Source organism: Canis lupus, chromosome 8, assembly GCF_011100685.1.
Source record: "Canis lupus familiaris isolate Mischka breed German Shepherd chromosome 8, alternate assembly UU_Cfam_GSD_1.0, whole genome shotgun sequence".
Taxonomy (NCBI): Eukaryota; Metazoa; Chordata; class Mammalia; order Carnivora; family Canidae; genus Canis; species Canis lupus.
The window spans coordinates 74427889-74499977 of record NC_049229.1 but is presented as its reverse complement, the minus strand read 5'-3'; the positions used below and the strand labels follow the sequence as shown (position 1 = coordinate 74499977).

General features: G+C 41.0%; 1 long non-coding RNA gene and 2 gene segments (V, D, J or C); 2 read left to right on the top strand and 1 right to left on the bottom strand.

The window, feature by feature from the left end:
* Positions 1-13603: 13603 nt before the first annotated feature.
* LOC119876521 lies at positions 13604-18263 on the bottom strand. Its single transcript, XR_005363828.1, has 3 exons — positions 17982-18263; positions 14879-15004; positions 13604-14481 (listed from the first exon to the last, which is right to left on the bottom strand). It is a non-coding gene; the product is annotated as an uncharacterized LOC119876521 (long non-coding RNA).
* Positions 18264-18831: 568 nt separating this feature from the next.
* On the top strand, positions 18832-44769 carry LOC119876541. The segment is given in 3 exon segments: positions 18832-18992; positions 19096-19422; positions 44654-44769. Coding segments are annotated over 3 exon segments (489 nt in total).
* A 7636-nt stretch (positions 44770-52405) lies between these two features.
* On the top strand, positions 52406-70085 carry LOC119876540. The segment is given in 3 exon segments: positions 52406-52451; positions 52555-52865; positions 69972-70085. Coding segments are annotated over 3 exon segments (471 nt in total).
* The last annotated feature ends 2004 nt before the right edge of the window (positions 70086-72089 follow it).

Genomic DNA, 72089 nt, shown 5'->3' with positions numbered 1-72089 from the left:
TTTTTCTCTTTTTTTCTTCCTTATTGCTTTTTTCTTCTTTTCTTTTTCTTATTTTTTTCTCTTCTCTATCTTTCCCCTTTTCCCAATACAACTTGTTTTTGGCCACCTTACACTGAGCAAAATGACTAGAAGGAAAACCTCACCTGAAAAGAAATCAGAAACAGTCCTCTATCCCACAGAGTTACAAAATTTGGATTACAATTCAATGTCAGAAAGCCAATTCAGGAGAACTATTATAAAGCTCCTGGTGACTCTACAAAAAAGCATAACGGACTCAAGAGACTTCATGAATGCAGAATTTGAATCTAATCAGGCAGAATAAAAAAATCAATTGAATGACATGCAATCCAAACTAGAAGTCCTAATGATGAGGGTTTTGAAGGTGGAAGAACCTTAGAAGTGACATAGAAGACAAGTTGATGGCAAAGAGGGAAACTGAGGAAAAAGAGACAAACAATTAAAAGATCATGAGGATAGATTAAGGGAAATAAGTGACAGCCTGAGGAAGAAAATCCTACATTTAATTGGGGTTCCGGAGGAGGCCGAAAGGAAGGAGGGCCAGAATATGTATTTTAACAAATCATAGCTGAAAACTTTCCTAATCTGGGAAAGGAAAAAGGCATTCAGATCCAGGAAATAGAGAGATCCCCCCCCTAAAATCATAAAAACCGTTCAACACCCTGACATTTAATAGTGAAGCTTCCAAATTCCAAAGATAAAGAGAAGATCCTTAAAGCAGCAAGAGACAAGAAATCCCTGATTTTATGGGGAGGAATATTAGGGTAACAGAAGACCTCTCCACAGAGATCTGGCAGGACAGAAAGGGCTGGCAGGATATATTCAGGGTCCTCAATGAGAAGAACATGCAACCAAGAATACTTTATCCAGCAAGGCTCTCATTCAGAATAGAAGGAGAGATAAAGAGCTTCCAAGACAGGCAGGAACTGAAAGAATATGTGACCTCCAAACCAGCTCTGCAAGAAATTTTAAGGGGGACTCTTAAAATTCCCCATTAAGAAGAAGTCCAATGGAACAATCCACAAAAAGAAGGACTGAATAGATATCATGACGAAACTAAACTCATATCTTTCAATAGTAACTCTGAACGTGAATGGGCTTATTGACCTGATCAAAAGGCGCAGGGTTTCAGACTGGATAAAAAAGCAGGACCCATCTATTTGCTGTCTACAAGAGACTCATTTTAGACAGAAGGACACCTACAGCCTGAAAATAAAAGGTTGGAGATCCATTTACCATTCAAATGGTCCTCAAAAGAAAGCAGTAGTAGCCATCCTCATATAAGATAAACTAAAATTTACCCTGAAGACTGTAGTGAGAGATGAAGAAGGACACTATATTATACCAAAAGGATCTATCCAACAAGAGGACATCACAATCATCAATATATATACGACCGGAATGTCAGAGCTGTCAAATATATCAATCAATTAATAACCAAAATTAAGACATACTTAGATTATAATACACTTATACTAGGTGAATTCACTCTAGCGTTTTCTACCCTCGATAGGTCTTCTAAGCACAACATCTCCAATGAAACAAGAGCTTTAAATGATACACTGGAACAGATGGATTTCACAGATATCTACAGAACTTTACATCCAAACACAACTGAATACATATTCTTCTCAAAGGCACTTGGAACATTCTCCAGAATAGACCACATACTGGGTCACAAATCAGGTCTGAACCAATACCAAAAGATTGGGATTGGCCCCTGCATATTCTCAGACCATAATGCCTTGAAATTAGAACCTAATCACAACAAGAAGTTTGGAGGAACTTCAAACACGTGGAGGTTAAGGACCATCTTGTTAAAAGATGAAATGGTCAACGAGGAAATTAAGGAAGAATTAAAAAGTATCATGGAAACTAATGAGACTGAAGATACAACCATTTAAATCATTGGGATACAGCAAAAGAAGTTCTGAGAGGGAAATACATATTAATACATGCATCCATCCAAAACTAGAGAGAACTCAAGTACAAAAGCTAACCTTACACATATAGGAGCTACAGAAAAAACGACAAATAAATCCTACACCCAGCAGAAGAAGAGAGTTAATTTTTTATTTATTTATGATAGTCACAGAGGGAGAGAGAGAGAGGCAGAGACACAGGCAGAGGGAGAAGCAGGCTCCATGCACCGGGAGCCCGACATGGGATTCGATCCCGGGTCTCCAGGATCGCGCCCTGGGCCAAAGGCAGGCGCCCCTGGGCCAAAGGCAGGCGCCAAACCGCTGCGCCACCCAGGGATCCCAAGAAGAGAGTTAATTAAGACTCGAGCAGAACTCAATGAAATCTAGACCAGAAGAACTGTGGAACAGATCAGCAAAACCAGGAGACGGTTCTTTGAAAGAATTAATGAGATAGATAAACCATTAACCTGTCTAATTATTTTTTTTAATTTTTTATTTATTTATGATAGTCACAGAGAGAGAGAGAGAGAGGTGCAGAGACACAGGCAGAGGGAGAAGCAGGCTCCATGCACCGGGAGCCCAATGTGGGATTCGATCCCGGGTCTCCAGGATTGCGCCCTGGGCCAAAGGCAGGCGCCAAACCGCTGCGCCACCCAGGGATCCCTAACCTGTCTAATTAAAAAGAAGAGAGACAAGACTCAAATTAATAAAATCATGAATGAGAAAGGAGTCATCACTACTACACCAGGGAAATAAAAACGATTTTAAAAACATATTATGAACAGCTATACGCCAATAAATTAAGCAATCTAGAAGAAATGGACACATTCCTGGAAAGCCAGAAACTACCAAAACTGGAACTGGAAGAAATAGAAAACCTGAACAGGCAAATAACCAGGGAGGATATTGAAGCAGTCATCAAAAACCTCCCAAGACACAAATGTATAAGCCCAGATGGCTTCCCTGGGAAATTGTATCAAACTTTTAAAGAAGAAACCATACCTATTCTATTAAAGCTGTTTGGAAAGATATAAAGAGTTGGAGCACTTCCAAATTCGTTCTATGAGGCCAGCATCACCTTAATTCCAAAACCAGACAAAGACCCCAACAAAAAGGAGAATTACAGACCAATATCCCTGATGAACATGGATGCAAAAATTCTCAACAATATACTACCAATTAGGATCCAAGGGGACATTAAGAAAATTATTCTCCATGACCAAGTAGGATTTATTCCTGGGACACAAGGCTGGTTCAACCCTCGTAAAACAATCAATGTGATTCATCCTATGAGCAAGAAAAAAACCAAGAACCATATGATCCTCTCAATAGATGCAGAGAAAGAATTTGACAAAAGACAGCCTCCTTTCCTGATGAAAACTCTTCACAGTGTAGGGATAGAGGGAACATTCCTCAACATCTTAAAAGCCATCTACAAAGAGCCCACAGCAAATATCATTCTGAATGGGGAAGCGCTGGGAGCCTTTCCCCTAAGATCAGGAACAAGACAGGGATGTCCATTCTCGCCAATGCTATTCAATATAGGACTGGAAGTCCTAGCTTCAACAATCAGTCAACAAAAAGACATTAAAGTCCCTCAAATTGGCAAAGAAGAAGTCAAACTCTGCCTCTTCACTGATAACATGATACTCTATGTAGAAAACCCAAAAGTCTCCTCCCCAAGATTGCTAGAACCCATACAGCATTTGGTAGCGTGGCAGGATACAAAATCAATGCCCAGAAATCAGTGGAATTTCTATACACTAACAATGAAACTGAAAAAAGAGAAATTGAGGAGTCAATCCCAGTTACAACTGCACCCAAATGCATAAGATACCTAGGAATAAGCCTAACCAAAGAGGTAAAGATCTATACCCTAAAAACTATAGAACACTTCTAAAACAAATTGAGGAAGACACAAAGAGATGGAAAAATATTCCATGCTCATGGATTGGCAGAATTAATATTGTGAAAATGTCAATGTTACCCAGGGCAATTTACACGTTTAATGCAATCCCTATCAATATACCATGGACTTTCTTCAGAGAGTTAGAACAAATTATTTTAAAATTTGTGTGGAATCAGAAAAGACACCGAATAGCCAGGGGAAATTTAAAAAAGAAAACCATAGCTGGGGGCATCACAATGCCAGATTTCAGGTTATACTACAAAGCTGTGGTCATCAAGACAATGCAGTACTGGCACAAAAACAGACACATAGATCATTGGAACAGAATAAAGAACCCAGAAGTGGACTCTGAACTTTATGGTCAACTAATATTCAATAAAGGAGGAAAGACTATCCATTGGAAGAAAGACAGTCTCTTCAATAAATGGTGCTGAGAAAATTGGACATGCACAGGCAGAAGAATGAATGTAGAACACTCTCTTGCACACTACACAAGGATAAACTCAAAATGGATGAAAGATATAAATGGGAGAGAAGATTCCATCAAAACCCTAGGGGAGAACACAGTCAACAACCTTTTTGAACTCGGCCACAGTAACTTCTTGCAAGATACACCCACGAAGACAAAAGAAACAAAAGCAAAAATGAACAATTGGGACTTCATCAAGATAAGAAGCTTTTACACAGCAAAGGATTCAGTCAACAAAACTAACAGGCATCCCACAGAATGGGATATGATATTTGCAAATGACGTATCAGATAAAGGGCTACTTTCCAAGATCTATAAAGAACTTATTAAACTCAACACCAAAGAAAAAAACAATCCAATCATGAAATGGGCAAATGACATTAAGAGAAAACTCACAGAGGAAGACATAGACATGGCCAACATGCACATGAGAAAATGCTCTGCATCACTTGCCATCAGGGAAATACAAATCAAAACCACAATGAGATAACACCTCACACCAGTGAGAATGGGGAACATTAACAAGCAGGAAACCACAAATGTTGGAGAGGATGCGGAGAAAAGGGAACCCTCTTACACTCTTGGTGGGAATGTGAACTGGTGCAGCCACTCTGGAAAACTGTGTGGAGGTTCCTCAAACAGTTACAAATAGACCTGCCCTACAACCCAGCAATTGCACTGTTGGGGATTTACGCCAAAGATACAGATGCAATGAAACGCTGGGACACCTGAACCCCGATGTTTATAGCAGCAATGTCCACAATAGCCAAACTATGGAAGGAGCCTCAGTATCCATCAAAAGATGAATGGATAAAGAAGATGTGGTTTATGTATACAATGGAATATTACTCAGCCATTAGAAACGACAAATACCCACCATTTGCTTCAACGTGGATGGAACTGGAGGGTATTATGCTGAGTGAAGTAAGTCAATCAGAGAAGGACAAACAGTGTATGTTCTCATTCATTTAGTGAATATAAATAATAGTGAAAGGGAATATAAGGGAAGGGAGAAGAAACGGTGGGAAATATCAGAAAGGGTGACAGAATATAAAGACTCCTAACTCTGGGAAACGAACTAGGGGTGGTGGAAGGGGAGGATGGCGAGGGCTGGGGTGAATGTGTGATGGGAATCTGAAGGGGGCACTTGACAGGATGAGCACTGGGTTTTATTCTGTATGTTGGTAAATTGAACATCAATTAAAAGTAAATTTAGTAAAAAGTAAGAAAGAAAGAAAAAGAAAGAGAAAGAAAGAAAAAGAAAGAAAGAAAGGAAGGAAGGAAGGAAGGAAGGAAGGAAGGAAGGAAGGAAGGAAGAGATTCATCTATGAAGGCAACACAAACAAGAGCAAAATTGAATTATTGCATCTCCATCTAGATAAAAAGCTTCTGCATATCAATAAAACAGTCAACAAAACTAAAATACAACCTACAGAATGGGAGCAGATATTGTCAAATTATCTATCAGATAAAGGGCTAGTATCCAAGATCTATAAAGAACTTATTAAACTCAACAGCAAAGAACAAAAGAATCTGAGTAGGCTCCGAAGGGTCAGTGAACTATAGAAAAAAAATAAACCTATGATTTCTATAAAAGAATTCTGTAGAAAAAAGAAAATCAAGGACTGGATGCAATTTATAATTATACCAGAAATCATCAGGTAATGAGGAAAAATCCTAACCAAAGAGCCATGGTTGTATGGTCTGAACATTCCAGAATTAGAAGAATGAATATTGATAAAATATCTGTGCTACCAAAAGCCAGTGACATATTCAAAGCTATCTGTATTTAAATATCACCAGAATTTTTCAGAGAGCTAGAGAAAAGAATCAGAAAAAATTTTAGGGAACCACAAAGAGCTCAAATAGCCAAAGCAATCCTGAAAAAGTAAAGCAAGGCTGTAGACATCCTGATTCTGGTTGTCAAGGTAAATTACAACGTTGTGATAATCAGGACCCTATGGCACTGGCACAAATACAGAAGTATAGATAAATAGAAAAGTTTGAGATCCCAGAAATGGAACCCGAAGTCTGTGGTCATAAATCCTGACAAAGAAGGAAAGCGTACCCAATGGAATAAAAAGAAAGTCTCTTGAACAAATGGCATTGGGAATACTGGAGACCCACATGCAGAATAATGAAAGGGGTCACTTTTCTTACATCATTCACAACAATGGACTCAAACTTGATGAAAGATCTAAATCAGTTGGGAAACCATCAGAATCCTCAGGAAAACACAGGCAGCACCTTTTCTACCTCATCTATAACCACTTCTAGACGTGTCTCCAGAGGCAAAGGAAAGAAAAGGAAAATGAAGCATGGGGATTTTATCAAGGAAAGAGCATTTTCACAGCAAAGGAATCAGTCAGTCTAATTGAAAGGCAACCTACAGAATGGGAGAAGATATTTGGAAATGTCTTTTCAGATTAAAGGTTCGAATTTCTATCTAAAATGAATGTATCAAGCTCAACAGCCACCAGTATCTCCAATGAGAATAGAGCAGAAGTTGTGAAAAGACTTCCTATCTCCCTTTCTGATATTTCCTACCCGTTAAAGATTCCTAACTCTGGGAAATGAACTAGGGGTGGTGGAAGGGGAGGAGAGTGGGGGGTGGGGTGAATGTGTGACAGGCACTGAGGAGGGCACTTGACGGGATGAGCACTGGGTGTTATTCTGTATGTTGGCATATTGAACACCAATAAAAAATAAATTTATAAAGAAAAGACTTCCTATCCTGTCCTGAGATCCCACATCACACCGTATATTAGGGAGCTCATCCTCATGCAAAATGAAATTCATTTGCTCTCACAGATTTGCCATAAATCAAACAAAATATTAGAAGAAAGTATCTGACAGAAAAGAAGGAAAACATCAATGCCCCTAAGTCAAAGATTACCATATAAATGTTGCAATAATAAAATAAAAGATTTTAAAATCATTCAACAGGAATAAAATAATTTGTTTACATATACATAGTCAACGAGGAAAATCATTCCAAAAAAAAAAAAAAACAGTTAAAGGTAGGTAATGAACTCAGGGAAAATTCAGGATATCAAATCAAATTAGACCATAAAATTAATTTCTACACACTAACAACCAAATTTCTGTATAAAATATACAAAACATTCCCCTTTACACTGGTAACAAAAATAAATATTTATGATTACACTTCTTTAAGGAGCGAAAATGCATTTAAAAGTGAAAAAATAAAAAATAAAAAAATAAAAGTGAACTATATTAATGAGAGACTTTCAAAATGACACAGAAATGCAAAGATAAATATGCTGATGGATTAGAACATCATAAATTCACTGTGCCATCAAAAGAATGTCATCTGCTGTTGTGAAGTAATGCTTGTATATAACTTGTAAAGAATTGAATCTAAGACTGGAGCTGACTATATAGTCAGAGGACATGAAAATAAGGCCCTCCCAACACTGATTAAATCAGCCCAGCCCTGACCCTAAAGCTGGAGAGGAGCCCCAGCCCCAGGATCCCCAGGTGGACCCATTCAGTGCTCATGACACAACACAGACAAACTACCATGGAGTCTGTGCTCAGTTGGGTTTTCCTTGTCGCTATTTTAAAAGGTAATTCATGGAGAACAAGGGACCTTGAGTCTGTGAGTGGAGGTGAGTGAGAGAAACGGGATGTGGGACCGTTTCCTGACAAGGATGTCTTGTGTCTGCAGGCGTCCAGAGTAAGGTGCATCTGGTGGAGTCTGGGGGAGACGTGGTGAAGCCTAGGAGGTCCCTGAGACTCTCCTGTGTGGGCTCTGGATTCACCTTCAGTAGCTACAGCATGTGGTGGACCCGTGAGGCTCCCGGGATGGGGCTACAGGGGGTCGCAGGTATTAGATATGATGGAAGTAGCACAAGCTACGCAGACGCTCTGAAGGGCTGATTCACCATCTCCAGAGACAATGCCAAGAACACGCTGTATCTGTAGAAGAACAGCCTGAGAGCCGAGGGAGGACACGGCCGTGTATTACTGTGCGAGGGACACAGTGAGGGGACCTCAGTGCGAACCCAGACACAAACCTCCTGGTCGAAGGGGATCCGGACCACCAGGGAGTGCACACTCCTCACCACTTTTGTCTTCAAGGCCCAGGAGCAGGTGCAGAGGGAGGTTCTGGGCAGGTTTCCTGTAGGATCTGGGCTTCCTCTCCAAGGAGTAGTTTCACCCAGGGAGCCCCTCTGAACACTTGATTGTGTGTTTACATATTTAGCCTCTTTCTTAGAGACTTAGAATTCCACTATAGCACTTGCACTTACTTGTACGTAACTTTCCCTGACCCGAAGTATTGATCAATTACAAATAACTCCATTCATATCATCTGAACATTTTCATGAGTCGTATTGGCACTCTCTTTGGATCACAGGATTCCACAATAACTGTTATCTTGCACATCACGGTATTCAGTAATCTCCATTCAACACAAGAGAAAAGAGACATTCTAAAAAAATGTTAATAATGGCCTGGAAGTGAGAAAAATTCTCAGTATGACATGGTAGGGAGGTGGACTCTGAGGTCACACACACACACACACACACGCACACACACACAATCATGAGAGTATAAGGTTTAAATACCTTAGCCTTCATATCTGATGAGAGCCAGGCAGGCCTCTCATCACGTCATAAATGCCTGGACCGTGCCTGGGAGGTCACCAGCTTAGGGTGTGTGTTGTGAGTCAGTGGTGGGGACAGGATCCTGCTCCATGGGATTTGGGGAGGAGGTGGGGCCCCAGAGGAGCACTTAGGTCAGGAGGTGTAGCCTTATTATTCAATCAGGGCCCTAATACACGAGGACTGGGAAAGCCCTCTGCATCCTGGCCCCATGTGAGTTGATGGGGAATGGACGGGCTAGGACATGGGTGCTTTCCAGCCACCACATGTGCCTGCACCTGGACATCAGACGTCCCAGTTTCCAGATCTGTGAGAATGAGTGTCTGTGGTTTGATCCACCCAGTCCACGTACGATGTTTCAGGAGTTGGGACAGGCTAAAGTCATTTTCTTTGTTTAAATTGAATTTACCAATGTTTACTACATACTCAGTGCTCATCACATCATGTGCCCTCCTTAACTCCAATCACCCAGATCCCCCATCCCCCACCCCCTCCCTTCCAATGACCCTCAGTGTTTTATCCTCAGAGTTAAGTGTCTCTCATGATTTGTCTTCTTCTGTAGTATTACCCAACTAAGTTTCACACCTTCCTTTATGGGATCTTTCAATATTTCCTATATTCCACATATGAGTGAGACCATATCATTGCCTTTCTGTGATTAATTTCTCTCAACATAATACCTCCAGTTCCACCCATGTTGAAGGAAATGTTATTTCATGTTATTCATCATTTCTGACAGCTGTGCAATATCCTATTGTATATATAAACCACATATTTTGTATATTTTTATTGGAGCTCAATTTGCCAACATATACAATAACAGCCAGTACTCATTCCACCAATTGCCCCCCTCAGCTCCTGTCATCCAGGGACCCCAAGTCCCGGACCATCTCCCATTCCACTCTCCTTGATTTTTTTTCTCGCATAGTTAAGAGTTTCTCATGTACTGTCACTGTCTCTGATAATTCCCACTCATTCTATCTCCTTTCCCCTTTATTCCCTTGCACTATTTCTTATGTTCTTTTTATGAGTGAAACTATATAATGTTTGTCCTTCTCTGAATCACTTACTTTATTAACATAATACCTTCCATGTCCATCCACATTGAAGCAAATGGTGGGTATTCATGGTTTCTAATGGCTGAGTAATGTCCCATTGTATATATAAACCACATCTTCTCTATGCATTCATCTGTCAATGGACATTGAAACTCCTTCCGCAGTTTCTTTATCCACTCTTCTGTAGAAGTGCTTCCTGATTCCTCCCACAGTTTGACTATTGTGGACACTGCTGCTGTGAACATTGGGTTGAAGAGATCGCTTAATTTCATTCAATTTGCATATTTGGGGTAACTACCCTGTAGTGTAGTGGCTACATCATAGAGTGGCTCTATTCTCACATTTTCAGGACATTCCATTCTGTTTTCTGGAGTGGCTGAACAAGCCTGCATTCCCACAAAAAGTGAAAGAGAAAGTTCCACTTTCTGGATATCCTCACTTATATTTATTGTTTCCGGCCTTGTTACTTTATCCATTCTGAGTTGTATAAGTGAGAACTTAGTGTGGTTTTTATTTGTATTTCCCCGATGACAAGTCACGTGGATCACTTTTCTCATCTGCTAGTTGGCCATGTGTAGGCCTTCTTTGGAGAAATGGCTGTTTTTGCATTCTCTCCATTTCTTGAGTGGATTGTTTGTTTTGTTGGGTGCTGACTTTGTTAAGGAAATATCTTGTCCTATTCTGTATATTGCCTTTCATTTTGTCGACTGTTGCATTGTTGTACAGATTCTACTTTGATGAAGTCCTAATAGTTTACTTTCCCTATGTTTCCCTGTTGTTTCCTAAGCCTTTTGAGAGGTGCCTTGATAGCAGTCACTGCAGCTGAGGACAAAAAGTTGCTACCTGAATTCTCCTCTTGGATTTTGATGGATTAGTGTCTCAGATTTTGGTACTTCATCCATTTTGAGATTGTGTTTGTTTTTGGTGTAGCTGAATGGTTCACATTCATTCTTATGCAGGTGGCTGTCCAATTTTTTTCAGATCCATATATTAATGGGATTTTTTTAATTGGATATTTTTTCTTGCTTCTTGAGGAGTAGTTGACCATAGAGTTGAGGGTCCATTTCTGCATTCTCTGCTCTGTTCCATTGATCTATGTTTTGTTTTTCCCAATACCAGGCTATTTTGATGATAAAGACTTTATAATAGAGCTTGTCTGCAAATATTGATTTGCCCAACAGCTGTAGGATGTTTCTTGGCCCAAAAGTTTCTACCTATTTGGCAACTTAGGAAAGGAATTGAAGAAGACACAAAGAGATGGAAACCCTTCCATGCATACGGATTTGAACAATGAATATTGTCAGGGCACCTGTGTTGCTCAGAGGTTGAGTGTCTTCAATTGGCTCAGGTTATGATCCTGGGTTCCTGGGATGGTGTCTTGTATCAGGCTTTTGGAAAGGAGCCTGTTTCTCCCTCTGCCTATGTCTCTACCTCCATCTATGTGACTCTCCTGAAAAAATAAATATTTTTCAAAAAAGAAAAATAATTATTGTGAAAATCTCTATGCTTCCCAGAACTTTCTACATATTCAAACAATCCTTATCAAAACATCCTGGACATTTTTTTGCAGTGTATGAACATATAATCCTAAGATTTTTATGGCACACAGAGAGATATTAGGGACACATTGATGCTCTGGCATTGCCCTACTGTATTTCTTTTGAAAAGTATCCGTTAGCCTCCCTCATCCAGTGAAGGGTGCATTTCTCAGCAGGACTAGAACTAACCTGTTGCAAACCATATGTATCTGTCAAAAAGTCACAGTGGACACACAGGAGAATAATGATACAAGAGAGTCAGAGATTCTCAGACACTTTGGAACTTCATTTTAAGGATGTTCTTTTATAACATTTCCAGAAGATGAGGACGTGATGACTTTGTGGGATTTTTGTCTCACCATAACCTTACAGGGTTGTGTTGTACTGATGGCTGTGACATATGTGCCTTGTCACTTATGAACATTTGGTGCCCTGTGTCCTCGTTTCAAACCCACCTGCATCTGTGTGTCTCCCTCTGTACATGAGATCAGATTCCCTTTAGGATTTCCTCAATGGAACCCCCCAAGGGACCTATGTGACTTATTTACTCTTTATCATTGTATTTAAATGCAATCATTTTTGTCATGGGATATGCAAAAACCAGGTAACATGACCTGGTCATGTCAATATCTAAGAGCCCTACCATCCTATTCCATAGTCTACCTGTGAACTTACATAGCAGTGAAGGTGTTTCAGGGAAAGTAAATCCACTCATGGTCAGCAAGCAGGGGAGCAGCTCCGAATGCCCAGATGCAATGCAATAGTTGGCTTTGCCAATTTCACTAATATTTAAACACACAGCAGCTGTACTGAAACATGCACACTCAGAACATAACGTGAGAGAATGGAGCAAGGGATGGAGCACACAGTTCCTCTGGCAGTGTGCAGCCCCTGGTCCTGAGATGCGCTTGGATGAATCTGTAAATTAAGAGTGCAGTTTGCAATGGATTGCTATAGTTTGCTATTGTTTTTTTTCCTCTGTAGATGCTCACACCCTACCTTATTGAGGCCTGTTTTAGGGGTTTTTGACTCTCTTCCTGGCTGTATCAGAGAGCTGTTCTGAATATGGCCTCCTACCTCTAGCCTGAGGTTGAATGTTTGCACCCCCACTCTTCAGGGAGCCCTCACAGGAGAGCCATCAAGCCCTTTCTGTCCTCATTTTACACCTGACCCCCATGTTCACCCTGCCTGTGTTTAGGCTGGCTTATCTTAGGCACATGAATGAGTCTCTAAATGTCAATATGAAGTATATGAGGGATTTCTGAGGTGTGGACCTGGGATGTTGCTCGGAGCAAGGGTCTCAGGGTCTCTTATTTTCTGCCTGCTGGTCTCAGGATAGAGGTCACAGGACCAAACAGGGTTCAGATTATGGAAACACAAATCACAATGCCTCCACTCAGACATAATGTTTACCCATCTCCAGAATCCTGTTCTTCTTAACCATCTATCACATGGTGCCACTTTTTCTTTGTAGGACTCAGGAGGACCGCACATCCTGGAAATTTCCCCACTTTGCCACTTGAGCACCATCATACCAGGTTCGTTCCACACAGGACCAGAATTCTTTTATTTATTTATTTATTTTTTATTGGTGTTGTTCAATTTTCCAACATACAGAATAACACCCAGTACTCATCCCATCAAGTGCCTACCTCAGTGCCCATCACCCAGTCACCCCCATCCCCGCCCACTTCCTTTTCTACAACCCCTTGTTCGTTTCCCAGGGTTAGAAGTCTTCATATTCTGTCTCCCTTTCTGATATTTCCCACTCATTTTTTCTCCTTTCCCATTTATTCCCTTTCACTATTTTTTATATTTTCAAAATGAATGAGACCATATAATGTTTGTCCTTCTCTGATTGACTTATTTCACTCAGCATAATACCCTATACTTCCATCCATGTTGAAGAAATTGGTGGCTATTTGTCGTTTCTAATGGCTGAGTAATTTTCCATTGTATACATAGACCACATCTTCTTTATCCATTCATCTTTTGATGGACACCGAGACTCCTTCCACAGTTTGGGTATTGTGGATATTGCTGCTATAAATATCGGGGTGCACGTGCAGGACCAGAATTCTAAAGATTCACACATTCCTCTCTTGTCCTTAAAAACCTTGACAGTAGCTTCTGCAAGCAACCTCCCTCCTACTGTCATCCCCATGGTTGACTCTCCCTTAAGTCAACACCTCACAGTTCCAACACTCCAAATCCTGCTCAGTATCCTTTTATAAGATTCTATTTGCTTATTCATGAGAAACACACACACAGACCGAGAGAGAGAGATGCTCAGTATTCTTTTACCAGTCTTTCTGTTTTTATTCTTTCATCTCTGATCAATTTCTTCGATGTTCGAAATGATTCAATAACCATCCATCTGTTCCAGGGATGTGACAAGTCCTGAGTCCCCCAATCTTCTGACATCTTAACTCTTTCCTCCCATATGTTTTTATACTAAAAACGGTGTGGTGAATTCTTTCTGATTTATATGTTAGAGGTCCACCTTGAACTCTGTTAATTTGCTTCAGAATTTCCTAAACTTATTCCCCCCCAACTCTGATTCTAGATCCTATGGACTTATTTTTGTTTGTACAAGCCTATTGAATATTGTACAATTATTATATTATGTTGCAGGAAGTACATGTAGACATATGTGGTCCATACATATATCGTCATCCAACAAGTGACATAAAGAGCAATGCACCTCCTAGCAGTGAGATGAGGCTTCTAACAGGGCAGGTAGTGTCCCCAGGGACTAGAATTGCAGGAATATTATAGGCAAGACTCCATGTCTTTCTGAAGTGGACACAGGTGCCTTTTGGTTGGTGGGCTCTGCTGGCAGTCTTCCTGCTGCATATGATCCATTCAAAGTTGGAAAGTATTAGATTTGGAGATAGAACAGAAGTCATGTGCACAGCCACAGGGTCAGGGGGACTGATCTGAGAAAACCAAAATTAAGGTTAATTAGAGCCACAGATTTAAATTGAATTCAAACTGAATTTCCTGCCACATTTGTTATCAAAAAAACCTGATAAATCTGTAGAAGTGTTCAAGGGTAGATATTTTTCTTCTCTTAGATGGATTATACTATTTGAATGTAAAGGAATTCATCAAAAACTTACAGTGGAAAGGCAGCATTATACTGTTCATTTAGGAGGGATAATGGAATGGAAAATGTTCTTCCTGACACCAGTTTATTATATCCCAAACTCTGCATGAATGCAGCTCATTCTGCATCAGGTAAGCTTATTAAAGCCATTACAGAAAATCACCGATTTGACTGGAGTGGAACACAGTGACTGAGTTGATAGAGAGTTACAAATCCAAGTACATTACCTGAAACGCTCTCAAATTCAGCTACATTCTAAATTTAGCAAAATCATGATCCTCAATACAGGAGTCCACATTTCTAAGGAACCGTGCCAGTCTGTCATTCAGGTGTTTCAAGAGGGCCAGTAAGTCCTGTGGAGAGGAGCACAGGCCAATATTCTGACTCACTGAAATGTGCAAAAGGACATATGAGAAACCCTATACCATTTAAGGGGTAGGATAAAATCACTCTATGGGGACACATGACACCTAAAATCCAAGATTTACGTGCAAAAAGCATTACAAAGTACTATGTGGACACAAAGTCTGAAGTCTGGAATATTACTTAATAAAAACATAGTTTCTCAAAGCAGTCAATATGAACACACAAAGGCAGTCACAACAGTTTGACAAGTAGGGCAAGAGGAGAACAGTTAGGACTTGAGATCAAGGAGTTATCAGGTAACATTCAAAACATGGTGTGGAGAAAAATGCCACTAAACAGTTATGAAAACTAAGGGAAAAAAGGTGGAGGAGTTCCTTTCATTGATCCTTCAGGTGTAGATATCAGCTCATTGTGTGTGACCTCTACCATCCCCATGTTGTAACCTAAGGCCCATGAGATGGGAGGAGGAGGTGGGTCCTTGGGGAGCACTTAAGTCAGCAGATCAATCCCCAGGATGGGATCAGCAACCTTACTCACCAGGACTAGGAAATCTCCCTGCCTCCTGCCCCATGTGAGGTGACAGGGAAAGGACAGGCTAGGACGTGGGTGGTCTCCAGACACTGCATGTGTGTGCACCTGGACCTCAGATGTTACAGACTCCAGAAATATGGGAAATGAAGGTCTTTCTTTTGATTTGCCAAATCCATTTAGATGTTACAGCAGCCAGCACAGGCTAAAGTTATTGTTTATTATTATTATTATTATTATTATTATTAATTATTTTTGTTATTATTATTAAATTTAATTAAATTTTCCAAAATTTACTATACACCCAGTGCTCATCACATCACGTACCCTCCTTAATACCCATCACCCAGTTACCCCATCCCCACCACAACCTCCCTTCCAGTGACCCTCAGTTTAATTACCAGAGTTAAGTGACTCTCATGGTTTACCTTCCTCTCTAGTATTACCCTGGTCAGTTCCACTCCTTCCCTTTTGGTCTCTTTCAATATTTCTTATATTCCACATATGACTGAGGCCATATCATTGCCTATCAGTGATTGGTTTATTTTCCTCAGTATAATACCTCAAGTTCCAACCATATGGACTTGAATTTTCCTTCATGGTATACATAATTTCTAGCGGCTTAATTATACTTCAATTTATATATAAACCACATCTTCTTTATCCTTTTTCCTGTCGAGGCACACCATGGTTCCTCCCAGTTTAATTATTGTGGACATTGCTGCTGTGAACATTGTGGTGCAGGTGACCCTTCACTTAACTACATCTGTGTGTCTGAAGCAAATACCCAGGATAGCAATGACTGGGTCATAGGGTGGCTCTTTTCTCAGTTTTAGAGGAAATTTGATTCCGTTATCTGAAGAGCCTGCACCAGCTCTCATTCCTACCAACAGTGCAAAAGTTCTCCCTTTCTCCACATCCTCTGCAATATTTGTTATTTCCAGCCATATTAGTGTATCCATTCTGAGTTGTAGAAGTGGTATCTCCTTGATATTTTCCTTTGTATTTCCCTGATGACAATTCAGGTGGATCATTTTTCTCAGCTGCCTGTTGTCCGTGTGTAGGTCTTCTTTGGGGCAACGCCTGTAAATGTATTTTACCAATTTCTTGGCTGGATTGTTTGATTTTTTAGCATGAATTTGTTATGCAAATATCTCCTTTTATTCTGTAGGTTGCCTCTCATTATATTGACTACTCCATTGCTGTGCAGATTTTATCTTGAAGAAGTCCCAGTAGTTCATTTTCTCCTCTGTTTTCTATGCCTTAGATGTATTGCCATTAATCGCTGTATTTCAGGTCAAAAGTTGCTGCCTGTATTTTCCTTTATGATTTTGATGAGTTACTGCCTCAGATTTTGGTCTTTCATTCATATTGAGTTTATCTTTGTGTCTGCAGTAGGAGAATAGTCTACATTCATGCATCTGCAAGTGCAGTCCAAGTTTTTAGCACTATTTATTGATGAGTCTGTGTGTTTTACATTGTACATTCTTTCTTGATTCTGGAGGATTAGTTGATCATAGATTTGATTGTCCACTTCTGGCTTCTCTACTCGGTTCCATTCATCTATGTGCTGTTTTGTGCCAGTACCAGCTTGTCTTGATGATAACGACTCAGTAAAACAGCTTGACCACAAACATTGTGATGCCACTGCTGTGGCACTTTGATTTTTTTTCAACATTTTTCTACCTAATCAGCTTTTTAAGAAATAAACTGAGGAAGACACAATGAGATGGAAAGTGATTGCATGCTATGGATTAGAAGAATAACTATTGTTGGGACACCTGTGTTCCTCAGTGATTGAGTGTCTGCCTTTGGCTCAGGTCAAACTCAGGGTCTGTGGATGGATCTCACAGCGGGCTCCCTCCAGGGATCCCACTTCTCCCCCTGACTACATCTCTGCATCCCTCTAGGTGTCTCTCATGAATAAGAAAGTTATGAAATACTTTTTTAAAAACAGAACTAATATTTTGACAATATATGCTATCCGAAATATTCTATACAGTCAATGCAATCTTTATCAAAACATCGTAGACTTTCTATACAGAGTTGAGACACACAGTCTTAGAGATGTATGGCTACCAAAGATTCTAGTGACACATGAATCCAACGCTGATACTCTTGCAACTTCAGACTGCATTTGTTGTGTCAAGAACCTTTTAAGCTCCCTCAGCCAGTCAAAGGTGTATTGCTCACATATTCCTTCCTGGAGTTAAGACTAAGCTGCTGTCAATCATAGAGATATCCCATGAGAAGATTCTCTTCTCTGAACCAGGAGAGGTGAACCATCCTCAGCAGCAGAACCGTCTGTAGGGCCCAGAAGACTGTGCAAACATCCTATGTCAGTTCCTCACTAATTCACTGACTCAAACCCAATATCCTGGCCTTATATCTCCAAAACCCACATCCGGTTGTGTAAGAAGCACAAGGGCTGCCTACTTTTATCATTGCGTGTTGTGTTCCAGGGAGCTCATGCACATGCAACATGAAATACATCTCCACTTAGGTCTGTCATATGTCTACAGAGTAATTAGTCCAGAAAAATAACCCGGTAGAAGAGAAGGAAACACTGGGGCAACGACTGGAATTCCAATCCAGGACCTTTAGGAAACAAAGAATAAAAGATATTTAAATCAATAGATACAGAAAACAATACTTGTATCCATATGACATGATCTGTTGCAGGGACAAACCTGACAAGATCCAAAACCAAACCCTTAATTAATGAAGAACTTCGGGGAATCTATAAGATAAAAATCAACATACAAAATAAATCCAAGTATCCACACAGTAACAACTCATTATTTATAATTTAAAGATTTCATTTAGTTATTCATAAGATAGAGACAGAGACACAGGCAGAGAGAGAAGAAGTCTCCATGCTGGGAGCCCCACATGGGACTTGATCTCTGGACTCCAGAATCACTCCCAGAGCTGAGGGCATATCTCAACCGCTGAGCCCCCCAGGCATCTATAACAATAGAGAATTTAAAAGGCAATTAACAAAACCTTATTACATTGACACCGATGTTAAGAATATACTATGTAGGATTAAATATTTTGAAGGAGGCAAAATACTGTCCAATAACAGTACCTACATTGATGAGAGATTTTTAAAAAGTCATAAGGAAATGAAAAGGTATTTTTCATAGATTTTAACACTTCATAATGTCACAAGACATTAGACAGTGGCCTACAGATGTAAAGCAATCCTTGTTAATAACTTGTAAAGAACCAAATGTAGGTATGGTGCTGATTGTTTATTCAAAGGACATGCAAATAGGACCCTCCCTCCACTGATTAAACCAGCCCAGGCCTGACCCTGCAGCTGGGAGAGGAGCCCCAGCCTGAGGATCCCCAGGTGACCCCATTCAGTGCTCACGACACAACACAGAAAAACCACCATGGAATCTGTGCTCGGATGGATTTTCCTTGCCACTATTTTAAAAGGTAATTCATGGAGAACCAGAAACCTTGAGTCTGTGAGTGGAGGTGAGTGAGAGAAATAGGGGATGTGGGACAGTTTCCTGACCAGGATGTCTTGTGTCTGCAGGTGTCCAGGGTGAGGTGCAGCTGGTGGAGTCTGGGGGAGACCTGGTGAAGCCTGGGGGGTCCCTGAGACTCTCCTGTGTGGGCTCTGGATTCACCTTCAGTAGCTACTGGATGAGCTGGGTCCGCCAGGCTCCAGGGAAGGGGCTACAGTGGATTGCAGAAATTAGCGGTAGTGGAAGTAGCACAAACTATGCAGACGCTGTGAAGGGCCGATTCACCATCTCCAGAGACAATGCCAAGAACACGCTGTATCTGCAGATGAACAGCCTGAGAGCCGAGGACACGGCCATGTATTACTGTGCAAGGGACACAGTGAGGCGACCTCAGTGTGAGCCCAGACACAAACCTCCCTGCAGAAGCTGCAGAAGGGGATCAGGACCACCAGGGAGTGCAAACTCCTCACCATTTTTGTCTCAAGGCCCAGGAGCAGGTGCAGAGGGGTGTTCTGGGCAGGTTTCCTGTCAGCGCCTGGGCTTTCTCTCCATGGAGCAGTTTCCCCCTGGGAGCCTCTCTGGGCACAGGATTCTGTTCTTACCTATTCAGTCTGTGATTTAGAAACAGTTCTTTTCTTTTCTTTGTCCTCTTTTCTTTTCTTTCTTTTCTTTTCTTCTTTTCTTTTTTTTCTTCTTTCCTTTCCTTTCCTTTCCTTTTTTGTTTTATTTTCTTTTCTCTTTGTCTTTGGTAAAAATTATCCTTACATGCACAGAAGAGAAATTTGCTTAGATTTGCTTACTATTTTTCCTAAACATCGATTAATTAGAAATTCCTCCAAGAAAATTCAATTCTCTGTAAGAGTCACAGCTACAGATGCTGAGCATGACACAACCATCCAGGTCCATGGAAAATATTTTTATTTTTATTTTTTTTTATTTTATTTTTTAGATTTTATTTATTTATTCTTGATAGTCACAGAGAGAGAGAGAGAGGCAGAGACACAGGCAGAGGGAGAAGCAGGCTCCATGCACTGGGAGCCCGACGTGGGATTCGATCCCGGGTCTCCAGGATCGCGCCCTGGGCCAAAGGCAGGCGCCAAACCGCTGCGCCACCCAGGGATCCCCATGGAAAATATTTTTAGCAGCAGCATAAATTCCTTGCTAGACATGAGGCTACAGAGGCTTCAACAATCAACAGTAGAGAAGAAAAATTTCTGAAGGGGTCCCTGTCTTGAACCACTCACTCAGTATCAATATTTGTGACAACCTGGGCAAGCTGAAGAACCCCAACCAGGACATATTGTGGTTGTGGCATCTGAAGAAAACACAAATGTACACACACACACACACACACACACACACACATGCACACACGCACAAGAGCATTTAAAACCTTTATGGTGACATCATGTCTGTTGAGAAAAGTTTAGGCCACTCAGAAAGTAATAAGTGCTTGAATGGAGCCAAGGGAGGATAGAGGCTCAGGGTGTGTGTTGTGGGTCAATGGTGGGGATGGGGTCCTGGTTCAGTATTGGCTTGTGAAGGGTCAGTATTCCCCTGCATCAAATAAGAGAGAATCTGTGGGTTATTTTTGATTTCCCATGTTTGAGGTAGGAGGAGAAGAGGGAGGATTGGAGATCAAGGATCTAGAAGATAACGGACAATGGATGTGATGTGAGCAATAATTACTATCTATATTCCTGCATTTGTTGTCTTTACCCTTGTTTCCTTTTTCTTTTCAGTCCTTATTTTATATAATTGCTTTTTTAAGAGTTTATTTATTTATTCATGAGAAACACAGAATGGAGAGAGAGAGGCAGAGACACAGGCAGAGGGAGAAGCAGGCTCCATGCAGGGAGCCCAACGTGGGACTTGGTCCTGCGTCTCCAGGATCAGGCCCTGGGCTGAGGGCGGTGCTAAACTGCTGAACCCCCCGGCTGCCCTATTTTCTATAGTTATATCTTATCTATCTCTGACTGAGATCTCTCCTTCATCACCCGTCATATTGATCACCTCCATTGGGTTGGCATTTTGGTTATAGTATTTTTAATTTGGCCTGATTTGATTTTACTTGACGGTCTCAGTAGAAAAGAAGCCTCTCTTGTCTTCTCTGTAGTCTTATTTCCTTTTCCCAAATCCTGCTATTGTTCTTTCAATCATGGTTTTAAATTCCAAATTACACATCTTACTGATATCTGCATTTAGTATATTCCTTCCCTTGATATTCACATCTTGTTCAATCTCAGTAAATTCATTCCTTATTTCATTTTTGTTCCATAAAGTATAAAGAGAAGAAAGACAAAAATAAAAAAAACGAAGATCCTGGGTTTGTTTTGTTCTGCCTCTTGAAGGAATATATATCAGAAAATAAGTTAAAATAAAAATAAAATACATTAACTTGAAAATATAAATAGCAACTCTGGGAAATTAACAAGGGGTAGTGGAAGGGGAGGTGGGCAGGGGGAAGGGATGAATGGGTGACGGGCACTGAGGAGGGCATCTGAAGGGATGAGCCCTGGGTATTACAATATATGTTGGCAAATCAAAGCCCAATAAAAATTATACAAAAATATATCAATAAATCAATGAGAAAAAAGAAAATAAAGATAGTAAGTATATATAGTACATTTATTAAAATAAATACATAAATCAAGAACAAAATAATGGTAATAAAGGAAAAAGAAATAAGTGAAATTAAATAATAAAATAACCAATGGAGAATAAAAGTGGAGCAGAAGCTAGAAATTGATTCATTGCTGTTTGGCTGCTTATTCCTTTCAAGAATTGCAATATTATTATAATATTTTGCCAGAAGTAATTGTAGACATATGTTGTCCATACACATAAGCGCATCCAATGTGTGACATAGGGAAAACCTCATCTCCTGGCAACGAGACTGGGGCTTCAAGGAGGGCAGGGATGCTCCCCAAGGGCTAGAATTGCAGGAACACTATTAGTGGGACTCCATGTCTCTGTGCAGTGGAGACAGGTGCCATTTGGGTAGTGTGCCCTGCTGACAGTCTTCTTGATACATATGATCCATTTGGGGATGGAAAGTGAAGGATCTGGAGACATTACAGAAATGTACTCTTTCTGCAGGGTTATGGGGACTATTCTGATAAAGAAAAATTGAGGTTGAAGAGCCACAAACTGTGATTGAATTGAAACTGTATTTTCCCACTGCTTTTGTTGTAAAAAGTACATGATAAACCCTGCAAAGAGGATCAAGGGTAGTATATGTTTTTATGTTTATTTTTATTTTCTTCTATTGGATTGAATAGTTGAAAGATATAGACCTTGTCCCTAAATCACCGTGGAAAGCTGTCTTACACTGTTAGATTTAACGGGATATGATCAGGAATACATTTGAAAGGAGAGAATGCAATAGGGCAGAGTCTATTATTGAAGGCAATATTTCTACATTTAAGGATTCCATAAGTACCACATCTCAGGGAGACAGAGATGCTTCATGAGTCCCTTTTCCATAAGCCAGTTGTTACCAGAAGGTATATCTATGAAAAATGGAACTCATACATTTCTGAGAGTTTTTATAATGTTACCATAAGGATACTGCTTTGACTCCCTTTCTAGAAGACTGTGGAGGTATGACCATGCGGTAATTGATTCTGAGTCACACCGTGCACAGCTGTCCCACCATGACTTCTATCAGCTGTGTTCACTTCCTACTGAGTGTAAAAGGTGGTACAACAAAGGATGGAAACACACTTCAAATATATTTTCATCTGCACTCCAATGTTTATAGCAGCAATGTCCACAATAGCCAAACTGTGGAAGGAGACTCGGTGTCCATCAAAAGAGGAATGGATAAAGAAGATGTGGTCTATGTATACAATGGAATATTCCTCAGCCATTAGAAACGACAAACACCCACCATTTGCTTCGACGTGGATGGAACTGGAGGGTATTATGCTGAGTGAAGTAAATCAGCCAGAGAAGGACAAATATTATATGGTCTCATTCATTTGAGGAATATAAAATATAGTGAAAGGGAGTATAGGGGAGAGAATATGACTTGTTTTGTAATCAGGTTTAAATTCTCCAATATTTTTCTCTTTTCCTGCCTTAACTAAAATATTATACCAATTCATCATTTTTAAGCTTCTTTCCTCTTATATATTCATATTTCTAAAATTACATGTCTTAAATATATTTTTCACTTTTTGAATCTCCTAAACATGTTCAGTTTAATTTTGGTAGATATGCAAGATATGAATTTCTGGATTTTGAGGTTCTTTTGTATATTTTTTTCTCTTTCATTTTGTTTTACATGGTGGAAGTCAGTGTCTTCTTACACATGAAAAAACTCACACAGAATCAAGTGAAACACCATGTTGGTTCATTCTGTGAGACTATATTCTATTTTCCTTTCCATTCTGTCCCCCCTTTTAACTTGTTTGTGTTTCTATGCTCAAAGATGGGTTTTCATATAAGTATTGTTGGTTTATATAACGTTGGGATTGAGCATCTTCTAAGTTACAGAACAAAATATACTCAAAACCAAGAGGATCAAACATTAGGTCCCCCCAGGTAGATTATAATCTATCTCCACCACCACTTCTTCACCTCCGCCATTCACACGACACCCTTTAACTTTCTGTCTTCTTTGTTTTAGGCTTTTGGGTTTTTTCATTACTATTCTTTTTTAAAATTGGTTTTCCCCTTTAGCGGACCTTTTGTTTTATTGTCTTCTTTTCTTCTTTTTCTTATATTTTCTGGTATGTGACTTCCTCAGAATCATCTACGGTGTAAATTACTTAGGACATGGTTGATATTTTTGACTTGGGCCACTCATACAGCCTCTCTGAACTGGACAAAATGACTAGAAGGAAGAATCCACGACAAGGAAACAACCGGAAGCAGTACTCTCTGACACAGAGTTACCAGACCATGGATTTAAATGTGATGAAAGAATTTCAATTCATATATTGTTTGTCCTTCTTCGATTGAGTTACTTCACTCAGCATAATACCCTCCAGTTCCAACCACATCAAAGCAAATGGTGGGCACATTCTCTCTCAGTTTCCTTGTGTCCTGGAAGTTCTTTATCTCTCTTCTATTCTGAATGACAGCCTTATTGGATAAAGAATTTTTGGATGCATGGTCTTTTCATTTACTCCCCTGAATATAACATCCTGCTCTGTCTGACCTGCCACGTTTCTGTGAAGAGGTCTGATGCCAGGCAGACACTCCTACCCCTGAAGGTTAAGAACCTCCTGCCTCAAGCAGCTCTCATTATTTTCTCTTTATGCCTGAAATTTGCATTTTTCTCAATTAAATGATGATATGTTGATCTATTTTTATTAATTTTGAGAAGAGTCCACTCTACTTCTTGGACTCAAATGCCTGTTCCCTTCCCCTGATTAGAGAATTGTTCATCAGATTGACTTAAATATACCTTCTGGCCCTTTATTTTCTTCTCCATCAGGGATCCCAAAATTCTAATATTTTGTTCATTTTATGACATCACTGATTTCTCAAAGCCTCCTCTCATGGTAAATTAGTTGTGTTTCTCTCTTTTCCTTAGCTTCCATCCTTTCTATCACTTTGATTTCTATGTCACATTGTCTCTCTTCTGCCTCAGTTACCCTAGCTGTTAGAGCATCCAGTTTAGACTGCATCTCAGAATATTTTTCCTTGTGGCCTGATTATGTCTTATTGCTGCACTGAGATTTTCTACTGTCCTTTATGCCTCTTCCAAATATAGGTAGCATCTTTATACCTGTTCTCTTAAATTCCATCTCTGATATTTTTACTTTATCCATATCAACTAATTCTGCAGCAGAGAGCATTATCTCAGGTTCTTTCTTTTGTTGTGAATTCTTCCTATCCAGAGAAAATGGTTGCACAAGTGGGCACAATCAAAAATATCAACCACGACCTAAGCAAAATGCACACTAGAGAAATCAGAAGGGGTCAGAAATCGAGAAGAAAAGAAAAAAAAGAAAAGAAAAGAAAAGAAAAGAAAAGAAAGAAAGAAAAGAAAAGAAAAGAAAAGAAAAGAAAAGAAAAGAAAAAGAATGAGGACATAAGAAAAGGTAAAGAGAAAAGAAGAATAAAAGATAGAAATGAAGGTGAAGAGAGAATACAATCTCATAGGGTAGACAAACAGGTTGATCTACTTGGTCCTAAGTGTATTTTAGTCTGTGTGTTATAAGACATTAAATTCCAAAACCATAAAGATTTGAAAACTTATATTTATACAAATACAAAGTTGAATAGAGAAAGGAAGACAAAAATGAACAGGTACTTATAAAATGTAAATGGAAACATGAAATGGAAAAAAAAGCCTCAAAACCAAAGAGTAAGTAAAATAAGAAATTAGATGAAAAGAGAGGGAACAAAAGTAATGGAAAATTTTAAACTGAAGGATAGGTGAACCTTGGGAAAAATTCTCAAGTTCTATAAGTATTTCCCCCACCACTGGAGTTTTGTGATCCTATCATTTCCATCAGCGTGCTTGTCACCTGTCTTCCAGGTGGCCTTCTGGGAAGGGGTCTGTTGTGCCGATTCTCACGTGTCTTTCCCTGCGTGGAGCTGCACAGCCCTTGCCTGGGGGCCGGCCTCCGTGCAAGCTCTTTCTGTCGCTCTCTGTGACCTTTGTTCCCTGGGGGATTCCAGCACCTCTTTTGAGGAGGAAAACAAAACGGTGGCACCTGGATCTCCAGTTGCAGAGTTGAGAGATTGCTGTCCCCTCTCCTTAGTAAACACTTAAGGATGAGTGGTCTTCACTGTTGTGTGGCCTAACTCTGCAGACTACTGTGGATGAGCCCACACCTATGGTCTGTGGGAAGGCAGAGGGTCCCCATGTGTGCATTTTGCAGGGCCCCAACATGGAGATTGGTCACCTAATCCAGCATGCACCTGATCTACCCCTCTGGGGAAATGTAGAGGGTCATCTCCGTAATGTCCATTACAGGGTCCCCACACTGAAAGCAGTCTCTGGGTCATGGGCGCACCCATCTGCCCCTCCCAGGGAAAGGTGGAGGGTCCCCCAACCCTGTCCCTTGCAGGACTCCAACACAGCCTGGTCACCCCATCCATGGGCAGCTCCAGGTATAAGGCCACCGGAGATGAGAACACCGTCCTGGGCTTGCCAACCTTGTTTCCCAGCTCTAATCCTGGGAACGCCACTGTGTCAGGCAGCCCTGTACCCTCTGTGACTTCTGGTTTCTTGAGACCACACTGTACCAACTCGGATTCTGATCTCTTTCACCCCTTGAGCACCTTTCAGGCCGGGACATCTCTCACTGGGAAGATTTAAAACGGTTCCCATTTTACACTCAGAGGCTCTATCACTTTCCAGATTATGGAGCCAGCTGATGAAGTCCCCCATTTAACTTTTTAAAAAATTTTTTAAATAAATTTATTTTTTCTTGGTGTTCAATTTACTAACATACAGAATAACATCCAGTACTCATCCTGTCAAGTGCCCTCCCAGTGCCTGTCACACATTCACCCCCACCTCACGACCTACTTCCCTTCCACCACCCCTAGTTCGCCTCCGAGGGTGAGAAGTCTCTATGCTCTGTCTCCCTTTCTGATATTTCCCACACATTTCTTCTCCCTTCCCTTATATTCCCTTTCACTATCATTTATATTCCCCAAATGAATGAGAACATACACTGTTTGTCCTTCTCTGATTGACTTACTTCACTCAGCATAATATGCTCCAGTTCCATTCATGTTGAAGCAAATGGTGGGTATTTGTCATTTCTAATGGCTGAGTAATACTCCATTGTATACATAAACCATATCTTCTTTATCCATTCATCTTTTGATGGACACCAAGGCTCCTTCCACAGTTGGGGTATTGTGGACATTGCTGCTAGAAACATCGGAGGCAGGTGTCCCGGCATTTCATTGCATCGGAAACTTTGGGGTAAATCCCAAACAATGCAATTCCTGGGTCGTTGGCCAGGTCTATTTTTAACTCTATGAGGAACCTCCACACAGTTTTCCAGAGTGGCTGCACCAGTTCACATTCCCACCAACAGCGCAAGAGGGTTCCCTTTTCTACGCATCCTCTCCAACATTTGTTTCCTGCCTTGTTAATTTTCCCTATTCTCCCTGGTGTGAGGTGGTATCTCATTGTGGTTTTGATTGGTATTTCTCTGATGGCAAGTTATGCAGAGGATATTCTCATGTGCATGTTGGCCATGTCTATGTCTTCCTCTGTGAGATTTCTCTTCATGTCTTTTGCCCATTTCATGATTTAATTGTTTGTTTCTTTGGTGTTGAGTTTAATAAGTTCTTTATAGATCTTGGAAACTAGCCCTTTATCTGATATGTCATTTGCAAATATCTTCTCCCATTCTGTAGGTTGTCTTTTAGTTTTTTTGACTGTATCCTTTGCTGTGCAAAAGCTTCTTATCTTGATGAAGTCCCAATAGTTCATTTTTGCTTTTGTTTCTTTTGCCTTCGTGGATGTATCTTGCAAGAAGTTACTGTGGCCAAGTTCAAAATGGGTGTTGCCTGTGTTCTCCTCTATGAATTTGATGGAATCTTGTCTCACATTTAGATCTCTCATCCATTTTGAGTTTATCTTTGTGTATGGTGCAAGAGAGTTGTCTAGTTTCATTCTTATGCATGTGGATGTCCAATTTTCCCAGCACCATTTATTGAAGAGGCTGCCTTCCTTCCAATGGATATTCCTTCCTCCTTTATCAAATATTAGTTGACCATAAAGTTCAAGATCCACTTCTGGGTTCTCTATTCTGTTCCATTGATCTATGTGTCTGTTTTTGTGCCAGTACCACACTGTCTTGATGACCACAGATTTGTAATACAACCTGAAATCTGGCATTGTGATGCCCCCAGCTATGGTTTCCTTTTGTAAACTTTCCCTGGCTATTCGGGCTCTTTTCTTATTCCACACAAATCTCAAAATAATTTTTTCCAACTCTCTGAAGAAAGTCCATGGTATATTGATAGGGATTGCATTAAACGTGTAAATAGCCCTGGGTAACATTGACATTTTCACAATAGTAATTCTGCCAATCCATGAGCATGGAATATTTTTCCATCTCTTTGTGTCTTCCTCAATTTATTTCAGAAGTGTTCTATAGTTTTTAGGGTAAAGATCCTTTACCTCTTTGGTTTGGTTTATTCCTAGGTATCTTATGCATTTGGGTGCATTTGTAATTGGGATTGACTCCTCAATTTCTCTTTCTTCAGTCTCATTGTTAGTGTATGGAAATGCCATTGATTTCTGGGCATTGATTTTGTATCTTGCCACCCTGCCAAATTGCTGTATGAGTTCTAGCAATCTTGGGGTGGAGGCTTTTGGGATTTCTATGTAGAGTATCATGTCATCGGTGAAGAGGGAGATTTTGACTTCTTCTTTGCCAATTTGAATGCCTTTAATGTCTTTTTGTTGTCTGATTGCTGAGGCTAGGACATCCAGTACTATGTTGAATAGCAGTGGTGAGAGTGGACATCCCTGTCTTGTTCCTGATTTTAGGGGAAAGGCTCCCAGTGCTTCCCCTTTGAGAATGATATTTGCTGTGGGCTTTTCATAGACGGCTTTTAAGATGTTGAGGAATGTTCCCTCTATCCCTACACTCTGGAGAGTTTTGATATGGAATGGATGCTGTATTTTGTCAAATGCTTTCTCTGCATCTAATGACAGGATCATATTGTTCTTGGTTTTTCTCTTGCTGATATGATGAATCACATTGATTGTTTTACCAGTGTTGAACCAGCCTTGTGTCCCTGGGATAAATCCTACATGGCGATGGTGAATAATTTTCTTAATGTACTATTGGATCCTATTGGCTAGTATCTTGTTGAGAATTTTTGCATCCATATTCATCAGGGATATTGGTCTGTAATTCTCCTTTTTGGTGGGGTCTTTGTCTGGTTTTGGAATTAAGGTGATGCTGGCCTCATAGAACGAATTTGGAAGTACTCCATCTCTTTCTATCTTTCTGAACAGCTTTAGTAGAATAGGTATGGTTTCATCTTTAAACGTTTGATAGAATTCCCCTAGGAAGCCATCTGGCCCTGGACACTTGTGTCTTGGGAGGTTTTTGATGACTGCTTCAATTTCCTCCATGGTTATTGGCCTGCTCAGGTTTTCTATTTCTTCCTGTTCCCGTTTTGGTAGTTTGTGGCATTCCAGGAATGCGTCCATTTCTTCTATATTGCCTAATTTATTGGCATATAGCTATTCATAATACGTTTTTTTTTATTTTTTTTAATTTTTATTTATTTATGATAGTCACAGAGAGAGAGAGACAGAGGCAGAGACACAGGCAGAGGGAGAAGCAGGCTCCATGCACCGGGAGCCCGACGTGGGATTCGATCCCGGGTCTCCAGGATCGCGCCCTGGGCCAAAGGCAGGTGCCAAACCGCTGCGCCACCCAGGGATCCCTCATAATACGTTTTTAAAATAGTTTGTATTAAAAACAGACACATAGATCAGTGGAACAGAATAGAGAATCCAGAAGTGGACCCTGAACTTTATGGGCAACTAATATTCGATAAAGGAGGAAAGACTATCCATTGGAAGAAAGACAGTCTCTTCAATAAATGGTGCTGGGAAAATTGGACATCCACATGCAAAAGAATGAAACTAGACCACTCTCTTTCACCATACACAAAGATAAACTCAAAATGGATGAAAGATCTAAATGTGAGACAAGATTCCATCAAAATCCTAGAGAAGAACACAGGCAACACCCTTTTTGAACTCGGCCATAGTAACTTCTTGCAAGATACATCCACAAAGGCAAAAGAAACAAAAGCAAAAATGAACTATTGGGACTTCATCAAGATAAGAAGCTTTTGCACAGCAAAGGATACAGTCAACAAAACTCAAAGACAACCTACAGAATGGGAGAAGATATTTGCAAATGACATATCAGATAAAGGGCTAGTTTCCAAGATCTATAAAGAACTTATTAAACTCAACACCAAAGAAACAAACAATCCAATCATGAAATGGGCAAAAGACATGAACAGAAATCTCACAGAGGAAGACATAGACATGGCCAACATGCATATGAGAAAATGCTCTGCATCACTTGCCATCAGGGAAATACAAATCAAAACTACAATGAGATACCACCTCACACCAGTGAGAATGGGGAAAATTAACAAGGCAGGAAACAACAAATGTTGGAGAGGATGCGGAGAAAAGGGAACCCTCTTACACTGTTGGTGGGAATGTGAACTGGTGCAGCCACTCTGGAAAACTGTGTGGAGGTTCCTCAAACAGTTAAAAATAGACCTGCCCTACGACCCAGCAATTGCACTGTTGGGGATTTACCCCAAAGATACAAACGCAATGAAACGCCGGGACACCTGCACCCCGATGTTTCTAGCAGCAATGTCCACAATAGCCAAACTGTGGAAGGAGCCTCGGTGTCCAACGAAAGATGAATGGATAAAGAAGATGTGGTTTATGTATACAATGGAATATTACTCAGCTATTAGAAATGACAAATACCCACCATTTGCTTCAACGTGGATGGAACTGGAGGGTATTATGCTGAGTGAAGTAAGTCAGTTGGAGAAGGACAAACATTATATGTTCTCATTCATTTGGGGAATATAAATAATAGTGAAAGGGAAAATAAGGGAAGGGAGAAGAAATGTGTGGGAAGTATCAGAAAGGGAGACAGAACGTAAAGACTGCTAACTCTGGGAAACGAACTAGGGGTGGTAGAAGGGGAGGAGGGCGGGGGGTGGGAGTGAATGGGTGACGGGCACTGGGTGTTATTCTGTATGTTAGTAAATTGAACACCAATAAAAATAAATAAATAAATAAATAAATAAATAAATAAATAAATAAATAAATAAAATAGTTTGTATTTCCTTTGTGTTGGTAGTGATCTCTCCTTTCTTTTTTTTTTTGATCTCTCCTTTCTTATTCATGATTTTACTTATTTAAGTCTTCTCTCTCTTCTTTTTAATAAAGCTGGCTAATGGTTTATCTATCTTATTAATTCGTTCAAAGAACCAACTCCTGGTTCTGTTGATCTGTTCCACAGATCTTCTGGTCTCGATTTCGTTGAGTTCTGTTCGAATCTTAATTAACTCTCTTGTTCTGCTGGGTGTAGGATCTATTTGCTGTTTTTTCTCTAGCTTCTTCAAGTGTAAGATTAGCTTTTGTATTTGAGTTCTTTCCAGTTTTTGAATGGATGCTTGTATTGCCATGTATTTCCCCCTAGGACTGCTTTTGCTGCATCCCAAAGATTTTGATCGGTTGTATCTTCATTTTCATCAGTTTCCATGAAACTTTTTAATTCTTCCTTAATTTCCTGGTTGACCCTTTCATTTTTAGCAGGATGGTCCTTAACCTCCACGTGTTTGAGGTCCTTCCAAACTTCTTGTTGTGATTTAGTTCTAATTTCAAGGCATAATGGTCTGAGAATATGCAGGGGACGATCCCAATCTTTTGGTATCTCTTCAGACCCGATCTGTAACCCAGTATGTGGTCTATTCTGGAGAAAGTTCCATGTGTACTTGAGAAGAATGTGTATTCAGTTGAGTTTGGATGTAAAGTTCTGTAGATATCTGTGAAAGCCATCTGGTCCAGTGTATCATTTAAAGCTCTCGTTTCTTTGGAGATGTTGTGCTTAGAAGACCTATCGAGTATAGAAAGAGCTAGATTGAAGTCACCAAGTATAAATGTATTATTATCTAAGTTTGCCTTAACTTTGGTTACTAATTGATTGATATATTTGGCAGCTCCCGCATTCGGGGCATATATATTGAGGATTGTTAAGTCCTCTTGTTGGATAGATCCTTTAAGTATGATATAGTGTCCCTCTTCATCTCTCACTACAGTCTTCGGGGTAAATTTTACTTTATCTGATATAAGGATGGCTACCCCTGCTTTCTTTTGAGGACCATTCGAATGGTAAATGGTTCTCCAACCTTTTATTTTCAGGCTGTAGGTGTCCTTCTGTCTAAAATGAGTCTCTTGTAGACAGCAAATAGATGGGTCCTGCTTTTTTATCCAGTCTGAAACCCTGCGCCTTTTGATGGGGTCATTAAGCCTGTTCACGTTCAGAGTTACTATTGAAAGATATGAGTTTAGTGTCATCATGATATCTTCAGTCCTTGTTTTTGTGGATTTTTGCACTGAACTTCTTCTTAAAGGGGAATTTTAATAGTCCCCCTTAAAATTTCTTGCAGAGTTGGTTTGGAGGTCAGTTCATATTCTTTCAGGTCCTGCGTGTCTTGGAAGCTCTTTATCTCTCCTTCCATTTTGAATGAGAGCCTTGCTGGATAAAGTATTCTTGGTTGCATGTTCTTCTCATTTAGGACCCTGAATATATCCTGCCAGCCTTTTCTGGCTTTCCAGGTCTCTGGGGAGAGGTCTGCTGTTACCATAATATTCCTCTCCATAAAAGTCAGGGATTTCTTGTCTCTTGCTGCTTTAAGGATCTTCTCTTTATCTTTGGAATTTGCAAGCTTCACAATTAAATGTCGAGGTGTTGAACGGTTTTAATTGATTTTAGGGGGGATCTCTCTCTTTCCTGGATCTGAATGCCTGTTTCCCTTCCCAGATTAGGAAAGTTTTCAGCTATGATTTGTTCAAATACATATTCTGGGTCTCTGTCCCTTTTGGCGCTCTCGGGAACCCCAATTATACGTAGGTTTTTCTTCCTCAGGCTGTCGTTTATTTCCCTTAATCTATCTTCATGGTCTTTTAATTGTGTGTCTCTTTTGTCCTCAGTTTCCTCTTTGCCATCAACTTGTCTTCTATGTCACTCACTCTTTCTTCCACGTCATTAACCCTTGTCGTTAGGACTTCTAGTTTGCATTGAATCTCATTCAATTGATTTTAATTAATTTCTGCCTGATTAGATCTAAATTCTGCCATCATGAAGTCTCTTGTGTCCTTTATGCTTTTTTTCTAGAGCCACCAGTAGCTGTATAATAGTGCTTCTTAATAGGCTTTCTGACATTGAATTGTAATCCAGGTTTTGTAACTCTGTGGGAGAGAGGACTGTTTCTGATTCTTTATTTTGAGGTGAGGTTTTCCTTGTAGTCATTTTGCTCATTGCAGAGTGGCCAAAAATAAGTTGTATTGGGAAAAGGAGAAAAAAGACACGAGAGAAAGAAGAAGAGAAAAGAGAAAAAGAAAAAAGAAAAAAGGAAGAAAAAAGAGAAGAGAAAGAGAAAGAAAAAGAAAGAAAGGAAAAAGGGTGGGGGAAGCAAACAAATCAAAAAGCAAAAAAAAAAAAAAAACAAACAAACACAGGGGAGTATCTTCTGATTCTGAATACTTTAAGTCCCTTGACTTCCCCAGGACCTTGTCCGTCTAGCTGGTCTTCTGGGGGAGGGGTCTGTTGTGCTGATTTTCAGGTGTTAGCACTTGGGGGAGCTGCTCTGCCCCTTGCCTGGTGCAGTGCTCAGTGGGGGTTGTTTACCCCGTGAGGTCCCAGGAGGAACAGCCCCAGTGGTGGCGGCCAGCTCTGGAGCCCTGGATTCAGCCCCTGCAGTAACTATGGAACTCTCCGTCTGCAGGGCCTGGATGCTCTGGGGGCGGGGCCACTGATCTGCTCATTTCGGGGCAGGAGCATCCTTGTGGTCCTATGCCATCCAGGCCTCTGACTGTCCTGGGGGAGGTCGGATCCTGGGCTTTGTCCCGGCGCCCAGTGCTCCCAGGCCTGGGCTGTTGGATTAGCGCTCCCAGCCATGTAGCTCCCTCTATGGAGCCGGCGCCTGAGACCCTCGGAGCTGTTCCTGGAGCCACACAGCCCCCTCCGTGCGGAGCCTCTTCCTCTGCCAGAGCCACGCAGCCCTCTCCGTGGGGAGCCTCTTCTTCTGCCAGAGCCATCTCCTAGCTGCCCCCGGGGCTGCGCACCCCCTTCCACGGAGCCACCGCCCAAGCCCCTCCGAGTTGTTCCGGGTCCCGCCGTGCACGCTGCAGCCATTTAGGGAGCTCGGCACACTCTCCTGGGCATGCAGGTGTCTGTTAGTGTCCCAGGGAGCCTGAGAGCACCCCACCCTCCTGCATCCTGCTCTAACTCCCTGCGGGCGCCTTTCTGCCCAGGAAGATTGGTGCAGCTCCTGCTTCTCCGGGAGGGGGCTCTCCTGTCCTGTGCACACTCGCCCCGGCCTTAGCCTTGCTCCTCGTGGGGCTCCTCCCCCCTGGACACCGTTTGTTTATTTATTTCTTTTTCCCCATCTTCCTACCTTGATAGAAGCGTGAACTCTTCTCACTGTAGCGTTCCAGCTGTTCTCTCTTTAAATCTCAGGCCAAATTCATAGATTTTCAGGATAATTTGAAGGTTATCTAGGTAATTTGGTGGGGACAGGTGATTTGGGGACCCTACTTTTCCCCCATCTTGCCCTTCCTCTTAACTTTCAATAATTGTTTGGGATTCACTGCTGTGCACCTCCTACCTTGAGGAAAGTGGAAACTTTTCTTCTTGTAGAATTTTGGCAATTCTTTTCTTACATATCAGGATGAATTCAAGGGAGTTAGATGATTTAATAGCAGAATAGCTGAATTCAATGGATCAGTTGAAGTGAGCTCCTCTACATTTCCACAATCTTGCCTCCTGCCCCTTATAGTAAATATTTTTAGATGTCTGGAAATAAAGAATTAAATACATATATTTTGAGAAATCATAATCCAAAATGTTGGTATTTAACAATTTTAAAATTTGGAAAATATATATTTAATTTAAATATAGAAGCATAAATATATATTTTGGCAATATATCCATGGGTAAATATATAGCCCGTGTATTAAACATTTTAATAAATTGTTCTTTAAATAATTCCTAGATACTCTAATTTAACAATAGACAGTATATCAATCTTTTGAATAATCATTGTTGACTTGAATATTTCAACATTAGATAAACTTTTAATTTTTCATGAAATATGTACTCATTTTATTAGATCATTCCTAAGTCAAATCATTTCTATACGTGCTTCATGATTGTAGTATCCTGAGATTCTCATCTGCCCTCCTGCTTCTGCATGACTATAGTAATTGCTCCAAGGTCAATAGAACCAGGCTTCCCTCATACCTGTTCAAGGACTAGAGATCTATTTCTTCATGAATCTGGTGATGTCTTCAGGATCCCATAGTTCCTCATTATTGTCACCAGTCTCTTGTCCCAAACACAAAATATTATAATTCAGAGCCTAACTTGTGTCTCAGGCCTTTCCATGTGTTACGTCTTGTTTCAATTACTTTAAACTATAGGAGAACCCAGTTTCTCCATGTAAAAGTCATGTTTCTCCAGAGAAACAGAGCCCATAACCCATTGGCTCACATGACTGAATAAACAGACAAGGCCCAGGATCTATGATCACAAGGTAGGGACCCTGGAAAGCCAGTAGACTAATTCTCATCTGATTCTACATGGCTGTCTAGTCTGTGAACCTGGGGACCTGATGGTGTAACTCTCAGTCCTGGGGCAGGACGAGACCAATAATCCAACACAAATGTGAATGCAGGAAGGAACAATGATGGAATTGTTCCTCCCTCTGCCTTGTATTCTATTCAGAATCCTAATGGGTTGGATGATGCCAAGTCACATGGAGACAAGGAATGTACATACTGATCTGTTTGGCAATCATCATCCCAGATGTCCACAGAAACAACCACTACTCTGGGCACCCATGGCCTAGCCTCAGACACGTAGTTAACCATCACAGGTCAAGCTCCTCTAAATATGTATGTCCACGTGTACCTCCATAAATCATACTCATGTGTAAAGGAAGAAAATAACATGGTCATAATGTCACCTTATATGTGAGAGCGTTCTGAACAAAATCCAACTACACCAACCCCTTCTCCAGTTGAGGAGGTGAGGCTCCGGATTGATTTTTATTTGCCTCCTTGAAGTTCCCTAGATGAAATATTATGGTGTAAGAATTAGAATTGTTAAATGAAATAAAGTCTATCTGATATGTCATTTGCAAATATCTTCTCCCGTTCTGTAGGTTATCTTTTAGTTTTGTTGACTGTATCCTTTGCTGTGCAAAAGCTTCTTATCTTGATCAAGATCTATAAAGAACTTATTAAACTCAACACCAAAGAAACAAACAATCCAATCATGAAATGGGCAAAAGACATGAAGAGAAATCTCACAAAGGAAGACATAGACATGGCCAACATGCACATGAGAAAATGCTCTGCATCACTTGCCATCAGGGAAATACAAATCAAAACCACAATGAGAACCACCTCACACCAGTGAGAATGGGGAAAATTAACAAGGCGGCAGGAAGCCACAAATGTTGGAGAGGATGCAGAGAAAAAGGTACCCTCTTACACTGTTGGTGGGACTGTGAACTGGTGCAGCCACTCTGGAAAACTGTGTGGAAGTTCCTCAAATAGTTAAAAATAGACCTGTCCTATGACCCAGCAATTGCACTTTTGGGGATTTACCCTAAAGATTCAGATGCAATGAAACACCGGGACACCTGCACCCCGATGTTTCTAGCAGCAATGTCCACAATATCCCAAATGTGGAAGGAGCCTCAGTGACCATCGAAAGATGAATGGATAAAGAAGATGTGGTTTATGTATACAATGGAATATTACTCAGCCATTAGAAATGACAAATACCCACCATTTTCTTCAACGTGGATGAAACTGGATGGTATTTTGCTGAGTGAAGTAAGTCAATCAGAGAAGGACAAACAGTGTATGTTCTCATTCATTTGGGGAATATAAATAATAGTGAAAGGGAATATAAGGGAAGGGAGAAGAAATGTGTGGGAAATATCAGAAAGGGAGACAGAGTATAAAGACTCCTAACTCTGTGAAATGAACTGGGGGTAGTGGAAGGGGAGGAGGGCGGGAGTTTGGGGTGAATGAGTGATGGGCACTGAGGGGGACACTTGACGGGATGAGCACTTGGTGTTATTCTGTATGTTTGTAAATTGAACACCAATAAAAATAAATTTATTATAAAAATAAAATAAAATAAAGTCTATATATCATATGTTAAATGAAAAAGAAAGGGCAGCCCTGGTGGTGCAGCAGTTTGGTGCTGCCTGCAGCCCGGGGCGTGATCCTGGGGACCCTGGTTAGAGTCCTACATCGGGCTCCCTGCGTGGAGCCTGCTTCTCCCCCTGCCTGTGTCTCTGCCTCTCATTCTCTCTCTGTGTCTCTATGAATAAATAAATAAAAATCTTTTAAAAAAATGACAAAGAAATAATAGAGGGAAGAAAACAAACAAAAAAACATATTCACAGAAAAAATAAGGAAATATGCATGATAACTACAGTCCTCATTCTGTAACATCATGAGAATAAAAGCTGCTGTGTGCACCTACCTTGTTCAACTGCCAAATATATATTCTCTTCTGTCAGTTTGCCCTAGAGTTTGTCCCATACATTTCCTGACAAGATTACTAAACGCTTAATCCCCAATCATCTTAACTTACTCATATATGGGTAGAGGAAATTCTGTTCCATACATCCAGGTGTTTCTGGGTGGTGGAGAATGTGGTGAGATTCGTAAGTACCACATTTAAGTATTGAATGAATATCATGCATAACCCTCTATGAACCAGGCTCACCTTCATTCTTGCTCAGAGAACTAACTGTAGGACTATCCTCATGAGACCACAGGTGCAGGTTGAGAGAGAAAATATAGGGGAGCACGACTGGGGACCATGGGCATTTGGAAACTACATCATGTGACATGCTGTGTCTTCAGGATCTCCTCAGACCCCATCTCTTCTCTCCTTCGATGAAAGAGTATCACTGTGCATGACAAATATTATGGCTTAATTATTCAAATAACACAATGATTTGTGTTTTTATGTTTATTTTTTGTGTATTTTTATTGGACTTCAATTTGCCAACATATATGATAACACCCAGTGCTCATCCTGTCAAGTGCTGTCAAGGGTCTTTTTGAGTCCATACAAATCTTAATATTATTGGTTCCAACTTCTGAAGAAAGTCCAAGGTATTTTGATAGTGATTGCATTGAACGTGTATATTGCCCTAGGTAGCATTGAGATTTTCACAATATTAATTCTTCCAATCCTTGAGCATGGAATAATTTTCCATCTCTGTGTGTCTTCCTCAACTTTCTTCAGAAGTGTTCTATTGTTTTTAGGGTATAGATCCATTACCTTTTTTGTTAGGTTTATTCCTAGGTACCTTATGCTTTTGGGTGCAATTGTAAATGGGATTGATTCATTATTTCTCTTTCTTCAGTCTCATTGATAGTGTATAGAAATGTCACTGATTTCTGGGCATTGAGTTTGTATCCTGCCACACTGCCGAATTGTTGTAGGAGTTCTAGAAATCTTGGGGTGGAGTATGCAAGGAGAGACAGTTTGACTTCTTCTTTGCCAGTTTGAATTCCTTTAATAACTTTTTGTTGCCTGATGGCTGAGCCTAGGACTTCTAGTACTATGTTGAATAGCAGTGTGGTGAGAGTGGACATCACTGTCGTGTTCCTGATCTTAGAGAAAAGTCTCCTAGTGTTTCCCCATTGAGAATGATACTTGCTGTGTGCTTTGGGTAGATGACTTTTAAGATGCTGAGGAATATTCCCTCTATCCCTACACTCTGAAGATATTTTTCTTATTTTTGTATATTTTATTGCAGTTCAATTTGCCAACATATAGCATAACACTTGGTACTCATCCCGTCAAGAGCCCCCTCAGTGCCTGTCGCTCAGTCATCTCCACCCCCCCTGACCACCTCTCTTTCCACCATCCCTTGTAAGTTTCCCAGAATTAGGAGTCTCTCATGGTCTGTCACCCTCACTGTTATTTCCCACTCATTTTCTCTCCTTTCCCCTCTAATCCCTTTCACTATTTTTTATATTCCCCAAATGAATGAAACCAAATAATATTTCTCCTTTTCTGATTGACATACTTCACTCAGCATAATACCCTCAGGTCCATCTACGTTGAAGCAAATAGTGGGTATTCTTCGTTTATAATGGCTGAGTAATATCTCATTGTATGCAGATACCACATCTTCTTTATCCATTCATCTTTTGATGGACACAGAAGCTCCTTCCACAGTTTGGCTATTGTGGACATTGCTGCTATAAACATTGGGGTGCAGGTGTCTCTATCTCCCACTTCATCTGTATCTTTGGGATAAGTCCCCAGTAGTGCAAATGCTGAGGGGTAGGGTAGCTCTATTTTTAACTCTTTGAGGAACCTCCACACAGTTTTCCAGAGTGGCTGCTCCAGTTCACATTCCCACCAACAGTGCAAGAGCGTTCCCCTGTCTTCATATCCACTCAAACATTAGTTGTTTTCTCAGGAATGGATGATGTATTGTGTCAAATGATTTCTCTGCATCTATGAAGAAGATCATACGGTTCTTGTTTTTTTTCTCTTGTTTATGTTATCGATCATGTTGATTGTTTTACAAATATTGAACCAATGTTGCATCACGGTGATAAATCCCATTTCATCATGAAGAAAAATCCACTTAATATACTGTTGGAGGCTATTGGCTAATAATTTGTTGAGAATTTTTACTTCCATGTACAAACAAAATCCTAGAGGAGAACACAGGCAACACCCTTTTTGAATTTGGCCACAGCAACTTCTTGCAAGATACATCTATGAAGGCAAGGAAAATAAAAGCATAAATGAACTATTGGGACTTAACCAGGATAAAATGCTTCTGAAGCAAGAGAAACAGTCAACAAAACTCAAAGACAACCTACGGAATGGGATACTATATTGCAAATGACATTTCAGATAAATGACTAGTATCCGAGATCTATAAAAACTAATTAAACAAAACAGAAAAGAAACAAACAATCCAATCATGAAATGAGCAAAAGACATGAACAGGGCAGTCCAGGTGGCTCAGTGGTTTAGTGACACTTTCACCACAGGGCGTGATCCTAGAGACCCAGGCACAAGTCCCACATCAGACTCCCTGCATGGATCCTGCTTCTCCCTCTGCCTGTGTCTCTGCCTCTCTCTCTCACCTCTCTGTGTTTCTAATGAATATGTAAATAAATAATCATTTTTAAAAAGGACATGAACAGAAATTTAACAGAGAAATACATACACATGGCCAACCAGCACATGAGAAAATGCTCCACATCCCTTGCCATCAGGGAATTACAAATCAAAACCACAATGAGGTCCCACCTCACACCAGTGAGAATGGTGAACATTAACAAGACAGGAAACAACACATGTTGGAGAGGATGTGGAGAAAGGGGAACCATCTTGCACTGTTGGGGATGTGAATTGGTGCAGCCACTCTGGAAAACTGTGTGGAGGTTCCTCAAAAGGTTAAAAATAGATCTGCCCTATGACCCAGAAATTGCACTGCTGGGGATTTACCCCAAATATACGGATTTTTGTGAAATGGCAGAACAGCTGCACCCCAATGTTCATAGCAACTATGTCCACAATAGCCAAACTGTGGAAGGAGGCTTGGTGTCCATTGAAAGATGATGGATAAAGGAGATGTGGTCTATGTATGTAATGGAATATTACTCAGCCATTAGAAATGTCGAATACAGGGATCCCTGGGTGGCGCAGCGGTTTGGCGCCTGCCTTTGGCCCAGGGCACGATCCTGGAGACCCGGGATCGAATCCCACGTCGGGCTCCCGGTGCATGGAGCCTGCTTCTCCCTCTGCCTGTGTCTCTGCCTCTCTCTCTCTCTCACTGTGTGCCTATCATAAATAAATAAATAAATAAATAAAAGAAATGTCGAATACACCATTTGCTTCAATGTAGTTGGAACTGGAGGGCATTATGCTGAGTGAAGTAAGTCAATCAGAGATGGACAATCATCATATGGTTTCACTAATATGGGGAATATAAGAAATAGTGAAAGGGATTATAAGGGAATAGAGGGAAAATGAGTGGGAAATATCAGAGAGGGAGACAGAACACGAGAGTCTCCTAACTCTGGGATATGAACAATGGGTAGTGGAAGGGGAAGTGAGTGGGAGGATGATGTGACTGGAAGACGGGCATTGAGAGGGGCAATTGATGGGATGAGCACTTGGTGTTTTACTATATGTTAGCAAATCAAACTCCAATAAAAATATACAAAAATAACAAGCATAAAAAATCCAAGATCAGATTACTTTATCTATGAATTCTACCAAATATCTTAAGAAGAATTAAGGCCAAAACATCTCCAAACCTTCCAATCAATTAAAATGGTTCATGATCAAATTCATTTAAGGAGGCCAGGATGACTCTGATGCAAGTCAAGGACCCTACAGGAAGGGACTCATGCACAATATCTCAGATACACATAAACACAAAAATCCTGGCATCCTGAATGCAACAGCACATGGAACGGATCATACAAGATGACCTAGAGAAAACCAGCCCTGGCATGCAAGGATCCTTCAATATACCCAGATCATAAATGGGGCCCACTATAGTAACAGAGTGAACAATTGGATGTACATCATCCTTTCCTTTGATGCCTACAACCATTTAACAAAATCCAATAGACTTTTATCTTCAAAACATCTTAACACTCAAGGCAGAAGAAGATTTTTGTCAACAAAATAGTGGTGATTTCCAAAAAAGCCACACCAACATCATATCTGACAGTGAAAAACTGAAGCCTGCCAGTCAAATCAATAGCCAGGCAAGGATGCTGATTCCCACCATGAGTATTCAACATGGTATCATGAAGGACAATAACCTGGACACCACAAACATGTCAGCTGGTACCCTAGGTTATTTTGAATAAGAGTCACCTGGTAACACCCAGAGGAGGCACACTGAGCCTCCTATATCTCTGTGATGGCAGGAAATAAATCACACATTGGATGTTCTTGTCTCTGTACCAGGAGGTGAGAATCATCCTCAGCACCGGAATAGGGAACTTAGGGCCCAGAAGGCTGGACCAACATCCCTTGTCATTTCCCTCACTAACTTACTAACCTAAACCCAAATCATCTCTTTAAATATCACCAAAACCAATGTCTTCTTGTCTAAGAGCCACAACAACTGCCTACTTTGGTCGTTTTCTGGATGTAGTATCCTAGGTATCCCATACACTTGCAAAATGAAGTACATTTCCCCCTAGATCTGTCTTATTTCTACTGAGTTGGTAGACCAGACAAAAAACCCAGGAGAAGAGAATGAAAATCTTTCTGCCACAACAATGGGAAGATCTAGACAGGAAATTTAGGGAATGATAGAAGGGTACTTACATCAAAATAGAGGAAAAATTATTTTTTTCCATATGACATTATTTCTATAAGGTCAAACTCTACAAACAAATTCTTAGACAAATGAATTATTTTAGGGAATAAAGAAATACAAGAAACATGGAAAATAAAGCCATGTTTCCACACATTAATGTGCTATCATATAAAAGGAAATTAAAAATAATCCCACTGACACTGGCATTAAAAATAAAGTATTTAGGATTAAACATCAGGATGAAGGCAAACAGGTTATTCTGTATGTTGGTAAATTGAACACCAATAAAAAAATTAATTTATTAAAAAAAAGGATGAAGGCAAAACACTGAATACAAAAATTACCTACATTGATGGGAGATTTTTATTTTTTTATTTATTATTTTCTTAATTAGAGGCTTTTCAAAAGACATAAAGAGATGAGAAGGAAAATCTGTTCACAGATTAGCATACTTCATATAGTCACAAAACATTACATACTGTTGCCTGCAGATATAAAGCAATCCTTGTTAATAACACTTAAAGGATCATATCTAATTCTAGTTCTCATTGTATACTCAGATGATATGCAAACAGGGCCCTCTCTCCACTGATTAAACCAATTCATTCCCAACCCTGCAGCTGGGAGAGAAGCCCCAGCCACAGGATCCCCAGGTGACCCCATTCGGGGATCAGGGCAGAACACAGACAACTCACCATGGAGTCTTTGCTCACGTGGGTTTAACTTCTGGCAATTTTATTTTATTTTTTTTTTATTTTTTTTTTATTTTTTTTTTTTTTTTTTTTTTTATTTTTTTATTTTTTATTTTTTATTTTTTTATTTTTTTTTTATTTTTTTTATTGGTGTTCAATTTACTAACATACAGAATAACACCCAGTGCCCGTCACCCATTCACTCCCACCCCCCGCCCTCCTCCCCTTCTACCACCCCTAGTTCGTTTCCCAGAGTTAGCAGTCTTTATGTTCTGTCTCCCTTTCTGATATTTCCCACACATTTCTTCTCCCTTCCCTTATTTTCCCTTTCACTATTATTTATATTCCCCAAATGAATGAGAACATATAATGTTTGTCCTTCTCCGACTGACTTACTTCACTCAGCATAATACCCTCCAGTTCCATCCACGTTGAAGCAAATGGTGGGTATTTGTCATTTCTAATAGCTGAGTAATTTATTTTTTATTGGTGTTCAATTTACTAACATACAGAATAACACCCAGTGCCCGTCACCCATTCACTCCCACCCCCCGCCCTCCTCCCCTTCTACCACCCCTAGTTCGTTTCCCCAGAGTTAGTTTAAAAGGTAATTCATGGAGAACAAGAGACCTTGAGTATGTGAGTGCAGGCGAGTGAGAGAAACAGGGGATGTGGGACAGTATTCTGACCAGGATGTCTTGTGTCTGCAGGTGTCCACATGAGGTGCAGCTGGTGGAGCCTGGGGGAGAACTGGTGAAGCCTGGGGCGTCCCTGAGACTCTCCTGTGTGGTCCCTGGATTCACCTTCAGTAGCTACAACATGGGCTGGGCTCACCAGCCTCCAGGGAAGGGGATGCAGTGGGTCGCAGGTTTTAACAGCGGTGGAAGTAGCACAAGCTACACAGATGCTGTGAAGGGTGAATTCACCATCTCCAGAGACAATGTCAAGAACACGCTGTATCTGCAGATGAACAGCCTGAGATCCGAGGACACGGCCGTGTATTACTGTGTGAAGGACACAGTGAGGGGACCTCAGTGTGAGCCCAGATACAAACCTCCCTGTAGAAGAGGATCAGGACCACCAGGGGGTGCACACTCCTCACCACTTCTGTCTTGAAGGCCCAGGAGCAGGTGCAGTTGGAGGTTCTGGGCAGGCTTCCTGTCAGGGTCTTGGGCTTCCTCTCCAAGGAGCAGTTTCCCCCTGGTAGCCTCTCTGAACAAAGGAATTTGTGCTTAACTATGCAAGGACTTATTCAGAAACTTAGTTTATATAGGAAAACAACTACTTTATATGCACAAGAGACAGAGTTGCTTATATCTATTTAATATTTTGCCTAAATATGAATAATATACAAATAACTCCATGTACCTCATTTTCTTGTCAGATCAGCAATACAAGAGAGGTGGGCAGTGGGATGGGTGACATGGTAACAGGAACTAAGGGGGGCACCTGAAGTGTGGAGCACTGGGTGTTATACTATATTTTGGCAAATCTAACTCCAATAAAAAATATACATAAAAAAACAACCCAAGCACTAAAAAATAAATCTGACTTCTGGATAAATGAGAACAATGATTAAAGAGAAGCAGAAAAATTTATGAAGTGATAATAAACTTGGATCAAGGAATTGCCCAGACTCTCAAGTGCAAGCTGTCCTTTTACCAAGGTCACCAGCTGGTTCAGAAGGTCAAGTGTACACTGTGTACTCAGAGACCAGAGGCTTCTACTGGATCCATGAGGTTCCTCAGGGCGAGAAGCTGGATTGGTGGACATTCCACCTGCAGGGAATAACTCATGGATCCTTCAGCTGCTGGCGTCATCTCAATGGGTGTGTCTTCTACCATCCCTGTGGTGAAACCTAATGTCCAGGTGATGGGAGGAGGAGGTGGGGCCTTCGGGGAGCACTTAGGTCAGGAGATTTAGTCCCATTGTGAGACCTAGTCCTTTATACACCAGTACTGGGAAAGCTCCTTCACCCCGGGCCCATGTGAGGTGACAGGGAATTGAGGCTTAGGACATGGGCATTCTCCAGGCATCATATCTTCCTGCAGCTGGACCTCAGATCCCTAGACTCAAGAACTGTGGGAATGAGTGTCTATTGTTTAATCCGCTCTGTCTATGAAGTTCTTCCAGCCTGGGGCACAGGCTAAGACATTAGTGGCACATGAACCCAAACACTGATGCTTTGGTGTTTCCAGGAGTGATGACTGTGATGACCCTGAGGGATTTGAGTGCCATCATCTCCTTATGGAGTTGTATCATACTGACTACTGTGAGTTGTGTGCCTCAGCTACTTTTAGCATTTGACTTTTAACTTTATATACAATCCCTTTTGTAAAGGGTCCTTGCACCATCCAGGTAACAGGACCTGGTGACGACAATATCTAACAGCTCTGCCATCCTATCCCATAGTTTACACATTAATGCAGCTGAGAGTGCAGTTGTGTCAGAAAGTTAAGTCCACCCATTATAACTCAGCCAGTGTGCCAGCCCCAAATGAACTTAACATGAGGAGTGGCCCAGCTTTGTCCAAAATCAGCATGATTTGTGCATTTATCTCCTTTTCCCATACTTGCACATCCAGGACTTTAATCATGAGAGGATGAAGGAGAGCGAGGAGCACAGAGGTTCCATAACACAGTGGAGGCCCAGGACCTAGGTGGAGGTTTGATGAACGTGTAAGCAGACTTTGGGGCAGAAGGTTGTTCTACCTGCAACACAACCCTCCCTCCTGACTGTGTCCAGGATCCTGGTCAGCCCTTTGAAGACATTTTCCTCATGGGAGCAAGAGGAGCCAGGGCTTTTTGAATGAGATCCCAGAGAGAACATAGACATCTGAAAGGTCACTTCAGACCCTGCTCTCAGGAAATCCCCAGGAACTAGGACTCAGCTTCCCCTTTCCCAATTTCATAAAAAGTCGCGTCATATGTGCACGACCTCAGCTGGGAAATAGATGGTGCCCAGCCCTCATGTATATGCCTTTTGGTCCTCCTCACCTAGGACTTACCAATTTTCTTCATTTCTTACATTTTCTTACATCACTTCCATGGATACATGACGTCATGGACTCAACCTTCTGCACTGAGGTCCCAGCTGTCCTGAGAGCCAGGTACCATGGAAACTAGAGCAACACTTACAATCATAATAACACCTACGGTCAAGCTGAAAGGATCATTTACTCACCCGGGGCACATATGGTTCTTGGGAGGAACACTCTCAACTTAGTTTGAAAGGGTAGGGCCATTGGCCCCTTCCCACACGACAGGAGACACGGAGCCCCAACAACGCAGGCATTTCCATGGTTACTAGCTCCAAGATGAGCCCCCATCACCTTGCAGTCCCTAATTCCACATGGGAAGTACGAGGATAAGGGGGCATCTGGACATGTGCTTATGTGCTCCATCTAACCATCCTGGTTCTTCACTTTTTGTTCTTCATCCTCTGTGCTCCTCATGGACAGGTCCCTGCATGTGCTCTGATGATTTCATGAATTATAAATCTTTTACAAGGAAGTCATTCATCCCTGTTGCATATTTTATCATTCTCTCTCCCTCCTCTGCTTATGGCCCTCACCTCCAAGACTTGAGCACATACGTTAGTAGAGGAAAGAGTCTCAAAGCATTAAAACTAGCAAGCTCATGTTGTTTGACTTTCTATGTCTCAGAGAAATCCTGATATGATTTAGAGTTTTATTGTTGATGTATCAATTCTGTATTCATTGATCCTTATCTGGACATTTTTTGTACTCTAATATTAGCAGGTACACACATAATTAGCAATGATGGACTACCCATTTAAACTTTGCACTGAGGTGAGGGACTCAGCCTAAGGAAACAGGTTACATTCCTGTTTCTCTGAACACCCACAGATTTCTGCTGGCAGAGCTGATCATTTCCTCTTGTCCTCATGTATGGACCATGGTCCCTCAGTGGTGACCATTTCTCTCATGTTCCAGCTCCACTTGGAAGGCAAGAAAGCCCTCAATCCTGCACCCAGCTCTGCACCAGTTACAGAACACAGCTTTCTCACTGTATGTCTTGTGTTCAAGGAATGATACCAGCCCTCTGGATTCCCCTGTGTAGGTTCCAGCTGAGACCCAGTCCCTCTAAATCACAGGCATTTACTCATGAGAATATTTGATGCCCCTCTGTACACAGGACCAACACACCAGTGTCTCAAAAGGGATTAGAGTTGAGGGGCTACAGAATGCCCATCAGTCTGAGGAGGAGAATGAAAGGGTTCAGGGAAAAAGTGACACCCCCTGAGGACAGGTCTCTCAAGATTCATACCAACCCCAGGTCCCTATGTCATGGACCTTGGACATTCCTTCCTTTTCATAGGGGTCTTGGCCAATACTTCTATCTGGTCGTGGTCTGCTGGCTTAACAGGAATGTCTATGAGGGTTCTGGCAGAAGCACAGAATCCAGGAGGACCTGCTGCCTGAGGTGCAAGGAGCAGGTGTCAGGAAGAGGGGCAATCAGCAGGAAGGAGTCCCATGAATGTACAGAACCAGAGCTTTTGGGCAAAGAGTTGTCATTAAGAAGCTGTGGCGACTCTCAGAGAGCTGACCCAATTCACCTGCCCTTCTTCTGTCCCACCCACCAGGCAACCTGGAGCATCTCCTGAGTCACCTGACACGGTGCAGCTAGTTATGCTCCTCCAATTATCAGAGTCACCACTTCCACAATCATGGGGTCACCACGCCCTCAGCTGTAGGCCAGGGATGGTCAATGCATGACGGCTCCTGCCCCTCCTCTCCTCCAGGACTATGTTTACACTTGGTGGTGTCCACCCTAAAGCACAGCAGTCAGCAAAGCCCAGAGTCCTTGCACTGACCGTGTCTCCTGTATGATGGGAATGAAACCAGTGTCTGGCCAGGTCGGAGGGGACACACACCTGAACACATTAATATGCTATTTGCACAGCCCAATTGAACAGAACTGTGAGAACAACCTGGACAATCATACACTGTAGCAGTGACCAGAGTTCTCCCAGGTCCCAAAGCACTGCTCACCATGAAGAAGGCACAAGGGGACCATAAACACACAATATCAAGCTCTAGTGTGGAGGTATTGCATCCAAACCAGAAGCAGATTCTTCTCCTCCACTCTGGTTTTTATGTGCAGCTCTTCTCTTCTTGAAACCTGACATACACATGAGTCCCTCTGCACAGGTGAGACAGGAACTGATCTCCAAGAGGGAAACCCCCACTTCAGAGATCCTCCCCTGTCACTCAGGTAGGGGACACTGATCCAACATTCAGCAGTTCAGGAACCCTATTTCTGCATGATACCATTTATTTGCATCTGAGGAGCCTTCCCTGTCCAGTGATGTCCATGACCTCAAATCGTGGCCCTGGCTGTTCCTTCTGGCAAAGGGGATGTCCACAGCATTGATGTTTACTGAGACCTCCCTGTGGGTATGAGGCACAGTTCTGGAAGCAATGACATGGTGTGTCAGCCTGGGAATTATCATCTGAGGGGCAGGGCTGAGCCCTCGTATCCACAGACTTGCAGGACCCCAGGCATTGGGAGGACAGACAAACCCAACATGCACACACTTCCCTATATCTGCTTGAATCATATTTTCTTTAGTTGTGTTGACTTGAAACAAGCCACACACCCAGGCCCAGGGTCCAGGTGGAGGACAATGCCCATGAGCTGGATGCAGGGAAAAGGGCACAATGGGATCCTGACTCCAAATATCAGCTACAGTGTGTGTGTGTGTGTGTGTGTGTGTGTGTGTGTGTGTATCTTATTGGACAATGGAGTTGCAGTGCCCTGTGAGATGCATATGTCTTCATGAGAAGATAGATGTGACCTTTAGTAACCTAAAGGATATAAGGGGTTCTCCAAAGCCCTGAAAGTTCCTGGCCTCATGGTGAGTGTGGACTGTGAGTGCATCTGGGGCTACAGGGAAGTGTCTCCACCAGAATTTCAGAGGTGCTTTGCTTGGGGTCTCCCTGCAGACTGTGCATAGCTAGGAACCCAGATCACTATTGCAGGACATGTTATCTGAGCACATGGTGTCATGGGAGGAACTCTCTGAAGGCACAACACACCATTTTGGGGGCAGAAAGATTTCCCTCATTCCCTTTTAGGTTTTTACGATAGGTTAAAAATTACTTGGACATAAGACAAACAGGAGAAAAATAGTATTAATCTTGCATGTATAGCAGCTTGTAAAATATAAAGACACAGAAATGTGAGCAAAGTAGAAAGGACTTACATCTATATAAAGGGTGGGGATTGGATGGCATGACAACAGATAGAAATGTGGATTGGAATATTTTTCCATCTCTTTGTGTCTTCCTCAATTTCTTTCAGAAGTGTTCTATAGTTTTGAGGTTATAGATCCCTTACATCTTTGGTTAGGTTAATTTCTAGGTATCTTATGCTTTTCGGTGCAATTGTAAATGGGATTGACTCCTTAATTTCTCTTTCTTCAGTCTCATTGTTAGTGTATAGAAATGCCATTGATTTCTGGGCATTGATTTTGTATCCTGCCACACTACCGAATTGCTGTATGAGTTCTAGCAATCTTGGGGTGGAGACTTTTGGGTTTTCTATGTAGAGTATCATGTCATCGGCGAAGAGGGAGAGTTTGACTTCTTCTTTGCCAATTTGAATGCCTTTAATGTCTTTTTGTTGTCTGATTGCTGAGGCTAGGACTTCCAGTACTATGTTGAACAGCAGTGGTGAGAGTGGACATCCCTGTCTTGTTCCTGATCTTAGGGGAAAGGCTCCCAGTGCTTCCCCATTGAGAATGATATTTGCTGTGGGCTTTTCATAGATGGCTTTTAAGATGTCGAGGAATGTTCCCTCTATGCCTACACTCTGAAGAGTTTTGATCAGGAATGGATGCTGTATTTTCCATGCTCATGTATAGGCAGAATTAATATTGTGAAAATGTCAATGTTACAAGGGGCAATATACACGTTTAGTGCAATCGCTATCAAAATACCATGGACTTTCTTCAGAGAGTTAGAACAAATTATTTTAAGATTTGTGTGGAATCAGAAAAGACCCCGAAAAGCCAGGGGAATTTTATTTTATTTTATTTATTTTTTTTTAATTTTTTTATTTTGTTTATGATAGTCATACAGAGAGAGAGAGAGAGAGAGAGAGGCAGAGACATAGGCAGAGGGAGAAGCAAGCTCCATGCACCGGGAGCCTGACGTGGGATTCGATCCTGGGTCTCCAGGATCGCGCCCTGGGCCAAAGGCAGGCGCCAAACCGCTGCGCCACCCAGGGTTCCCGCCAGGGGAATTTTAAAAAAGAAAACCATATCTGGGGGCATCACAATGCCAGATTTCAGGTTGTACTACAAAGCTGTGGTCATCAAGACAGTGTGGTACTGGCACAAAAACAGACACATAGATCAGTGGAACAGAATAGAGAATCCAGAAGTGGACCCTGAACTTCATGGTCAACTAATATTTGATAAAGGAGGAAAGACTATCCATTGGAAGAAAGACAGTCTCTTCAATAAATGGTGCTGGGAAAATTGGACATCCACATGCAGAAGAATGAAACTAGACCACTCTCTTTCACCATACACAAAGATAAACTCAAAATGGATTAAAGATCTAAATGTGAGACAAGATTCCATCAAAATCCTAGAGAAGAACACAGGCAACACCCTTTTTGAACTCGGCCATAGTAACTTCTTGCAAGATACATTCACGAAGGCAAAAGAAACAAAAGCAAAAAATGAACTATTGGGACTTCATCAAGATAAGAAGCTTTTGTTGACTGCAATTGCACTGTTGGGGATTTACCCCAAAGATACAAATGCAATGAAACGCCGGGACACCTGCACCCCGATGTTTATAGCAGCAATGGCCACGATAGCCAAACTGTGGAAGGAGCCTCGGTGTCCAACGAAAGATGAATGGATAAAGAAGATGTGGTTTATGTATACAATGGAATATTGCTCAGCTATTAGAAATGACAAATACCCACCATTTGCTTCAACGTGGATGGAACTGGAGGGTATTATGCTGAGTGAAGTAAGTCAGTCGGAGAAGGACAAACATTATATGTTCTCATTCATTTGGGGAATATAAATAATAGTGAAAGGGAATATAAGGGAAGGGAGAAGAAATGTGTGGGAAATATCAGAAAGGGAGACAGAACGTAAAGACTGCTAACTCTGGGAAACGAACTAGGGGTGGTAGAAGGGGAGGAGGGTGGGGGGTGGGAGTGAATGGGTGACGGGCACTGGGTGTTATTCTGTATGTTAGTAAATTGAACACCAATAAAAAATAAATTAAAAAAAAAGATAAGAAGCTTTTGTACAGCAAAGGACACAGTCAACAAAACTAAAAGACAACCTACAGAATGGGAGAAGATATTTGCAAATGACATATCAGATAAAGGGCTAGTTTCCAAGATCTATAAATAACTTATTAAACTCAACACCAAAGAAACAAACAATCCAATCATGAAATGGGCAAAAGACATGAAGAGAAATCTCACAGAGGAAGACATAGACATGGCCAACATGCATATGAGAAAATGCTCTGCATCACTTGCCATCAGGGAAATACAAATCAAAACCACAATGAAATACCACCTCACACCAGTGACAATGGGGCAAATTAACAAGGCAGGAAACAACAAATGTTGGAGAGGATGCGGAGAAAAGGGAACCCTCTTACACTGTTGGTGGGAATGTGAACTGGTGCAGCCACTCTGGAAAACTGTGTGGAGGTTCCTCAAACAGTTAAAAATAGACCTGCCCTACAACCCAGCAATTGCACTGTTGGGGATTTACCCCAAAGATACAAATGCAATGAAACGCCGGGACACCTGCAGCCCAATGTTTATAGCAGCAATGGCCACGATAGCCTAACTGTGGAAGGAGTCTCGGTGTCCAAAGAAAGATGAATGGATAAAGAAGATGTGGTTTATGTATACAATGGAATATTAGCTATTAGAAATGACAAATACCCACCATTTGCTTCAACGTGGATGGAACTGGAGGGTACTATGCTGAGTGAAGTAAGTCAGTCGGAGAAGGACAAACATTATATGTTCTCATTCATTTGGGGAATATAAATAATAGTAAAAGGGAATATAAGGGAAGGGAGAAGAAATGTGTGGGAAATATCAGAAAGGGGACAGAACATAAAGACTGCTAACTCTGGGAAACGAACTTGGGGTGGTAGAAGGGGAGGAGGGCGGGGGGTGGGAGTGAATGGGTGACGGGCACTTGGGGTTATTCTGTATGTTAGTAAATTGAACACCAATTAAAAATAAATTTAAAAAAAGCACAGAAATGTGAAGATAAATACGTTGATGGTTTAGAACATCATAAATCCACTGTGCCACCAAAAGAAAGTGATGTACGGTTGTGAAGTAATGCTTGCATATAACTTGTAAGGAATTGAATCTAAGACTAGAGCTGACTATATAGTCAGAGGACATGCAAATTGGGCGCTCCATATACTGATTAAACCAGCCCAGCCCTGACCCTCAATCTGCAGAGGAGCCCCAGCCCCAGGATCCCCAGGTGACACCATTCCGTGCTCAGGGCACAACACAGACATACCACCATGGAGTCTGTGCTCAGCTGGGTTTTCCTTGTCACTATTTTAAAAGGTAATTCATGGAGAACAAGGGACCTTGAGTATGTGAGTGCAGGTGAGTGAAAGAAACAGGGGATGCGGGACCATTTCCTGACCAGGATGTCTTATGTCTGCAGGTGTCCAGGGCGAGGTGCAGCTGGTGGAGTCTGGGGGAGACCTTGTGAAGCCTGAGGGGTCCCTGAGACTCTCCTGTGTGGCCTCTGGATTCACCTTCAGTAGCTTCTACATGAGCTGGTTCTGCCAGGCTCCAGGGAAGGGGCTACAGTGGGTTGCAGAAATTAGCAGTAGTGGAAGTAGCACAAGCTACGCAGACACTGTGAAGGGCCGATTCACCATCTCCAGAGACAATGCCAAGAACACGCTGTATCTGCAGATGAACAGCCTGATAGCCGAGGACATGGCCGTATATTACTGTGCAAGGTACACAGTGAGGGGACCTCAGTGTGTGTCCAGACACTCACTTCCCTGTAGAAGGGGATCAGTACCACCAGGGGGTGCGCACTCCTCACCACTTTTGTCTTGAAGGCCTAGGAGCAGGTGCAGATGGACATTCTTGGCAGGTTTCCTCTCGGGGTCTGGGCTTCCTCTCCGTGGAGCAGTTTCCCCCAAGGAGTCTCTCTGAACACTTGATTGTGTGTTTACCGATTTAGTCTCTTTCTTAGAGACTTAGAATTCAAATATAGCACTTGCACTTCCTTGTACTTAACTCTTCCTGACCCAAAGTATTAATCAATTACAAATAACTCCATTCATGTCATCTGAACCTTTTCATGAGTCGTTTTGGCACTCTCTTTGGATCACAGGACTTCATGATAACTGTTGTCTTGCACATCACGGTATTCAATAATCTCCATTCAACACAAGAGAAAAGAGACATTCTACAAAAATGTTAATAATGGCCTGGGAGTGAGAAAAATTCCCAGCATGACATGGTAGGGAGGTGGACTCTGAGGTCACCCACAGACACACAATCACGAGAGTGTAAGCTTTAATTAAATACCTTCACCTTTATATCTGATGAGAGCAAGGCAGGCCTCTCATCACGTCATAAATGCCTGGATGATGCCAGGGAGGTCACTAGCTTAGGTGTGTGTTGTGGGTCAGTGTTGGGGACAGGATCTTGCTCCATGGGATTTGGGGAGGCGGAAGTGCCCCAGGGGAGCTCTAAGGTCAGAAGGTGTAGCCTCATGATTCGATCAGGGCCCTAATACACCAGGCCTGGGAAAGCTCCTTGCAACCTGGCCGCATGTGAGGTGATGGGGAAAGGACGGGCTAGGACGTGGGTGCTCTCCAGACACCACATCAGTCTGCACCTGGACCTCAGACGTCCCAGATTCCAGATCTGTGAGAATGAGTGTCTGTTGTTTGATCCATCCAGTCCATGTACGATGTTCCAGGAGTTGGGACAGGCTAAAGTCATTTTTTTCTTTGTTTAAATTGAATTTACCAAAATTTACTACACACTCAGTGCTCATCACATCAAGTGCCCTCCTTAACTACAATCACCAAGTTCCCCCATCCCCCACCCCCTCCCTTCCAGCGGCCCTCAGTGTCTTTCCTGAGAGTTAAGGGTCTCTCATGATTTTTCTTCTTCTGTAGTATTACCCAACTAAGTTTCACTCCTTCCTTTATGGTCTCTTTCAATATTTCCTATATTCCACATATGAATGAAACCATATCATTGCCTTTCTGTGATTAATTTCTCTCAACATAATACCTCCAGTTCCACCCATGTTGAAGGAAATGTTATTTCATGTTATTCATCATTTCTTTTTTTTTAACTTCTTTTTTTAAAATTTTTATTTATTATTTATGATAGTCACACAGAGAGAGAGAGAGAGAGACAGAGACACAGGCAGAGGGAGAAGCAGGCTCCATGCACCGAGAGCCCGATGTGGGATTTGATCCCGGGTCTCCAGGATCGCGCCCTGGGCCAAAGGCAGGCGCCAAACCGCTGCGCCACCCAGGGATCCCAATTATTATTCATCATTTCTGACAGCTGTGTAATATCCCATTGTATATATAAACCACATTTTGGGTATACTTTTATTAGAGTTTGATTTGCCAACATATATTATAACAGCCAGTACTCATTCTTTAAATTGTCCCCCTTAGCTCCTGTCATCCAGGGACCCCAACTCCCAGACCATCTCCCCTACCACTCTCCTTGTTTTCTTTTTATTTTCCCCATAGTTAGGAGTTTCTCATGTACTGTCACTGTCTCTGATAATTCCCACTCATTCTATCCCCTTTCCCCTTTATTCCCTTCCACTATTTCTTATATTCTTTGTATGAGTGAAACCATACAATGTGTGTCCTTCTCTGAATCACTTACTTCAGTCAGCATAATACACTCCACGTCCATCCACGTCGAAGCAAATGGTGGGTATTCATCTTTTCTAATGGCTGAGTAATGTCCCAGTGTATATATAGACCATATGTCCTTTATCTATTCATCTGTTGATGGACATTGAAGCTCCTTCTGCAGTTTCTTTATTGACTCTTCTGTAGAAGGGCATCATGATTCCTCCCACATTTGATTATTGTGGACATTGCTGCAGTGAACAGTGGGGTGAAGGGGTCTCTATATTTCATTACATTTGTGTATTTTGGGTAAATACCCTGTAGTGTAATGACTGAATCATAGGGTGGCTTTATTCTCACTTTTTCAGGACATTCCATTCTGTTTTCTGGAGTGGCTGAACAAGCCTGCATTCCCACAAAAAGTGAAAGAGAAAGTTCCACATTCTGGATATCCTCGCTTATATTTATTGTTTCTGGCCTTGTTACTTTATCCATTCTGAGTTGTATAAGTGGGATCTTAATGTGGTTTTCATTTGTATTTCCCTGATGACAAGTCATGTGGATCACTTTTCTCATCTGCCTGTTGGCCATGTGTAGGTCTTCTTTGGAGAAATGTCTTTTTGTTCATTCTCTCCATTTCTTGACTGAATTGTTTGTTTTGTTGGGTGCTGACTTTGTTAAGGAAATATCTTGTCCTATTCTGTAGGTTGCCTTTTATTTTGTTGCCTGTTGCATTGTTGTACAGATTCTACCTTGAATAAGTCCTAATAGTTTAATTTCCCTATGTTTCCCTGTTGTTTCCTATGCCTTTTGAGAGGTGCCTTGATAGCAGTCACTGCAGCTGAGGTCAAAAAGTAGCTACCAAAAAAAAAAGAAAAAAAAAAGTTGCTACCTGAATTCTCCTCTAGGAGTTTGATGGATTAGTGTCTCAGATTTTGGTACTTCATCCACTTTGAGTTTATGCTTGTGTTTGGTGTAGCTGAATGGTCAATTCATTCTTATGCAGGTGGCTGTACAATTTTTTTCAGATCCATTTATTGATGAGACTTTTTTTCATTTGATATTTTTTCTTACTTATTGAGGAGGAGTTGCCCATAGACTTGAGGGTCCATTTCTGCATATTGTGCTCTGTTCCATTGATCTATGTGTTGTTTTTGCCATACCAGGCTATCTTGATGATAAAGACTTTATAATAGAGCTTCTCTGCAAATATTGTTTTGCCCTACAGCTGTAGGATTTTTTTTTTTGCCAAAATGTTTCTACCTATTTGGCTATCTATGAAAGGAATTGAAGAAGACACAAAGAGATGGAAAACCTTCCATGCTTATGGATTAGAACAATGAATAATGTCAGGGCACCTGTGTTGTTCAGAGTTTGAGTGCTTGCAATTGGCTCGGCTGATCCTGGGTTCCTGGAATGGTGTCCTGAATCAGGCTTTTGGAAAGGATCCTGCTTCTCCCCCTGCCTATGTCTCTACCTCCATCTGTGTGACTCTCCTGAATAAAAAAATAAATATTTAAAACAAAACCAAAAATAAGTACTGTGAAAATCTCTATGCTGCCCAGAACCTTCTACGTATTCAAAGAAATCCTTATCAAAACACCCTGAACATTTTTCACAGAGTAGCAACATATAATCTTAAGATTATTATGACACACAGAGAGATATGAGGCAAACATTGATGCTGTGGCATTGCCCTGCTGTATTTGTTTTGAAAAGAATCCGTTAGCCTCCCTCATCCAGCGAAGGGTGCATTTCTCACCTGGAACTAGGACTCACTTCTTGCAAACCATAGGTATCTGTTAAAAACTCACAGTGGACACACAGAAGGAGAATAATGATACAAGAGAGTCAGAGATACCCAGACACTTTGGGACTTCAGTTTAAGGATGTTCTTTTATAACATTTTCAGAAGATAAGGATGTGATAACCCTGTGGAATATGTGTCTCACCATTAGCTTACAGGGTTGTGTTGTACTGATGGTTGTGACGTGTGCTTCTTGTCACTGGTGAACATTTGGTGTCCTGTGTCCTCATTTCAAACACACCTGCATCTGTGAGTCTCCCTCTGGAAATGAGATCAGATTCCCTTTAGGATTTCCTCAATGGAACCCCTCAAGGGACCTACATGACTTATTTACTCTTTATCATTTTATTGAAATGCAAACATTTTCATCATGGGATATGCAACAACCAGGTAACATGACTTGGTCATGTCAATATCCAACAGCCTTACCATCCTATTCCATAGTCCACATATGAACTTACATGGCGGTGAAGCTGTTTCAGAGAAGGTTAGTCCACTCATGGTCAGCACGGCAGGGGAGCAGCTCCCAATGCCCGGAAGCATGGCAGTAGTTGGCTTTGCTGATTTCATTAATATTTATACACATAGCAGCTGTCCCGAAACACACACACTCAGAACATAACATGAGAGGATGGATCATGAGATGGAGCACACAGTTCCTCTGGTAATGTGCAGCCCCTGGACCTTAGATGGGCTTGGATGAATCTGTAAATCACAGTGCAGTTGATAATGGATTGTTATCATTTGCTATTGGTTTTGTTTCCTCTGGAGATTCTCACACCCTACCCTATTGAGGCCTGTTTTGGGGGTTTTGTGACTCTCTTCCTGGCTGTATCAGAGTGCTGTTTTGAACATGGCCTCCTACCTCTGGCCTGGAGTTGAATGCTTGCACCCCCACTCTTCAGGGAGCCCTCCCAGGAGCCATCAAGCCCTTTCTGTCCTCAGTCGACATCTGAATCCTGTGTTCACCGTTCCTGTCTCTGAGCTGCTTTATCTCAGGCAGGATTATACTGTTAGTTTAGGAGGGATAAGAAAAATAGAAATATAGGCTATACAATGGAAAATGTTCATTCTGATACCAGTTTATTATATCCCAAACTCTACCTGAAGGAGCTCATTCTGCATCAGGTAAGCTCATCAAAGCGATTACAGAAGATCACAGATTTAACTGCAGTGGAACACCTTGACTGAGTTGTTAGAGACTTACAAATAGAAATGCATTACTTGAAACCCTCTGAAATTCAGCTAAATTCTAAATTTAGCAAAATCATGCGGTCCCCAATACATGCGGGATACATTATTCTACATAACCCTGCCACTTTGTCATTCAGGGGTTTCAGAGGGGCAGTAAATCCTGTGGAGAGGAGCACAGGCCAAGAATCTGGGGTTAGACTCACCTGAGAATGTGCACAAGGACACATTAGAAACCCTCTACAATTTAAGGGGTAGGTTCACATCACGGTGGGGGGAAACATGACACCTACAAACCAAGAGATATATGCAAATACAAATACAAAGTACCACGTGGACACAAAGTCTGAAGTCTGGAATATTACATAATAAGATCCATAGTTTTTCAAATAAGTAAATATGAACATACAAAGGCAGTCACATGTCTGATCACAACAGTTTCACAGAATGATCCCCAGCTGAGTATATACTGAGATGACATGTATATAGGGGTCTCTCTCTATTGAATAAAACATCCCAGACATGATCCTGCATCCGGGAGAGAAACCCCAGCCCCAGGAACAATAGGTGACCAATTCATTGATCAGGACAAAACAACTCACCATGGAGTCTGCGCTCAGCTGGGTTTTCCTTGACACTATTTTTAAATATATTTTTATTTATTTTCTGTTTGAGTCAATTTGCCAACATAAGGCATATCACCCAGTGTTCATCACATGAACAGAAGAATGGGCATTTTTAAGAACTGACAGAAAAGCTATCATAAAATATATGTTAAATCTTTTTAAAAATGTCTCTATGATTTTGATATTTTTATCTAATTTTGTTAGAAAGAGAGAAATTATACCTCAAAAGTTCAAAAACATTTAGATATAGGGTAATGAGATTGAATATGTTTGATTTACACATTTTATCCCCAACTGGGAGCAGATATTAATTAACCAAAACCATCATGACTCCACTGTGGTAACATGTGGGTTGAAATTGAAACCACACTGGCCTTTCCTAATTCACCCATGCCCACACCTCACTTTCAGCCTATCCAGACACCCATCATCTCATGACATCCCTGTTTGAGGACTTCCTGCACTAATGGAAAAGGCCTGTTAATACGGGGTGCTGCTGGATACTCAGAAAGCATGAACAAGTGTCTACTGACATTCATCTGAAGCTACTATTCCTCTACAGGGAATATGTCAGAGCTCAACGATTTAAGTTAACTCTGTGCTGTTCCCCTGATTTCACCACCTGACACAAAAAATGGATTCCTTTTTCTAATTCAATATTTTTAATTTAATGTCTAGTTCTATATACTATGAATCTCCCAACTTCCCCTGGAGCTTTCCTACAATCCAGCAATTGCACTACTGGGATTTACTACAAAGATACAAATACAGTGAAAGACCACAACACCTGCACCCTGATGTTTATAGCAACAAAGTCCAGAGTAGCCAAACTGTGGAAGGAGCCTCGGTGTCCATCGAAAGATGAATGGATAAGGAAGATGTGGTCTATATATACAATGGAATATTACTCAGCCATTAAAAATCAAGAACACCCACCATTTGCTTCAACATGATTGGAGCTGTAGGGTATTATGCTGAGTGAAGTAAGTCAGTCACAGAAGAACAAACATGTGGTCTCATTCATTCAGGGAATATAAAAAGTAGTGAACGGGAGTAAAGGAGAAAGGAGAGAAAATGAGTGGGAAATATCAGAAAGGTCGACAGAGCATGAGAGACTCCTAACTCTGGGAAAGGAACTCTGGGAAGGAACTCTGGGAAGCGGTAGTTGTAAGGGAGGTTGGCGGGGGTAGGTGTGACTGGGTGACGGGCAATGAGGGGTCACTTGATGGGATGAGCACTGGGTGTTATACTATACGTTGGCAAAGCTAACTCCAATAAAAAATAATTAAGAAATAAAATTTAAAAAACAAATGAACCTTCAGATAATTAGGAATAATCCTAACCAAAGAGGAAAGTACCTATAATCTAAAAATTCTAAAGTATGTATGAAAGACATTAAAGAAGACAGAAATATATGGAAAAAAGTCTATTCTCATGGATTGGAAAAATAAATATTCATATGATGTTTATGCCACCAACAGCAATCTATGCATTCAATATGAACCCTAACAAAACACCACCAACATTTTTCTAGGGAATGGAACAAGCCTAAAATTTGTAAATAAACAGAAAAGATTCTGAGTAAGCAAAAGAATGTTCAAACAAAAAACAAATCAAGGCAGCCCGGGTGGCTCAGCGATTTAGCACTGCCTTTTGTCCAGGGTGTGATCCTGCAGACAGGGGACGAGTTCCATATCAGGCTCCCCACATGGTCCCTGCTGTTCCCTCTACCTGTGTCTCTGCCATTCTGTTTCCCTGTGTCTCTTATGAGTAAATAAATAAAAACTAAAAAAAAAAGCAAAAGCTATACAATTCCGGATTTCAAAGATGTGATAATCAAAACAGTATAATAGTGGCAGTAAAACACGCACATGGTCAATAGAATAGAATAAAGAACCCATAAATGGACACACAGCTCTATGGACAACTTATCCTCAACAAAGTACAAAAGACTATCAACTGGAAAAGAGACAATCTCTTCAACAAGTGGTGTTGGAAACATTGGACAGCTGCAAGTAGAAGAATGAACCTGGGCCATTCTTACACTCCACACAAACATAAACTCAGAGTAGATGAAAGACCTAAATGTGAGGCAAGAAACCATCAAAATCAAGGAGATTTTGTGACCTCAGCCACAAACAGGTTCTTGGTACTCGAATCTCCAAAGGGAAGGGAAACAAAAGTAAAAATGAACTCTATGGACAACACCAAGGAAGGAGCTGTCGTACAGCTGTGGAAACACTCAACATAATTAAAAGGCAACCTAACAAATTGGAAAGATTGGGATGCCTGTGTAGCTTCAGCATCTGTCTTTGGCGCAGGGAGTCCTAGAGCTCTAGGATTGAGACCAGCATCAGGCTCCTTGTGGGGAGCCCACTTCTCCCTCTGCCCATCTCTGCATCTCTCTCTCTGTCTCTCATGAATGAACAAATAACATCTTCCAAAAGAATAAAAACAATGGGAGATTTGCAAATATATCTCCAGATTATGGCAGGTTTCCAAAATCGAAAAATAAATTGCCAAACTAAACAACCACAAAGTGAAATGGGCGGAAGACATGAAGAGACACCCTGTCCTGATTGAGTTGTCGACTCTCACTTTATATTAGGTAGGTCATCCACATGCAAAATGAAATTTATTGTCTCCTCTAGGTCTGCCTTATATTAACTGCATGATTAGAACAGGCAATGCATCCTGAAGACAAGAAGAAAATACTTTCTGCCCCAGACTGGAGGACCTGCCAGAAAACGTAGCAAGAAAACTACTTAAAAATAAAGAAAACTTGGTAACCTGGAAAGAAAATAAAGAGTTTTTCTATGACAATATCTTAATAGAGTCAACGAGTAAAAACCTTACATAAAAACTGGAAGAAATAACTCATGAGCTCAGAAAAAAATCAGGATATAAAATCAGCAAATAAAATAAAGATATATTCCTACAAAATAACAACAAATTACATATACAAAATAACAAAATAATCCGATTTACACTGGCACCAAAAATAAATATTTAGGATTAAATTTTACTAATAAATTGAAATTTCTCCAGAAAATGACCTATATTGATGCGTGTCTCAGATTTCAGTATTTCATTATTTTGAGATTATCTTTGTGCTTTTTGTAGCAGAATGGTCCACTTTCATTCTTATGCAGGTGGCTGGCCAATTTTTTTCAGATCCATTTGTTGATGTGTCTTTCTTTGATTAGATATTTTTTTCTTGCTTTTTGAGGAGTAGTTGCCCATAGAGTGAGGGTCCCTTTCTGTGCTCTCTGCTCTGTTCAATTGAATTGATCTATGTGTTGTTTTTGCCAGTACCACGCTATCTTGATGATAAAGGCTTTATAATAGAGCTTGTCTGAAAACCTTGTTATGCCCTCCAGCTGTAGTTTTGTTTCTGTTGTTGTTGTTGTTGTTGTTGTTTTCTGTTGTTTTTTTTTTCCCAAAATGATTCTACCTGTTTGGCAACTTAGGATAGAAATTGAAGAAGACACAAAGAGATGGAAAACATTCTGTGCTTACAGATTAGAACAACGAATATTGTCAGGGCACCTGTGTTGCTCAGAGGTTGAGTGTCTGCAATTGGCTGTGGTTGTGATCCTGGGGTCCTGGGATGGTGTCCTGCATCAGGCTTTTGGAAGGGAGCCTGTTTCTCCCTCTGCCTCTGTAACTCTCCTGAATAAATAAATAAATCTTTAAAACAAAAACAAAATTATTTTGGATCCCTGGGTGGCTCAGCAGTTTGGCGCCTCCCTTTGACCCAGGGTGCCATCTTGGCGTCCCAGGATTGTGTCCCACGTCGGGCTCCGGGCATGGTCCTCCTTCTCACTCAGACTGTGTCTCTGCCTCCCTCTCTCTCTCTATCATTAATGATTAAATAAAATCTTTAAAAAAAAAAAAAAATAAATCCTGTGAAAATCTCTGGTTGCCCAGAACCTTCTTCATATTCAAAGCAATCCTTGTGAAAGCATCCTGGACAGTTTTCAGAGTATGAACATATAATCCTAAGATTTTTATGGCACACATAGAGACATTCGGGACACATGGATGCATTGTCATGACTCTGCTGTATTTGTTGTGAGAAGGATCATGTAACCACCCTCATCCAGTGAAGGGTACATTTCTCAACTGGAACTAGGACTAGCCTTTTGCAAACCATAGGTATCTGTCAAAAAGTCACTGTGGACACACTGAACAGGAGAACAATGATACAAGAGAGTCAGAGATACTCAGACACTTTGGAACTTCAGTTTAGGATGTTCTGTTATAACGTTTCCAGAAGATGAGGATGTGATGACCCAGTGGGATTTGTGTCTCACCATCACCTTACAGGGTTGTGTTGTACTGATGGCCTTTAGGTGTGTCCCTTGTCACTGGATGAACATTTGGTGCCCCGTGTCCTCATTTCAACCCACCTGGATCTGTGACTCTCCCTCTGGCCATGAGATCAGTTTCCCTTTAGGATTTCCTCAATGGAACCCCTCAAGGGTCCTACACGACTTATTTGGCCTTTATCATTTTATTTAAATGCAATCATTTTTGTCATGAAATTTGCAACAACCAGGTAACATGACCTGGTTATGTCAATATCTAACAGCTCTACCATCCTATTCCATAGTCTATGTGTGAACTTATATGATAGTGAATCTATTTCAGGGAGGGTAAGTCCACTCATAATCAGCAAGGCAGGGGAGCAGCTCTGAATGCTCAGAAGCAGGGCATTGGTTGGTTCTGATGATTTCATCAACATTTATACAAATAGCAGCTGTCCCCAGACATGAACACTCAGAACATAGATGTGAAATGATAGAGCAAAGGATGGAGCACACAGTTCCTCTTGCAGTGTGCAGCCCTGGACCTACTGGGCTTACATGGATGTCTAAATGCACAGTGCAATTGGCAATGGATTGTTATCATTTGCTGTTGGTGTTGTTTCCTCTATAGATGCTCACACCCCACCTTGTTGAAGCCTGTCTTGGGGTATTGTGACTCTTCCTGGTTGCATTGGAGAGCCGTTATGAACAGGGCCACCTACCTCTAGCCTGGGATTGAATGTTTGCACCCCGGAGCCTTCAGGGAACCCTCATAGGAGAACCATAAAGCCCTTTCTGTCCTCAGTTGACATCTGAATCATGTGTTCCCCATACCTGTGTCTGGGCTGGTGTATCTTGACACATGAATGGATCTCTAAACGACAATATAAAGGCTCTGTAGTGTGGACCTGGGCTCGTCCTCTGAGGGCTTGTGTCGAATGAGGATCTAGTTTCTGCCTGCTGGTTTCAGAATAGATGTCACAGGACCACACAGCGTTCAGTTTATGGAAACAAAGCACAACGCCTGCACTCAGACCCAATGTTCACACGTCTATAGGTTCCAGTCCTTCTTAACCATGCATCACATTGTGCCACTTTTTCTTCTTGGCACTCAGGGGGTCCTTAGATCCAGAAATTTCCCTATTTTTCAATTTGAGCACCATTATGCCAGGTCCATCCCCCACAGGAGTACAATTGTACAAGTTCATACAATCCTCTCTAGTCCTTAAAATTCTTGACAGTAGATTCTGCAAGCAACCTCCCTCCTGCTGTCATCCCTACAATAGTATCTCCCCAATGTCAACACCGCACAGCTCCAGCACTCCAAAACCTGCTCAGTATTCTATTAGGAGTCTTTCTGTTGTTGCTTTTTCAACTCTGATCGATTTCATGGATGTTTGAAATGATTCAATAACCATCCAGCTGTTTCAGATATATGACAAACCCTGAGTCCCCTAAACCTTCTGACATGTTAACTTCTCTCTCCCTTATTTTCTTATACTAAAGATGGTGTGGTTAATTTTTTCTGATTTATATGTTGGAGGTGAACTTTGGACCCTGGTGTTTTGTTTCAGAGTATCGTAATCTTATTTTCACCCCTACTCTGATTCTGGATCCTAAGGACACATTTTTGTTTGTACAAGCCTACTGAGTATTGTACTAATATTATATTATGTTTCAGGAAGTAATTATAGACATATGTGGTCCATGAACATAAGGTCATCCAACAAGTGAGATAAGGAGCAATGCACGACCTAGCAGTGAGACTGGGGCTTCAAGGAGGGCAAAGATGCTCCCAAAGGACCAGAATTGCAGGAATATTATTGGCAGGACTCCAGGTCCCTGTGCAGGTGACACAGGTGCCATTTGGGTGGTGGGCTCTTCTTGAAGTCTTCTTGATGCATATGATCCATTCAAAGATGGAAATGGGGGTACCTGGGTGCACAGCAGTTTTGTGCTGCCTTCAGCCCAGGGCCTGATCCTGGAGATCAGGGATCGAGTCCCACATCAGGCTCCGTGCATGGAGCCTACTTCTCACACTGCCTGTGTCTCTGCATCTCTGTGTGTGTGTGTCTCTCATGAATAAATAAAACATTAAAAAAACAAAGATGGAATGGGCTAGATTTGGAAACAGAACAAAAGTCCTGTATGCACCCCACAGGGTCAGGGGGACAGATCTAAGAAAACCAAAATTATGGTTGATCAGAGGCACAAATTGAAATTGGTTTGAAACAGAAAATTCCTGCTACATTTGTTATCAAAAATAGCTGATAAATCCATAGAAGAGGTTCATGGTAGATAGTTTTCTTCTCTTAGATGGAATATAGTATTTGAATGTAAAAAGAATTCATGAAAAACTTACAGTTGCAAAGCAGCACCATACTGTTAGTTTAGGAGGGATAAGAAAAATAGAAATATAGGGTATACAATGGAAAATGTTCGTTCTGACACAAGTTTATTATATCCCAATCTCTGCTTGAATGAGCTCATTCTGCATCAGGTAAGCTCATCAAAGTGATTACAGAAGATCACAGAGTTAACCGCAGTGGAACACAGTGACTGAGTTGTTAGAGACTTACAAATAGAACTGAATTACCTGAAACCCTCTGAAATTCAGCTAAATTCTAAATTTAGAATTGCAGGAATATTATAGGCAAGACTCCGTGTCTTTGTGAAGTGGACACAGGCGTCTTTTGGTCGGTTGGCTCTGCTGGCAGTCTTCCTGATGCATGTGATCCATTCAAAGTTGCAATGTGTTAGATTTGGAGGCAGAAGACAAGTCCTGCACATAGCCCATAGGGTCAGGGGGAATGATCTGAGAAATTCAAAATTAAGTTTGATTAAAGGCATAGATTGAAAAGAATTGAAACTGAATTTTTCTGCCACATTTGTTATCAAAAATACCTTTTATAAAAATACATCATTTTTTAATAATAAATTTATTTTTTATTGATGCTCAATTTGCCAATATACAGAATAACACACAGTGCTCATCCCACCAAGTGCTCCCTTCCGTGCCCATTACCCAGTCACCCCAACACTCCGCCCACCTCCCCTTCCACTACCCCTTGTTCATTTCCCAGAGTTAGTTTTCTCTCATGTTGTGTCACCCTCACAGAAATTTTCACTCATCTTCTCTCCTTTCTCTTTATTCCCTTTCACTAATTTTTATATTCCTCAAATGAATGAGACCATATAATGTATATCCATTTCCAATTGACTTTTTTTAAATTTTTTTAAATTTATTTATGATAGTCACATACAGAGAGAGAGAGAGGCAGTGACACAGGCAGAGGGAGAAGCAGGCTCCATGCACCGGGAGCCCGACGTGGGATTCGATCCCGGGTCTCCAGGATCGTGCCCTGGGCCAAAGGCAGGCGCCAAATCGCCGCGCCACCCAAGGATCCCTCCAATTGACTTTTTTAATCAGCATAGCACCCTCCAGGTCCATCCACATCAAAGCAAAAGGTGGGTATTTGTCATTTTTAATGGCTGAGTAATATTCCATTGTATACATAGACCACATCTTCTTTGATACAATAATATTTTTATTTATTTTATTTATTTTTTATAATACATTTATTTTTATTGGTGTTCAATTTGCCAACAAAGAGAATAACACCCAGTGCTCATCCCGTCGAGTGCCCTCCTCACTGCCCGTCACCCATTCACCCCCAGCCCCTGCCCCCCTCCCTTTCCACCACCTCTAGTTCATTTCCCAGAGTCAGGAGTCTTTATGTTCTGTCTCCCTTTCTGATATTTCCCACACATTTCTTCTCCCTTCCCTTATATTCCCTTTCACTATTATTTATATTCCCCAAATGAATGAGAACATATAATGTTTGTCCTCCAATTGACTTACTTCACTCAGCATAATACCCTCCAGTTCCATCCACGTTGATTTCTAGCAGCAATGTCCACAATAGCCAACTCTGGAAGGAGCCTCGTTGTCCATCGAAAGATGAATGGATAAAGAAGATGTGGTTTATGTATACAATGGAATATTACTCAGCCATTAGAAATGACAAATACCTACCACTTGCTACAATAATATTTTTAAATAAAATAGTTTTATTTTTTGTTACATTGAATTAGCCAACTTATACTACATACTTCTTTTCTGATGTTCAATAATCCATCAGGTGCTTGTAACAGTATTGATGACATCATTTACCCTCTTTAATGCACATCACACAATGACCCAATAGACCCACTAACCTCCCCAGTATTATACCTCATTCTGTTTCCTATAGTTAATGGTTTCTCATGTTCTGTCCCCCTCTCTAATGATTACCAGGCTTGCCAGCATTAGCCAATGTTACTTTGAAAGGTTATGTATATTCCACGTTAGACAGAAATGATATGATAATTGTCCTCTGATTGACTTATTTTACTCAGCAAAATACCCTCCAGTTCCATCAATGTCAATGTAAATGGTAGGTATTTGATATTTCTGACGGCAGAGTAATATCCCATTGTATATACTACACATGATATTTATCCATTCTTCTGTGGTGGACATCATGTCTCCCTCCACAGTTCGGCTATTGTGGACTTTGCTGCTATGAACACTGGGGTTCAGGTGCCCTTTGCATCACTACATCTGTGTGCTTGGGGTAAATACCTGGTAATACAATTCCTGGAGCATATGCCATTCACAACAAAGGAAAGAACCAGAGGTAATACTCTCTGCCATAGATCTAATTAAGAAGGATAAAGTAAAAAATAAGAGCTCAAATACAGGATATTAATTTTAAAGTTACTAGGGATCCCTGGGTGGCGCAGCGGTTTGGCGCCTGCCTTTGGCCTGGGGCACGATCCTGGAGACCCAGGATCGAATCCCACGTTGGGCTCCCTGCATGGAGCCTGCTTCTCCCTCTACCTGTGTCTCTGCCTCTCTGTCTCTCTCTGTGTAACTATCATGAATAAATAAATAAAATCTTTAAAAAAAATTTTTTTAAAGTTACTAGTTGCATTTCAGGATAGCTAAAACACACTACATTATAACTTAATGTAGAAATGAATCAATTCAGTTGTAAATTAAAAGTAATCAATGTGAGATAGAGTCTAAACTAGATGCTGTAACAGCCATGGTAAATGAGGTAGAATGGAGCATAGGTGACATCGAAGACAAGGTGATAGAAAGGAATGAAGGTGTGGAAAGTAGAGACACACAAATAATGGACCATGAGAGGCTTGAAAAATCACTAGTGCCATTAGTTTAAACTAAATTAAAATATTTGGGGCCCATGAAGGGAAGGAAGAGAGAGAAGGACAGAATGTATATTTGAGAAAATCATAGCAAAGACTCTTTTTCTTTCTTTTTTTGAAAGATTTAATTTATGTATTCATGAGAGACATAGAGAGGCAAAGACAAAGGCAGAGAGAGGAGCAGGCTCCATGCAGGGAGCCTGATGTGGGACTTGATACTGTGTCTACAGGATCATACCCTGGGTCAAAGGCAGGTGCTGAACAGCTGAGCCACCCAGGAGTTCCAGCAGACTCTCTCTTTTTCAATAAAAAGACACATCCAGGTTGAAAGTGAGGGAGAAAACTCCAACTAATCATGTCAATGGACGTCAAGAGGAAGGAAGAGGTGCAATGCTTATAGGAGCTGATCTAGAATTTAAAACAAAACCTATAATAAAGGATGAAGAAGGATACTATATCATAAAAATTGTTTATCCAACAGAAGATCTACCTTTTCAAAATATTCACACTGCTAACTTCATAGAAGACAAGTGCACAAACCAATTAACCCTCAACTTAATGACACTCATGGCTACTATTACCTTTACAGTGGGGACTTCAATGTCCCCTGATATCAGTGAGAATCATCTAAGCAGAAGCTCAACAAGAAACAAGGGATTTGAGAGACATACTGGATCAGACATACTTCACAAATATATCAGGGCATTTTTCCCAAAGGAGAGTACACGTTCTTCTTTATTGTACATGGAAAATACTCCAGAATTGATCATACACATGGTCACAACTCATGTGTCAAGTGGTACAGAATGGTTGAATTCACTCCATGAATAGGTTCAGACCAATATGCTATGAAACAAGTCAAAACCAATAAAAACATGGAAGGCCCCTAAATGACAATGTGATACTACCTCACACCAGTGAGAATAGGGAAAATTAAGAAGATATGAAAGAACAAATGCTGAAGTGGATGTGGAGAAGGGGAACCCTCTTGCATTGTTGGTGGGAATGTGAACTGTTGCAATCACTCTGGAAAACTGTGTGGAGGTTCCTCAAAGAGTTAAAAATAGAACTGTCTTACGACCCAGAAATTGCACTGCTGGGGATTTACCTCAAAGATATAGATCCCGTGAAATGCCAGGACACCTGCTCTCCCATGCCTATAGCAGCAATGTCCAGAATAACCAAACTGTGGAAGGAGCCCTGGTGTTCATCGAAAGATAAATGGATAAGGAACATGTATTCTATATTTACAATGGCATATTCCTCAGCCACCACAGCGGAGGAATACCCACCAATTGCTTCACCGTGAGTGGAACTGGAGGGTATTATGCTGAGTGATGTAGGTCAATTGGAGGACAAACATTATATGGTCTCATTCATTCAGGTAATATAAAAAATGGTGTAAAGAATTATAGAGGAAATGAGGGAAAATAAGTGGAAAAAATTAGAGAGGGTGATAAAATATGAGGGAATTCTAAATCTGGGAAACGAATAAGTGGTAGTGGGAAGAGAAGTGGATGGGGGCATGGGGTGACTGGGTGAAGGGCATTGAGGGGAACACTTGACCAGATGAGTCTGGGGTGCTATGCTATATGTTGGAAATCAACCTTCAATTAAAAAATATATAACAAATAAATAAACATACATAAAAGGACATCTTATTGAAGAAGAAATGAATCAATGAAGAAATTAAAGAATTTAAGCAAAATTTCAATCAATGAACATTAAATCACAATCATACAATCCAGTATGTCTCTCAAAACCCTTGTTTCCTGGTAAAGCTCTGGGACACATCAAAAGCCATCCACAAAGGGAACAACAGAGCAACACAGGTCTTCTCCAGGACCTGATTAAAATGGGAGCATATCCAGTGCATTAGCAGAGTGAAGATTAGGGTAAAACATATTGCCAGGCTACTGCTCCCCATGTTTCCCCCCACTCCACCTGCATGGGCTCCCTGCTCAGTCATGGGCTGGTGAAGATGGATGGGTAGACATGTGGACACCTGTGTCTCAAATCTGTGCACATCAAGATATCCATGGACGATTGTTAACAGAGTGTAAACATCGTGCACATACCTCTAGAACATGGACATGACGTCCCACAAAAAGGCTCACTGTTCCTCCTACACAGATTCAATACCCATGCTGCTGGACGCTATGTCCTATCACATGAGGCAGGACACTGATGAGGATTGATAGCAAATCGAACTCCAATAAAAAGTATACATTAATCAATTAATTAATTAAATTATCTTATAAATTAAAAATAGCGTATATTTTTATTTTTCACACCCTTTTTGAACTTGGCTGCAGCAACTACTTGCATGATTCATCTATGAAGGCAAGAGAAACAAAAGCAAAATTGAATTATTGGGACTCCATCAAGATCAAAAGCTTCTGCACATCAAAAGAAACAGTCAACAAAATGAAAAGACAACCTACAGGATGGTAGCAGATATTTGCAAATGATCTATCAGATAAAGGGCTAGTATCCAAGATCTATAAAGAACTTATTAAACCCAACAGCAAAGAACAACATAATCCGAGTAGGCTCAGAAGGGTCAGTGAAACTGTAGAAAAAAAAGAAAAATAAACCTATGATTCCTATGAAAGAAATCTGCTCTGCAGCAAAAGAAAATCAAGGACTGGATGCAATTTATAAGTGCACCAGAAATCATCAAATGATGAGGAAAAATCGTAACCAAAGAGCAATGGGTGTATGGTCTAAACATTCCAGAAAACGTATGAAACCCAATAAGGAATATACAAGTAGATAGAACATATTTATTCTCATATATTAGTAGAATGAATATTGATAAAATATCTATGCTACCAAAAGCAAGTGACACATTCAAAACCATCCGTATTAAAATATTGCCAGAATTTTTCAAAGAGCTAGAGAAAACAATCACATAATTTTTAGGGAACCACAAAGACCTCAAATAGCCAAAGCAATCCTGAAAAAGTAAAGCAAGGCTGTAGATATCCCAATTCTGGTTGTTGAGGTAAATTACAACGTTGTGATCATCAGGACACTATGGCACTGGCACAAATACAGACGTATAGATAAATAGAAAAGTTTGAGGTCCTAGAAATGGAACCTGAGGTCTGTGGTCATAAATCCTGACAAAACAGGAAAGCATATCCAATGGATAAAAAGAAAGTCTCTTCAACAAATGACACTGAAAATATTGGAGACCCACATGCAGAAGAATGAAAGGGGACACTTTTCCTACATCATTCACAACAATGGACTCAAAGTTGATGAAGTATCTCAATGAGTCGGAAAACCATCAGAATCCTTAGGAGAACATAGGCAGCACCTTTTCTACCTCAGCTGCAACCACTTCTAGACGTGTCTCCAGAGGCAAGGGAAAGAAATGGAAAATGAAGTATGGGGGATCTCTGGGTGGCGCAGCGGTTTGGCGCCTGCCTTTGGCCCAGGGCGCGATCCTGGAGACCCGGGATCGAATCCCACGTCGGGCTCCCGGTGCATGGAGCCTGCTTCTCCCTCTGCCTGTGTCTGCCTCTCTCTCTCTCTCTCTCTCTCTCTTCTCTCTCTGTGACTATCATAAATAAATAAAAAATTAAAAAAAAAAAAAGAAAATGAAGTATGGGGACTTCATCAAGAAAGAGCATTTTCACAGCAAAGGAATCAGTGTAATTAAAAGGCAGCCTACAGAATGGGAGAAGATATTTGGAAGTGTCTTATCAGATTAAAGGCTCAAATTCATATCTCAAATGAATATATCAAATAAAATGAATGTATCACGCTCAACAGCCACCAGTATCTCCAATGAGAATTGGGCAGAAGTTGTGAGCAGACTTCCTGTCCTGTCCTGAAATCCCACATCACACCATATATTAGGGAGCTCATCCTCATGCAAAACGAAATTCACTTGCTCTCGTAGATTTGCCATAGATCAAACAAAATATTAGAAGAAAATGACAGAAGAGAAGGAAAACATCAATGCTCGCAATTCAAACATTACCGTAGAAATGAGGCAATAATAAAATAAAAGATTTTAAATTCATTCAACAGGAATAAAATAATTTGTTTACATATACATAGTCAACGAGGAAAATCATTCCAAAAAAAAAAAAACTTAAAAGTAAGTAATGAACTCAGAGAAAATTCAGGATATCAAATCAAAATAGACATTTGCAAATGACATATCAGATAAAGGGCTAGTTTCCAAG